The sequence below is a fragment of the Trematomus bernacchii genome, unplaced genomic scaffold, assembly GCF_902827165.1.
Source record: "Trematomus bernacchii unplaced genomic scaffold, fTreBer1.1, whole genome shotgun sequence".
Classification (NCBI taxonomy): domain Eukaryota; kingdom Metazoa; phylum Chordata; class Actinopteri; order Perciformes; family Nototheniidae; genus Trematomus; species Trematomus bernacchii.
Window position 1 is genome coordinate 9550346 of NW_022987547.1, and position 64054 is coordinate 9614399.

A 64054-nucleotide genomic window follows, 5' to 3' on the forward strand; every position below is an offset into this window, starting at 1 on the left:
CGCAAAGACAAGAGAAATAAACTGAAGAAAACTAAATTCAGAATTTTCTACCGAACAAGTTAAGTGTGTTATACTCTCATCATCATTGTCTTAATTGTAAACTGCAATATAAGCCATGTTCAAATGGAAAGCCTGACAGGCATCATGAATTATCCCTCAGATCACCTTCACCATGCTTCATTTCTCCAGTGACAGTGAGGATGGCTGCATGATAATGACTCTAGTGATCACATTATCTGTGTACCTGCGCTGTGTTCCTCAAAGATTACTCTGCTGTTTCTCACTGAATCAGTGACAGCAGATGAGGTGAAAATTATTCGACACTCACCAGAAAATTGTTAGGTGATGCTAGCTAAATGTGAGCGCAGATTGCTTTTGCCTCTTGTTCCTCTAAGCTGGTGCCTTATGACACCATCAGACCGTGAGGTTGTTAGAGGAGCGGCTGAATGGCACCGTAATAGGATTAGCTTTGTCATGTAAGATTTCTGGAGGGGCTCCGCACTGACTTACTGGCTCCTGTGCATTTATTCAATTACACATATGCATAAAAACTCACAGAAAGGACAGAAACACTTGTGCTTGAAACTAAACACTATAACCTCTTTCTAAGGGCAATAACTGACAGATAAATGTAGATAATTGACTGACAAGTGCCTTCCCTCCTGGAATATACTGACCTCCACTTTGTTTACCACCCTACCATTGATCATTATTTGTAGCCTCTTCTTTAAACCTCACCCCGGGTTATTTTGCATCACCTCTTGACCCTCTTTGACAATAAATCTAAGATGAATCCCTGCAGGGAGTGGTCAATACTTCATTGTACTGCTGTTACCCCGACCCATTTGTCACCCTGAGGTGTGCGCAGGGCCGGTTCTAGCCAATTTGAAGCCCTAGGCGAGATTTTAGCTGGCGTCCCCCCCCCTGCCAGAGAATCGTACAGTAGAAAAGATAAAGATCAATAGAGTGTCCAAGGAATACACAATAGAGTATATAAAGAATAAATGAAAAATCTCTACAAAAGACACACTACAAAAACAGAAACTTATTGACATCCATCAAAAAGGCTTCAAATGTATTCAGTATTGTATGAACATTTTTGATTTGGGGGGTGGACATCACATCCTCTAGGGGGGTCCGGGGGTATGCCCCCCCGGGAAGATGTTTTTGAACATTTTAAAGTAAAATGCTTCAATCTGGTGCACTTTGAGCACACAATTACTAGAGACCTGATCTAGGGGGTACAACTCTAAACACCCATATGAAAAAGATCGGTTTACATTTTAATAATCAAATAAGTATGTGAACATAACCAATAACCTACCATAGTCAATAACAAATAAATGTAACATATTTTATTTTGGTTGTTCATTTATATCTTATTTTACCCAGTTAACATTTATTTATGCATATTTTTTTATCTCTCCAGTTTTAAATGATATTTTTGGTTTACTGTCCTATAGTATACATTGAAATTATTTCAAACCTGTTTATCCCAATAATTATAAAGGAGTGCCTTGGAAATATGTGTTTACATAAATTGTCATCAAAACGTTTGAGACCCACTGAGATAACTATCTAAACAGAGTCCTTTACCTCACTGAGCCTCTCAGTCTGACAGGAGAGAGTTCTCCTCCACCCTTGTTGTAGAAACATCTACTTCTTATATCCGTTAGAGCAGCTAGCACCAGATGCTAATAACAACAGCACCGGTACCGGTGCACCCTCTCTCTCTCTCTCCCCCTCGCTCGCTCCCACGCTCACTCGCACTTTGGCTTTGAGCTGCGGACTATTATTGAAATAATACTGCAGTTGTTTTGCATATTTTTCTATTGTTTAAGACTTGTGGAAGCAATGATGACACTTCAAGGCTTAATTCAAATATGCTGCATGACAGATTATGTGAATGAACTGAAGCTAGATGACCAAAGACAAGCAAGAATGTGACGTCCTCTAAATAAGCTCTCTGGAAATGCAGAGGATCATGCAAAGGGTCAGTAATGACACAAAGCAATACAAAACAAAGGCATAAACACTGATGTAGATGGATTTGGTTGACCAAACAAAACTGAATGGGCTAGGGAAAACAACTAAGAGGAAGTAAAGAAGAAGAAAGGTGCGTTGTGCAATTTCAGTCCTTGTGGAAATATGAAAGTACTGTCTTTCTTTCTTTCTGTCTTTCTTTCTCTCAACTGCTGCTGTCTTTTCACCTAACCTCTGGCTGACAAGGAGGAGGAAAGCAATTAATATCACTGTCACTCTCCATCTATTATCCTCCATCCTAATAGAAGATGACAAATTATGGAGTGCGCTATGAGATGGTGTTGCCCACCTCCTCCACTCTCACCCAGTGTGTGTAGGTGGATGACAGAGTGAGAATGTGTTAAAGTTTCCTTCATTCACTGTGAAAGTGATTACTGTATTTAACTCAGAAACTAGTCCCGCACCATTTTGTATTTCAGAAATCGGGAAAAGAACCATCACGGATAAGGAGCTTCACGTCAGCAGCCATGTGACATTAAATGTCATCAGGAGACTGTACAGTGACTTACAAATACCTTGGACACGAGCTTGACATGGAATAAATGTCAGAAATGACAGCTGGAGTGATGCTTCTGTGAGGTCTTTGTGAGAGCTTCACTACATACTTTGCTGCTGACGTTGTTTTCAACTATTTGAGCCATCAGCACTGGTACTGCATATATTTAAAGAGGACATATTATGCTTATTATCAGGTTCATACTGCCTGTGCCTCAGCACCTCTTTTCACCCTCTGTCTGAAACCAGAGTCCAGCCTGCTGTGATTGGTTAGCTGGCCGGTTCTGTTGTGATTGGTCGACCGCTTAGAGATGTCTCGACCCTGAGCCGAACACAATAGAAGCGGTAGTGATGTTAGATATGTAACGGAAGTAAGATCGGTGTGAAGTATACTTTGTTCATTACTATTGTTTAGCATGTTCGTTGTTTTTAGTTTAACATGTTAGCATGTAAACAGCATGGACAACACCAGATAATTGTGTGAAATCAAAATCACAAAAGTTGTCACATCTTATCTGCATATAATACAAATGTTTGCACAAAATGTCATGGAAAGCCAATCTATTTGCATGGAGACAAGAGGTCAAATACAAATATATATATATATATATGTATATTTATTTTTGCAATTTGGACGAAAACCTTTCAAGACTGTAAGTCCTGACTCTCTAGAAAGAAACATTCAGGTGTCATTTCATTTGGGATTTTATGTTCAGCTCTCCAAACCTCCCCGATGAGAAAATTGGTCACTCCAAGTCATTCAGTCACAATGTTCTCCCCCACACCAGGAGCACATTACACACAGACAGGCTACTAGTTTCTGCAACTATACCTCCCTGTAAAAGCACAACATTAGAGCCAGGCTAGCTGTTCCCGCCTGCTTTCAGTCTTTATACTGTGCTAAGCTAATCGACCCCTGGCTCTAGCTTTATTGCAAAAACATGCAAACAAGCATTTTTGTGCTTCAAGTAGCAGTTTCTGGTCACCACCATCGGGTTAGTTATTCCTCACACTGATACACGACTGGATGGCTCTACACCTGAGGGATAAACTGAGCCAGAGTTCATTTATCTTCTAATATAAAGGTCTACTTTACCTTAGGCACACTGTGGTCCTTGGTGCCGACCACAAATGTTGTTTCTCATCTTAAGGACCATCAACCTCCAGGCCTCCACCCCCTCATCCCTCCTAATTCCCGCCTGACTGCTCTACTTCTCCATCTCTTTCCTACTATTTACCATTCTGCATGGCTTTTAATATCAGAAGAGGATGCAAACACAGTCCTTCCCCCCACATTTATGAATTATATGTATGTCAATTTATCTCTGTTTGTATTCACACACACTCTTCTAGTCCATAGGTCAACTCTCTAACCTGAGAGTGATTACATGTTGCTCTGACTGATGTGGCCTGGCTACACTGCCGCCCACACTTGCCTTAATGCATTAAGTTTGACATGACAATACTCACACATGCCCTTGACAGCATCTATACCAGTAGCTTGCATGCTAACCGTTTCAGAGTGGATCGCTAATAATAAATAAAAGAATATGTACATACATTTGATAACACAATGTCCATTTGAACACCTGTTTACATTTAAATCCAATCAAATTCATTGACATATTGCCCCCTTTTAAATGTACCTTAGTTGCGCAGCTATTAGGTTATTTAAGTAACACTTTTAAATAGCCATCCAAAAAGAAGACACAATTATATTTCTTTTTCATTAAAGGGTTAAGGTGAAATACGATTTTAATGCCTGGCTGATATAGTCCTATATTTATGTTTTACAGACGTTAAAGATCACACATATGTAATTTGCAGTGCATGTAATTTGCTCACCAGGACTTTGTTAAGAGAGCTTCAAGGATGTGCTTCCCTTTGCTTATCCACTTTCTCCCTGTGATGGAACAAGAAAGTGAAAGGTTACAGCCCTGAAGCATTTTCCAGCATCATCGGGTTCATGTCATATTACATTTGGTCCTTTAAATGCTGAGCAAGTAGACGGTTTCTTTATGATATTAGGAACTGGGCAGAGAGTAAACGCTGAATTGTGAGAGGAATGATAATAGATAGATATTATAGTGAGATGATGGTGAGCAGCACGGTAATAGGAATTTCTGTTAGATTATTATTTAATCTACAATCAAAACGAGCAAGCATCATGATACAAAGATATGGTGATGAAGCTCAAATCATTTCCTCCAAAGTAATAACTAGATCCAAAGAGTGAAAGTGTTAGTTTCAAATCAAATTAAACCAAAAGAACACAATCTCTTGCATCTAAGTCTTTGGGTCCCAACCAAATGAGAAATAGAAAAAACAGTACATCAGGTAAAACATCAGGTGCAAATAGCAAAGAGACTGTTGGTAAAGGTTAGAAATTATTTGAGAGGAAAAAGCATTTGCCACAAAGTAAAGGAATCCGTGGACATCAGAAAAAACATTTGAAAGAGCATGCATTGATTTACAAAGGGTGATGACGTCAGAAAATATGAAAATAAATCAGGAAAGGGGGGCCTGTTTATCATAGATACAAGTAGGGGGGCTTCAAGGATAAAGGGTTGGGAACCACTGCCTCCATCTCAACATCAGCAAAACAAAGGAGCTGATTGTGGATTACAGGAAGCAGCAGGGAGAGGGACACGCCCCCATCGCCATCAATGGGACTACAGTGGAGAGAGTCAGCAGCTTCAGGTTCCTTGGGGTCCACATCACTGAGGACCTGACATGGTCTCTTCACACCACCACCATCACCAAGAAAGCTCGACAGCGGCTCTTCTTCCTCCGCAGGCTGAGGAGGTTCAACATGGACTCCAGGATACTCTGCAACTTCTACAGGTGCACGATAGAGAGTATCCTGACTGGCAGCATGACGGCCTGGTACGGCAGCTGCACCGACCTCGATCGTAAGGCTTTACAGAGGGTGGTGAAAACTGCACAGAACATCACCAGGACGGAGCTGCCATCCATGGAGGACCTTTACTCCCAGCGGCTCAGGAAGGAATCCCTCCGGATTATAAAAGACCCCCATCACCCCAGCCACAAACTGTTCAGTCTGCTGCCGTCTGGCAGGCGTTACCGCAGCATCCGGACTAAAACCACCAGATTCAGAGACAGTTTCATACCACAGGCAATAAGACTGTTAAACACCTGAACTGTTGAAACATCATCCATAACATTCATCTGCTACTCAGTAATTATTTATCTATTTATCTAATATATCATTCCATTAACTTGCATAGACTCTTATTGCACTATTTCACTATTTTTCTTTTGTATTTACTATATTACTATACTTGCACTATATTTTTCTGTTTATCTGTGTTATTGTGTTGCACTGTTGGAGAAGCCTGTGACCTAAGAATTTCATCGGCATAACTACACTGTAGCTATGTTCGTACGACAAAAATAAAGAACCTTGAACCTTGATCTAAATAACCATTTGCGTCATTTTTCTCCAAGGAGCCAAATTACTTGACACTTTGGCATTTGCAGGTTTGCAGACAAAAGGCTTTTTTTTTTTCCTCTGTGGGGTTTGGGGGACGTAAAAGATCAGAGGGCCGAGGCACATCAGGCTGTTGTCAAGGGAACTTTCCAGAAAATGAATAGACGTCAAAAATAGCTTTTCCACTGGCTCATTCAGAGTAATTATATTAGATCCCACCCACATAACGGTCGGAGCAACCTAGGTGCTACACTATTCAAAGCATCCATCAGGGTGCTTTGTTTGCAGGCGCTGAAATAAACAGTGTCATATTAAGGTGTAAAGAGCCAGGCTGCTATTATAGAAACAGAAATATCAAATCTCATTTCAAGAGACTGCTTTTATTAGCAACCTGCTGCAAATCCTGGTGGTATCCAACTACATCAAAATATAGAATTTAGAATTGTCTTCCTCTTCTCTGTCATTAAATAGCATCTCTCTGAACTGATCCCCCCCCTCTCATCCTCCTGCAGTCTCCTCCTCTTCTGCAACCCTTCACTCCGCTGTGTTAAGAAATGTAATTAACCTTTATAGCCGGGCTCTTCCAGAGGGCCATTTGTCTTCTTACTTAACACCACTGAACAGTATCTCAACCTTCACAAGCTCTTTAGCTTCACGAGAGGGTGAACAGAAGCCAGGGATGAGTCAGGCTGAATAAGCACATTTATTCCTCTTCTTCATGAAGAAGTGAAGGGTTAAATTGACTGATGTTGAGTGTAGCTTATCATTTTAGTGATGTTAATTCCAACTGAGAATATAGTTTGTCCTTTTAGTTTGAATTAATCATTCTTGTTCGAAAGTACTTACTCAGTGGTTTGTTAGTTTTAGGGAAAACAAGTAATTACCTAGCTCTCTAAATACATTTGTAAAAGGTGTGTGTGTGTGCAGGAAGATGAGTGAAGTGTGTAATTACAGGGAAAACAAAGCAGTGCATCCTAATGCATTCTAAAGCAGCCCTTGCTAACAACCCCTTTTGTTTTTTGCGCATGAAATTATGCGCCCACCAGGGCGTATAATTAGAAATCAATTAAACTCCAAATCACACATCAAACTAAATAGCCCATAACAATTTTGCAGTGTATTATCCAAGTGTTCTCCCCAAAGGCTATAACACTGAGAGGTTGGGAGAAGATTGCAAGTTCATTCATAAGTAATGAACAGTTGTGTGCATGTAAGAGTGTATATTCAGTTATATTCCAGTTAGATCGATATTTCTGGAGCCCACTTTACCAAAAATCCAACAGGCAATCAGCGATGTGCAACATCATTTCTTCTTTTGATGTGCCATATTTCAGGAGTGAATAAAAGAAAATCATATCCCTGTAAGCATGTGAGAGCCCTGTAGTTCTCTTAAATATATCTGTAGTAAAACCATGCGTCAGCTACGAGGCTGGTAGAATTTGCAAGATGTGTGTAAGCATTAGCACAAATTGCTTTTGTCGAATGGGCCCCTGCTCCCATGATTTACATCCAATAGGAATGCAGGAAATATAGGATTCATTATTTTGCACAGTATTGCAGACTGATGATTGTGAAGCACGTCGGATTTTCATTCATGTGCCTCTTTGTTAACCACAATCACAACCTTTCTCTAACCTTACTTTGCTGTAAAAGCCTAGTGCAGATGTAGAAGAAAGTCAAGTCATTCATTTTAATTGAAAAACATTGCTATTAAAACATAACCCAGGTTGTATATTGACCTTCTTTTACGGTGATTGGAATGTCTAGACAACCACAATGTTAAATCTCTACACACTATTCAATCACAGCAGCATAGTTTTAGTTGATCAAAGACTTTAAATGAATAAAAAGGATATCAAAGACGAACAGAGAAGATTAACTGCATACCAAGAGCATCATTTCTGACATCAGGAACAGAGCTCATGTTATGTTAATGCAGGAGTTCATTTGTGCCAGTTGAGTACTTATGTGTTTTTGCAGACATTAGAGTGTGTGTGTGTGTGTGTGTGTGTGTGTGTGTGTGTGTGTGTGTGTGTGTGTGTGTGTGTCCTGATAGATGTGTGCATGCTTGGTTTTATTCATTTCAGCCCCCAAATTAAACAACAGCTGCTGGATAGAAATGCAAATGTATCTGCATTTTTATTTGAGTGAGTAGACGTCCTCCCAGGCTTCCTTCCTCGCTGCTTGAGATTTCTCCTGTAATGGTTATTTCTGAGAGCAGAGGAGAGGAGCGCTCATTCACTGGAGTTCATAATGGCCCTTCTCTAGCCATGCAGAATAAGATGGGTTTTTGGGGATTGCTTACTCTCTCTGCCCAGATGCCCTCATTGAACTCTTTTAGCCTCAAACTTTGGCGATGACTGGCATCCCTCACGAGGTGAACATGCTAAAATGCTGGGTGCAGACGTGCAGAGATTACACACACAGACATACATGCTTATAGGTTTAAATCACTAGCTCAGATGGACTAATAAGCATTATAGAAAATACAACAGGGCAGGTTTGGGCTTTTGGTAGCTCACACATTTAGCATAATCTTAATTACACAATATTAAGTCAAGAACATGTTACTGACTACATTACAAATGTGATTTGTGATTTTTATGAAATTGTCAGTTTAAAAACACAAGAATAAAAATCGATGCAGCAGAATCTGAGACGTTTTTTTCCATTCAGGTTTCCATGTAAAAATACTAGTGACTACGTTACCCAAATGCATCTCGACTACCAACAGTTGTGTCGGAGATTCAGGTGTGTTTCGAGTTTTTGTAGCAGCTATATTGGGCTGCGTATTTGTTCACAACATTGTAAGATGTTTTACACAGGAGTCTTAAATGCAGTTTTGTTAGAGATACTTAAAAAAGCTAATCATTAAATATCCTAACACTTACCTGCGCTGTCCTACCATATATATCTATGGTCCTACCTCCCACTCACATGGTGCGCCATTAGAAGAGTCCCCAGGGAAACAACCACTTTTTTTTATCGTTTTGGGGGTTCCACCGAATAAGATTGATAGAATGGGTGCTGAATATATGTTAGATTTGTTTATAAAACTTTGTTGTAGTTTTTTCATGTATAAATATAATGGAAATTAACTAATATATGTTACATACTTTAATGTCATGTTTTCTTATGTTTGAATGTTGTTTCAGTGTTTCCAGTAAAACAGGTGTGGCTATATCACCCGTGTTTTTGTTAGCACCTAAGGATGGGGCATATAAAATGCTCTTTGGTCAGGGTGGTTTGATAGAAGCAGGCCTTGTTGAAGCAAAGTGATGGGAAAACTATTTTAACTTTTAAAATGGCAGAAAAAAACCTTCCAGCTGTGGGAGTCAGATTACTGTACTCAAGCAACAGATTTTCTTTTAATGTATTTTAATGATTTAATACATATACATATTTTCTTAATTTTCCAAGCAAAAACACATGTTTTCCCCCGTTGTCCCAGTTTATCAATATTAGTATTCAACCTGATGGTGAGTCAAATATGTTAAACGTGTTTGGAGTGCTTCTCTGACAAATCAAGCATTTTGATAACCTTCCTTTGGGCTTCGAGAAATTGTGATTTTTCAGTATTTTCTGACATTTTATAGATAATGACGATCATGAAGGATTCATCTAGCACACAATATATCAGCACAGATAACACAAATGCGCTGTATTAAGACTAAGATTAAAGGTCCCATGACATGGCCATTTCTACTGATCATAATTCCATTGTTGAGGTCTACTAGAATAGATTTACATTAGCAACCAGAAAATGACACCAGTAATGATAAACAGATGAGAATGCTGCGTGGGGTCTGGGTGCCGTGTTGGCGGGATGTTGCGGGGCTCGCTGCCGCGAGGAGCGGACAGTGTGAGCTGGATTACTGGGGTCGTTTCCTGGTCTGCGAGTTCAGGCTGAGTTTCGTGGTGTATCGCTTTCTCAGGCTGAGAAATCTGCGGAGCCGCAGCTGAGAAAAGATAAGGCCGAGTGAGTGTGTGTGTGTGAGGAGCTCCACGGATTGGTCCATTTGGACCTGGGCATGGTTACGTCACCATACTCAGGAAGAAAAAAATGGAAAAAGAGAAATCTCCAACGAGGCGTTCTGGGGCAGCATAGACAGGTCTTTTCTGTGTTAGAGTTTTACTCGCTACAGGGTGTACTTTGAGGGTTTGTGACTCTGCACACCGTTTACATGCAGAAAAAGCTACATAACACACAAGGGGACGGGTAATAACCGGAAAAGCATGACATGGGACCTTTAAGATTAAGATCACTTTATAAATCTTGCAGGGGGAAATCAGTTTTGGTGTTATTTTCAATTACACAAAGGCCTGAAATAAACACATGACAAACCTATAGACATGCACTTGTCAGATGTGCAGTATGATGTTGAAGAGGTAATTTGAAGTCATAATCTTAATTTTACTTGAAAATCTCTGCTTTTAAATTGAAAGCAGATTGTTTGTATCATTACATTTGAATTCTGGCAGTGTAGCACTCCAGTGGTTTTAAGTTGACGTTGCAGACTCAGCAACAGTCCGTCATCCCTCAGTAAACTTCTTCCCAGGAGTCATATTTCAGCTCCATCCTTCCTCTTTGTTCTCATCCTCTCTTCAAACTCAGCAGCCTGTGATGCTGCCAGCCATCCTGCATCAATGAGCCTTCACCACATGTTGTTGTACTGTAATATACGGAAGAAATGCCCACTATTGTCCGTGTTGGATGCTTGCCTATTGATTCAGTCTGCCTATTCCCTCCCTGCCTCCTCCCCCCCTCCCCTCCTCCCCTCCCCCCGTACACACTCACGCTTCCCACCTCCCCTCAGCCTCTCTCGTCTCCCTCGGACTGCAGCAGAGAAACCGCTGCATCGGAGAAGACAAGAAACAAGAAATCTCGGCACGATGCTCTCCATCTCTGCTGCTTCATAGAGAGGGAAACCAGGGAGAGGCGACTGGTCGAGCTCGGTACCATGCATCTGGTCCTCTGCAGGTTGTGAGTATTTTCTTTGCTTTTCAAATCTGAGAAACTAGACTTTAACTTCACCTCCCTCTGCATTGTAGTGAAACACAGATCGTATCTTAATCCGCCTTTTTGGATCATTTAAAATGCAAGATGGAAGAATGGGATGTCGCATGCACCTATGAAAGTGCTTTTTATTCTGTCATGGAAATATAATTATGAACACAGCCACAACGTGCACATGATTGATGGAAAAGTTGGGGAACTTTCTAAGAGTTTCCAGCATACAGTAAGCATTATTAAAAATGCTGAATCAAAAATATGTAGACTATTTGAAATCGGAGCATATTCTTAGACACACGTGATTTGTTCTTATAACAAAGTTTGAGTTTTTAATGAAATGCTGCAAAACTAAATTGCGCACAATTATAGAATCAGAAATCCTGTATTCGTCCCACAGAGGGGACATTCACATTGTTACAACACAAGCATGAGCCAACAAATTGCAATTATTAAGAGACATGCATAAAATATTAAAGATAAAACTCGAAATTGCACACATTTCAATCTGCAAACATACTAAATAATATAATAGACGATCTAGGGACTTCCCAGATGTCACATGTGTGTGTCGTGGTCGTGGTGAATGATGTTGCAATCGTGTCGTGTGCTCAATGCTCGTGGAAATATGAGTTGGCTCACGCGCACGGAGGAGGCAACCCCCGTGCTTTCCCGTCTGCAGGCAGAGCGAACCTGCAGTGAGATGCGCAGAGAGAGAGGACAGACCCATCCATAACTCGGGAGTCGGTGCAGTGTGTGTGCGCGCGTGCGTGTGTGTGCGCGGACAGTCTCCTCAGATTTCTACAGGCAGCAGGACAGCCCAAAATCTAATTATGGGACGCGACTACGTCAAAAGACTGCCCGGGGATTGATGCTCTTTCCTCTCCGTGCTCTGTGGGCTGTGCTCAGCCGGGAGAGCCGCTGCAGAGTAGTAAACCCTGCGAGTGGAACAAAGAGGAGGAAAGTGACAGATGAGTTTGAGCATAAAGCTGTCCCAGTGAGCTGAATGGGAAGTGAGATTGGATCAAAAGGGTGGAAAAATAAACAGGTGTTTTCTGCATCAATAGATATTTTTCAAACATCCAAGCCAGTAAATTGATGTTTGCCTTAAGGCCTGTCTACATCAGTGTTTGCTTTAGCCCAGCAGCTGACAATGCTGAGCTAAACCTGACCATTTATTATTATCTCAGATTCTCGGCTCCATCTAAACACAAAAGAAGGTTTGGCTTGTTACATGGGTCTGCACCACATCATTGTGAGGGCCAGGGCAGAAAGCCAAGTCAGGATGAGATCAGTTAGCCAATCAGTTGCCTGGAATTTAATACAGGAACATCAATAAGTCCTTAAATAAAGTTCCCCAATAAGACAAAAGAGTTGAGTGGATTCTTAATGGAAACACAGTTGAGATAATCTCAAAAAGTCTCCTTGGTGTAGTTTATTTTTGATGGATTTATACCACAAGTTGCACTTTATGACTCTTCAGCTGTTTATAGTTCAGCTTTCAGTTTTTACATGCCAAAAAAGGTGAGAATTAAGTCAAAATTGAGAAAAAAAGGGGGATCAGATTGTGTAGAAGTCTATGAGAAAATAACCCCTCTCTTGATATGTTATTGTCCAATTTGCAAGATGTTGCACTTTTTTCTTAAAATGTTAACTCTTGTTAACGTGTGTTTTCAGTTAATGAAAGTTAATTATAACATTTTGGCCAACTAAATCATTTTTTTAAGGTTCAGTTTTGCTTTGCTCTTCCTATTCTCATCTATTTTGGTTCCAGAAAAAGAGATGGAGTCGGCCAAAACCAGGATGGTTATGGCCGAAATGGCAAACTTGAGGTTCAAAATGGTAGTTCTTTCAACATTTGGTGAAAACGTCAACTTGGTATTTACACTGTATATAACAAGTTGACGTATTTTGTTCATACACTGTATAATAATCAGTGTATGAAGAAAATACTGAAAACACACACACACACACACACACACACACACACACACACACACACACACACACACACACACACACACACACACACACACACACACACACACACACACACACACACACACACACACACACTTTCCATCAAACACAGTTTGGGCATCCACACAGGGACTCCCACAGCAGCTGGCTATATTCCAGCTTTCCGTAAACCCTCACAGCCATCATTACATACAAGCAATCAGGCAGCTGTGTGTGTGTGTGTGTGTGTGTGTGTGTGTGTGTGTGTGTGTGTGTGTGTGTGTGTGTGTGTGTGTGTGTGTGTGTGTGTGTGTGTGTCATCAGGAGGAGAATCCAATGTAGTTTGAGTTGTTTAAATGTTCCCTATGCAACAGTGCATTTGTGACTTCAACAGTCTCCTGAGGCTACATGTTTAAGGGTGTCCTTCATGAGCCTGTTGTTTGAGATCATATGTCTCCCAATTCCTGAAACGTGAATTTTAAGATACAGTATTTGGGTATATTTTCAAGCTTTTAATCAAATTATCCAAAGTTTGCAATTGGATATAAAGTGACGTCACTCTCTGGGATTTTGCCATTTTCTTCCAGCTTTCTTGTTTAGTCTTTTGGGTAAAAGCTATTTTTAATCAACAGTTAAATCAAGTGTAAGGCTTGTGCCAACATCACTAAAGCTGAAGTATAAGACAGGAATCATATTGCATATTAAGCTGTATTAATATCAGAAGGTCTAACAGTATTTCTGTCAAAACCTAAACCTCTCTTGTGTAGCATCTGCTTCTCTTGGCGTGTAGTTGTATTCAAACGATTCACAACTGCCCACTGCAGCCATCTGTGGGCACTGCAGAACGCCTGTAGGGCTCTGCACACACCACTTGCATTTACATATTGATGATTATGCAGAAATCTTATCTGTGTAACCTGTACGATTATTGCATTTCCCCACTTAAAAGAAAGTGTTTTGATGCAGTAATTTGCTGCAGAACATACTCTCCATTTCACCCAGCTCTTTCCAGAGTATGCACCTGCAGAGCATATGCGTGTGTGTGTGTGTGTGTTTCTGTGTGTGTGTTGGCGTGAGTGATTAATGAACGTAGCTGGATGGCGGCAGCGGGCCATGACAGCACGACTGCGAGCAAATCATTTCTCCCCTCTCTGTGGACTGCTGTATTCAGAGCTCGCATGCATTTTTGCTGATGGCTGAAATCACATCATAAGGGTTTTGTTACAATAAGCCCAATCACAGCATCACAGCAGAAAGCGATGTGAGCCACCAACGAAAAGGAAATAAAAGCGATAAACGATATTAGCTTCTCTGTTTATAGGGGGCAAGGTTAAGGTAGCACATTTAAATGTGGTAGCTTCTTGTATAAGTGTGTCTATTTTTCTGTGTTGTGAAAACGCCATACTGTAGGCTATATAGGGTGCTTCAAAGAAAGACTGGACATTTGGACTTTAAATAATTATTTCTGTAGCTCAAAGTGCATGAAAAGACTTCTAAATGTCAGCATTAATGACCATTTGCATATGGAGGAGCTTATCATGAATAATAAAATGTCAACAGAAGAGGGATAGCTTTCATATTCAATATTGCCAACAAGGCATTGACTTTGAAATTCTTGGCGCACTCAGATGAGAGGATGGAGAGAGTGAGCAGGAAGAAAGAAAAGAAGTGAAGAGAGATGGAGAGAAATGGTGAGAACACCAGTGATCAGCATGGAGGATGTGAACTGAAACCAGGGATTATACACAGACCTGCTATGCACTGTTAGTAATTTCCCCTTTTTGTAGAAAAGTTCTCTCAGTGTTGCAGTGCAGTGAGCTGATTGGCTATTTTCTTCTTGGCCATTTGGTGCAGGAACTCTCAGAGCATATCATGAGGTTTATCACAGTTTGACCTTTTAGTCTCAGACGTCAAGCACTCAGCTGGAGGAGCTGCTGCGCTGGAAATGAGTTCAGGGAAGTTTGCAAAGAGAGCTGTGCTCGGGTAGAAACACATGTCAATCCATGTAATATGAAGTGAGACTTTTCAGCAATGGCAAAGTCAACATCTAAAAGTTTAAATAGGTAACACGACTTGTGTTACAGAAAGCTTTATGCACAAATGACAACAAATGTACATTTTCAGTCAGATCCAAATGGAATCTTTGTGAAAACAATGCTACCTTTATGGTTTGGTTCCTGTTAAGCCCTGAGCCTGTTTTTCAGGTCTCAGGCTCAAAAATGACATGCCCAGAACAAATGACTATATCTTCACTTCTAAAAGGGGTAAATTAATAATCTTTTTTCTCAAAGCAATGATAAACCTGTGAGTTGGATGTAGAAAAGTCAGAATCAATATAGATGTTTTTATTTTAAAGTAAATTCAGATTGAAAAACCCCCATTACTTATAGTGAAAACCACCCTTGAATGATGGGATAGTAGGCCAAAAGCTTTAGGAATCCAAACTATAACATATAATAAGTACCCTGTATCAAGATTGATGCAAAACAAGTGACATTTGACCTTTTTAGAGAGGTTTAGAAAAAAAAACCCACCTCTGGGGTCATTTGGGTGTATTTGCCATATCTCTGGAACCCATCGGTCGATTTTGAATAGATTTCAATAGAATCGAAGGGGAGTCCCTAAATCCATCTTAACATTACCATTGGTGAATGAGAGTGATGCGCAGCCAGCATGCCCAAAAACCGGAAGCTGGGTTACGCTCTATAGAAAACTACGTTTATTGACATAAATGTTATGATGGATTATCAGTAATCATTTCAAAGTGACACAGAGACATTGGATTAACCTTCAGCAGCGTTTATCTGCGTTTTAATGCCCTTGAACACAACTTTTGATCAGAAAGCAGCAAAGGTAAGACGTATTTGCCGTTTTGGCCCCGTAAAGTGAAGTTGTGTGTTGTCTTTGCTGGCTTTGGCTGCCGTGAGTTTTAGTCACACTGTGATGATACTTATACCATTGGAATCTGTGGAATCTCAGCTTTCATATGATATATAGGTTGTGCAGATGCATGAAGTATAAAAGATCGCTACCATGAGTTATGTGCTAAGTGCGTCAGCACCCTTTTGCTTAGTGCTGATTCAGAGGTTTGGCGTTAGACTTGTGTTTTATTTAGGTAAAAATGGTTCATATCGCCAGTTAGCTGAGTTTTTTCCCGTTAAGTCGGTATGACACATTAATAGGTTGTTAAATGTTAAGAAGCCCTGAGACACAGTTTCGTGAAAATCGTTTTGTTTCGGCTATAACTGATTTCTTTCTCAGGGGTAGAGGAAACAAATGCTAGAACCAGCACATACATTAGCTTATTCTTGCATGAAAACTATAATGCATATTGAAATAGAATAGGCTGCATGGCTCACTCCAAAGTTTAAGTATATGTCTACTACAAGAAATGAAATGAAATAACTTCACCTAAAGCCTTTGGATAGAGCCAGAAGAACTGATTTCCCCTGCTTCCAGTCTTCATGCTAAGCTTATCATACCCCAACTCTCACTAAATACCACCAAGACATGTCAATCTTTTTATCTAATGCTCAGCTAGCAAGCGTAATGCTGTTATTTTAGTAAGGATGGTGCCATATATTGAGCATTTAAACACACTGGAATAAAAAAGAAACAAAAAAGCTTAAAGGTGATAAAACCAAGTTATCTATAAATTCATTTTACTAGTATACTGACTTGAACAACTTAAAAACATTGTTACCTATGTTGATTTCATGTTTCATCTCCACTGATGTGGGAAGTGACGCAGTGTAAATCCAAACAGCGGCAGGTCTTCTTATTTAATGTCCTGAAGCCAAAGGATGGTGGTATGTGTGGCCAGGGGGGAGTCAGTGTCTCACCATCTAACTGTGAACAAAGTTAGTTAAAACACATTTCCTACTTCATTTTATTGCTGCATTGCACCAAAATGTCCCGGGCTGCTGTACGTCGCTGTGGAGCCCCGGCGCCTATGTGCAAATGACAGATCCCGAATGATGTTTTATCTATTCCTGCAGAGCAAAGGTGAGCAGAAACACCATAAATCACCCTGCCAAGCTATATTTGGGCACTTAACCCAGTCTCTATACCTCAGCTTTCCACTCCAGGGACTGCAGATACAAATACAGTACCCTCTTGTAAGAAGTTTTAATTGTATTTCTCTTTATTTAGAGACACAATCATATCACAAGTTGGTACCTATGTGGTTGCATCTGTACAGTATATGAATCATTTCACACATGGTATCATTCCTGTTTAAGGTTGTCTGGTATTTACTTTAATGTTTCTAAATAGCAGATGCCACTAAATCCTACTATTCCTGAGATCAATAGATAAGTTAACAAGAAGGGTTAGGCAGCAAACATGAAATGCGGATCAATTTGTCTGATTTGGATCCAAGTCCTTTAATAATTGATATTTTCTTGAGGGAATAGAACTGTTGAAACGGATGGGAAGCGACCCACTAAAGAGAACACTTGTCACTCTGTTGCAGTTGTAAGAGCTGGAAAAACTCTTCTATATTTTAAAACAATATCATCTTTTTAATGTATCTTTTCATTTGCATCATCATGGAGGATTTAATGTTAGGTTTAAGCATATTAATGCCAGACCTTAGCAAGAGAAGATGCCTGGTACATTTGAGTGTTTTCCTGGACACGTCTTTTGCATCTTCTGGGGTTTTCCTTTGGTTCTGTCTGTAGTGTGTATTGCTTCTGTCAGTAACCGTACTGCTGAGGGTCTCTGAGTGTGATGTGTGGGCCGCAGCCTGCTGGTGTTTCTCCTGCGGCCGTCTGTGGGCCTGACGCTCGCTGTGTGGCAGACAGACAGCTCGGGCCCCGTGTGTTGACAGGTCTTCTGAGGGGCCATGCCAGGGCCGCATTAGAGAGCCTTAAGGGGGTTCAGTCATACAGGATGACATTCCCAGCCCTGGAACACGATTCAGATATGAACAAGCTCTGACAGAAAACATGTTCACAAAAGCCACATTTCAAAAATCTAATATTTCTGAATGTGTAACCCAAATGAATAAATGATGCAGGGTATGAGGGATATTTATGAAATCCAACCTAGTCCAGTTCTGTTTGACTTGACACAAATGTGCACTGAATTAAAAAAGATGAGTATTTGTCACAATACAAGCCGATGGAATCTGCACATTTGGGTAATATCTGTGTGTTTGTTACCTCATATGAACCACGCTAATACACTGCTTTTCAGTATTGCAGCTTTATCGCGCAGACACTAGAGTGGCAGCAATTTATTTCCGTTACAATAACTATTGACCTGTAAAAAAATGTAATCAGTAACCTAATCTGAGTACCAAAATATAAAAGTAATGCAACCTTAGTGCTTTCTGTTACTTCTGAATAACGTCAATATCAAATGCAATGTTAATAAATGTATAATAAATACATTTGAATAAGATGTTTTCTATGTAAGTGTATTATAGGAATACCTACTGAATTAAAAAAAGTACAAATGAACCAAAGAAAGTGAAATCCTGCTAGTAATCTCCATTTGGAATGTATCAGTAATATGATTACATCTTAAAAAAAACAAAAAATCCTGATAGATGTAATCCATTATTCCCCAAGCCTGTTGCTGCACTAAAAGCCAAAAACTGCATTTCCCACAATATTCCTAAAAGTATTTTGACATTTCAGAATAAAAGTTGGTAAAACCATTGATATGATAACACAGTACATTTTGTTGTGACTTTTGCATAACAGACAGTGTGTGGGAGTTTTGTTGAGTGTGTTGACTAACTAAGATAGTTTAGTTCCTGAATTCAGAAGCTGGATGTGTTCGGTCTGATAATGAGGGTCTGATGCTGAGGGTCTGAAACTGAGGGTCTGAAACTGAGGGTCTGATGCTGAGGGTCTGAAACTGAGGGTCTGAAACTGAGGGTCTGATGCTGAGGATCTGATTATGTTTTACAGTTAATGTTCTGTCTGGGTGAAAGTGAAGCCACAAACACACTGATGCATTTTATCTCCTTTTGAAAGACACTACGGTTAAAAGCAGTGCTGTTGAGTTGAGGGGGTCACCTTGACTTTTCAGACGGCTGCTGTGTTTTTGTACACATCGGGAGAGGTAGCAGACCCAGAGAGGTCCCAGTTAATGTTAATGAGTACAGTGATGACCACAAGCTGTTAGACTTCAGGGGGTTTCTTCTTTAAGACCTACCGCTGTCATGTCCTCAGTAAACTAGGAGAACTCACTAAAGGACTACAGTTCTCAGCGGGTTTGTTATACTGTGAGAGACACAGTCCTGTGAGACTCCAGAAAGACTTCAAGGACACGAGTTGTAATTAAATGGGGTTCATTAGTTTGCAATCTTTGCTGACAGAACTATTACTGGAACAACATGTTTTTGCTTTTTTTTGTTGCAATCAATCGCATTAGTTTGGATTGATTTTCAATTAAATGGGATCATTGATGGCCCTCTTAGAAGTAGATGTGTTCCTCTGTAGAATACAAACAAAGACATACTGTAGTTCAGCAACACTTTGAGTAAAGTTGTTGTTTTGTCCACACATTGCACTGTATCCAATTTCTACCAAAGGTTTAGAAGATTTGTCTCTACAGTACACGTCCACAAAACCCGCTGTTTATTAGGTACACCTAGCTGTTCATATCTATATACAAAAAGTCTAACCTTAGAGAAGCTATTTTCGTCGGCAATTGTAAAAAATGTGCTCATTCAAATCTTGTTATGGTTCTTGTGAATTGCATTGCATTATATTTATAGGGGTCTGTAATACTGTGTTTGTAGAGCAAAAATACTGTAGGGCAACCTTTATTTTGTCGGATGATGCAAGCATTTATGGTTCTCATAAGATGAAGAGTTGTTTTTTACGTTTTGATTGAGAGTGTCTTAAGTGTGTAAATGTATCTTTTGCTAAGTCCCTCTTAGTGAAGCCTTTCCATTGCATTAGTACATTTCACCTTGTATCAATTTGGCTGTCATTGTGTTTGAATGCTCGTTTGAAGTGTTTCTGTTTGTGTTTCTGTGTGCCAAGAAATACTGCAGTTATGTATCTGCAGTTATGCGCCTTATCAGGCTAACTTTTCTTTTCTTTTTCTGTCCCTACAGGCTGGTGATCTCTTTTGCTGAGCTCTGACAGGCAGGAGGATCTTTCCAATTTGAGATCTCGGGTCATTCCTTAATCATTGGTGTCCTGGCAGCTGACTTGCCTTGTTCTGTCAGGGAATAGAACACAAGAAAGAAAGGAAAAAATAACTTTTGTTGCACCTTGTGGAATAAATCTCAATAGGTTTAATTCAAAAAACTTTTAGTGCCAGACTTCCTCGTGCCAAGATGGATGAAACGCACAACAACAGGGTTTCTTTGGCGAAAGGTGCCAAGGACATCGCAAAGGAAGCAAAGAGGCAAGCTGCCAAAAATGTAGGCAAAGCAGTTGATCGAGCCTCAGATGAATACTCGACTCATCGCAGCTACAACCGTTTCCAGAACGAGGAAGAAGACGAGAACAACTACAATGCTAACGGTCAGCACGCCAACGATGAGGAAGGGGCCTCCAGTGATGACACAGAGGGCCACGACGATGAGGATGAGATCTACGAGGGGGAGTACCAAGGCATCCCGGCCCAAAATGAGGGGAAGCTGCGGGACGGTCAGGTGGCTCTGGGTCAGCCGGTCTCTGACAGCCTGAAGAGTCACAAGGAGCTGGAGAGCGAGAGGCAGACGGACGAGGAGGAGCTGGCCCAGCAGTACGAGCTCATCATGCAGGAGTGTGGCCACGGGAGGTTCCAGTGGCAGCTGTTCTTCGTCCTCGGGCTGGCGCTCATGTCTGATGGCGTGGAGGTGTTCGTGGTTGGCTTCGTCCTCCCCAGTGCTGAGACAGACATGTGTGTCAAAAACTCTGGTGCTGGATGGCTGGGTAAGCATTTGTGTGGATTAAAGAGGACATTTAATGATCATGTTCAGGTTCATATCAGTATGTAGTGTCTCTACTGTGACATGTCTCCATGCTTTAATGTTCAAAAAGCTCTTTCTTTTTCTCATACTGCCTGTGCTGCAGCACCTCTTTTCACCCTCTGTCTGAAACCAGAGCCCAGTCTGCTCTGATTGGTTAGCTGGCCGGCTCTGTTGAGATTGGTCAACCGCTTAGAGATGTCCCACCCCTTAGCCTATCACGTACAGTGTGTTGGATCGCTAGCCAATAGAGGGGCGAGGGTTACTTAGTGATATAATTATTTTACGGAAGTAAACTAAGGAGTCCAATGGAGGCGTTTGAAGCAGGGGAGGAGTGTGTAGGAGAGGAACTCCCTATCGAGGGAACTTTGGGATTTGAGCCTTTGCAGATCTTTTACATGCACAAAAACCTATATAACACACTACAGGAAAGGGACACCCCTAAAAAGCATAACAGGGCCTCTTTAATTGGGTAACAGTGACAACCAAACTGAACATGGTGGCAGTATTGCCAGTCTTGAGTGATGATAAAGAGGAAACAGGTTGCAGCCAGTATCTATATATTGATTGAAAGCACTTCACTTTATCAGTTTTGCTGTGAATTTGAATGTGAACTGGCTGAGATCCAGATATATTGCCAAGACTAGTGTGTCTGTCACACAGTCAAGATCCTGAATATCTTATTGGTGAGTGACAGTGAGAAGTCCAGACTTTTATATGTACTGAACCATCTGAATTTCATCTGGTACTCCTATAGCAGACGCCTTGTGAAAGTAAACTCTGCAGGCATGGAGTTGGATACTAATAACACGAAGTGACAGATTGGTAGGAAGACTTGGGGTACAAACTAGAGGAATCAGTTTCCCTGCTAGCACCCTGCTTATGGTGTGTGTGTGTTTATGAAATGCATGGAGAGTAGTGGTGGGTGACACTTTCAACTTAATCGAATTGCTTTAGGAGATTACCAGTGGGTTGTCATGGCACCAGGTATTTGGATGCATGAGTGGGAGGTGTGTTTAGCTACTGTAAACGGATCTCTCCCACACTCTGGAAAAGTTATGAATGCCACTAATGTGTTTGTATGTTTGTGCGCAATTTGGCTTCATAATTTGTCTCCATCATACCAAAAATAGCTGCACAGCAAAGACCATTCCTATCATTTACATAATTAAGTATTTTTGTCGCCTATCACTCTCATTTAAAGGTAAAAATAAAGATAACACATATTTTATTTTTGGTTGTAGTTTTATAACCTACAAGAGAATGGTTACTGTTTTTGTCTCTTGGGAGGAGAAAGGCTTATTTCTCACCAAGATTTCACCCATATTCTGACTCATCTCTCAGTGGGAGACAGGAGGGAGAAAAATAGAAGGAATGACTCATTTGAACAACTCACTCACACACTGCATTAATACATGATGTGTGTATACTCCGTTTTATATGAGGATGAACCATTGCACAGTACACATTGGTGTTTTTCTGCATGAAGGTCATTGACTCTATAAGTGGTCAATTAGAGGCTCCTCAGTGGATATCTATCAGGGAAAAGACTCATGAGAGGAATAATGAAATTGAGGAAATGAGCTTCAAACACAGACACATCTGGTTACAGCACAATCTTTAGCTCAAATTACGTATTGGGCTTTTATTATAATGAGTGCACAATAAATAATTCCTTCGAGAAAATGAAAGAATACAGTATAAAGCACATGTAATACTACCAGCAGAAGTAATTACAGGAGTATTGAGTTTTGCAGGCTGGTAGAATTTTTCATTTTGTTGGCTGGATCATGTTCTGTGTTACATCAGCAACTCACACACAGATAGATATTGACTAAGCATGAAGGGGTTTTCCAGCCATGTGCAGCTGAGTCATTTTGAGGTCAGGACTTCTGCCAGGAAAGCTGTGTGAGGCGGGGGGGGGTGAAGCATAATATCCACCTTTTATTGGAATTTATTTGGACACATTTGTGGATATTTGATAATGAATCAACAGTGAACAACATTAATACCTTTTTGAAAAGCATATTTAAGAAACATGCAAATAATAGAAGAGAAATTAACCTTAACTATAAGTTAAACAAACCCGAACTTCAGATTCCCTAGTTCATTCCTTAAACATAGTGTCTACTATACCCATGACCCAGTATCAAAATGAAAAAATGACCCAAAGTGCCCTTTTATTTCTTTCAAAAAGGTACTAAAAGCTGCAATAAAGTCCCTTTACATTAACATTTTGATAAAACATTATTTTTCTGAATTCCCTCTTACTGTAAAGGCATTCCTTCATTAGCATGCATCGCAGGCATCGTGTCTCCGATAAATAAATACTGTGCCTTATTCAAAAGACAGATATCTCTTTGGCATTATATAAAAAGGTGAGATGCTGTTCAGATATGAGACGCTCCAGGGTTTCTTTTCTCTGCGTGCTCTCGTCTGTCCTCTCTGCCACCCTGCTGTAATCCCTCTCTTCACTCTCTGCGTGTCTTGTAGCAGGCCATCTGAAGATATGGGCTGGAGTTTAATCTCTGCAGCATTGTGCTCCACTGCAGTTTAGCTATGGTAGACTGGCTCACGTACCTCCCCCGAGAAAGAGAGGGGGGGGCGCAGCTTTACATCAACGCTTTCCCCTCTTTTTCCCTTTAACATATGGCTTTCATTTATCTGCTGGTGTTTTCCTGCACTAGCATTTTGAGGATGTTTGCTTAAAATTCCATCCTGCTTGCATGAAGCCAAGCTGCAGGTGTAGCACAGAGTGAAGAGCTCAAGGAGTATATCTGCATAAGAGGAAGGGGTTTTCTGTAATAAATGGCAATCTTTTTTGCATTGTGTGTTGCACTTGATTCACATGTGCAATCACAAATACTATCAGAAGCTAATGCTGTAATAAAAAGGCTCTGCTGCCGCCTGAGGTTAGCTAATTAAAAGATCCAGGGACAACAACATGCACTGCCATCTCTTCAGTCCCTGCACTCTGTGTTTCCTCTCAACACCACCACAGGCTCTATTCTCCCATTCACTGTCCAGGCAAAGACACTACTTTGTGTGCAACAATAATTCATCATGTTCATCAATTCAAGTGTAGAAAAATAAGGTGTGGGTGAAAACCTTTAAGGAATATATGAAATCTTTATGAAAATGATTGACTGATGAACTCACCTGATAAGAAAAATCCTCGGGTTATTTGTTAACTGTTTTCCATCTGGTGCACTCACAGCTAAAGTGAAACTTCACTTTGGGGCCATTTAAACTTGGTTTACTCCTGTAAGATAGTGACATCACTATGTAACGTAGCATCCACACGGTTCCGTCGCGTGCTTCAACAGAGACGCTTCCCATTCACTTTGAATGGGGTGACATCAGGCTTTGCCGAACTGCATTGTGGTTCCGTCGCGTCGCTTTGCCTCCGTTGCTCGCGCTGAAAGTTGAGAAAAGTTCAACTTTTCAAGCGTCGATGGAAGCGCCAGCCAATCAAATCATATGCCAGTACAAGCGCTAGCCAATCAAACCGTGTGCTTGTGTGTCCGGGGCGGGAGATTAATGTGAATATGAGCATAAGCACCTTCAAAACAATTAGTTTTTAGGTTTAGGCAACAAATAATAAGTAATTGTTTCTAGTCTTCTTTCTGACCACAAAATGTATTAATAATTATAATTAATAATATTTCCTCTATGATAGTGGATTGCGTTGTATGTGAGTGTGTGTAGATCAAGTTTGGATGTTATTATTTGTTCTTGTACTGTAAACAAATATAGTGAATGAACTTGAATAGGACAGAAGTCTGAATATCTTTGAGTGAACTGCAGCATTACGAAAACAAATCAGCAGGTTTCGTAATTAATACCCAAGGAATATGTTGCGCTCCCTTGTGTCCCCCCCACCCCTCTTACTTCCCCCTCCTCCGCTCTCATTCCCTGCTGTAACCCACCTGTCAATCACAACAATCCTCTGGGAATCTCTCTCACACAAAGTGCTAGATGTTCCCTCTGAGGAAACTAGCGCTTGATGCTACTGACTGCTGTCTGTCTCCTCTCATCCATGGACACTGCATGGTGGTGTGGAGAGAAAACAGAGCAGAATGGTGTCAAGAGAGAAGTACACTTATACATAAGAGCTAATTACCATAGGAAAGAAAGCAGCATGCGTGGAGATAATTTAAGAGTTATCTGGAATAATCCCTTTGGTTGCAGAGATGAACTGCAGTGAATGTTCCGTTAGAACAGGGGTGTCAAACTCAATTTAACTGCGGGCCACATCAGCATTATGGCTGCACTCAAAGGGCCGGTTGTAACTTTAAGACTATATAAAAAAAAATATATATATAAAATAATGTATTATATTACATTATTGCCTCTGCATTGGATTATTATCAGATAGGCCCTATCGCCTGTCGCGACTCCCCACTTTTGGAACCCCTGAGATAGGGTAATAACTTCATAATTAACTACGTCTGAAAGCAGAAGTCTGGGGCAAATAATTGCAAGTCTCTTCAGTGAGAATGTCACAAAATGATTTTAAAAGAAAAGCCAAATTCTGGAGAAAAAAAAAAAAAAAAAAAAAAAAAAAATTACATTTAAAAAAAAAAAAGTGACATTTAAAAAAAAGAGTCAAATTCTGAGAAAAAAGGCATATTTACAAGAAATAAAGTCAAATTCTGAGAAAAAAGTCTAATTTGAGATACATTGTGGGACATGTAGTTTATGGGCAACGTGCTTCTGTAAATCATCATGTAACCGTATAATAAACAACCGTATAATAAACATATAATATTCTTTGCAAGCTCTTGTGGGGCCACAGAAAATGAAGTCACCGGCCGGATTTGGCCCCCGGGCCTTGAGTTTGACACCCCTGCGTTAGAAAGACCGGAGACTCTGTCTGCTGGGAGCTCTTGCTTAGGGAAAAGATAGCACTGCTGTTCAGGTGCGCTCAGTAAAACTTTAGTGAGAGTTATTATGTTAGTGCAAACCACAGTGTTCCTGCTGGGCAATTTCACACATGTGTTTAAAGGGAAAACTCAGTTTATATTCAAACTAGCCTCTTGTGGTAGAGATCATTTTATATTCTGCAAGTCTATACCTGCAGGGCTTTGTTGGAAAATATGTTTTAGGAGCGCAATCTTGGTGTGTTGGTCCTTCACTCCAGATGGAAATATCTCAAGGACCTAAATGCAGACTTTGTGGTCCCCGAAAGATGCATATACTTTGCAGCCCTTTTCATAATGGCCCCAGCAGGTCAAAGGCGCCCCAGTGGCTCATCAGGGAAGAACATTCAAAGGCGTGTGCTGCAGCTGGCTGGGTTTGAATCTGGCCCTTTTCTGCTTGCTTTCAATCATCCCGTCTCTTTCTCCCCTGCCATTCCTGTTTCTCTTGTTTCAGATAAGGCAGGAATAACACAAAACTATATTTCATTTCATTTCAATCTTTATTTCGAACAGATAAAAAAAAAAAATAACAAATAAAAAATAACAAATGTGAAAAACAGAATACCGTATTGTTAAAATACAGTATTTATCCACATTCACGATAATATTTATATATTCAACAAAAAAAGTCTTCATATTAATAACAATAATAATAATTTAAAAAAAAATCATATGTGTCCGAAAGGGAGTAGGAGGAAGCAAATGCTTATTAATTCCCACCCCTTACTTGATCAATGATTGTCATTATGCAAGTTATTCCTACTTACATTTACATTTATACATACATATACAATAATTTCTCATCTTCAATCACCTCTCTCTTCATATTACAAAAAATGTTCACATATCCCTTGTAATATCAATAGAAATACCAGCTGGACTAGCAAAACGTAGATCTATGTTTCACAGAGAATGTATCCTGATGACTTTTTGGGTCCTCTCTTTACTCTTTTTTGAATCACTTCCCAACTGTGCTCGCCGAGACCCAGAGCATCTTTCCTTTGTCTTACACACACATTTTTATTTTGTCTTAACCACATAAATGTAGTAATTTGTTGGACTCTTGAGTGCTTGTCAATATGTGTTACCATCAAGTACGGTCCCTTCTTCGTAAAGACGGGTTAGACGTCAATTGTCTTATTTTTTGAGGACTTACCAGTTTGAGGTCGATAGTATAAAACTGATTTTATTCTCTTGTTTTAATTGTGCTGGTGAACATCAGATATAGTTTCCCTGTTCTCCACTGCTTTACATAACAGCCCTGCATATCTTGAGGCTAGCAGAGATTTTAAGGTCTGACCTGAGTCTGAACCCTGTATAAATCACAAATCCAATCTCAGAAAGATTTACAATGCGTCTCAGATGCCCCATCACCCCCACTACCCTCCCCTTTTATTACGGATACAACCCCAGTGTATGGAGAGCCATAAAACAAATGAGTGGGAGTTACCAGATAGCATCTTTTTGAGTACATGCGTTCAGATTCATTGTTTGTGTGTAGTTACACCATCAAAAGATGTCTCCAGTTTGTGCAGCTGTTTTGATATTCACTTTGATATTGATAAGCTTGCAGTAGCTTGCTCTTTATATCGTGCTGCCAGTAGGAGAGCCTCCCTGCAGCAAGGTGCACAGATAGATCCAGTGGCTGTCACCTGTAATGAATCACCAGCTCTCAACATCATGTCTGCGCTGCTCGATAAGCCCCTCTACTTTCACCGTATCTGTCCCATCACCCCAAACACAGAGGGGGGAATACAAAGCAAGAAAAAACAGAAAAGGCGTCCTCTCCTCTGTCTGCGCTCTTTCTGCTGCTGCCTCCATAAACAATGGCATCTCCTCCTCAAAACACATTAGCATTTTGATTAGCACATAGTGAGTAAAGTGTATTATTTATAGGCCTGACAACCCCCACCTATTCTTCACCAGCCTTCTCTATGCTGCCGGGGACAGAAAGAGAAACGACCACAACTTCCTACGTAAAAAAGCAGCAGTGAGAGACGAATGCCCAACTAGAGAGGTCAACTACAGCTCCGTTTACCCCACAGTTACTATAGGAAGTATTAGTTAACACTTACAAAGCAATTGTATCAGGGTTAGTCCACACGTAGTGTTTTAAAAAACATAGCTTTCTCTATTCATTTGGCCTTCCTTTCAAACCAAATTTGCGTTTCAGGTAACTGAAAAACTTTTTGTATTCCTGCCAGGGTGAACTCTGGTTTCTGTGTTGATGTGTAGACGGGGAGTTTGTTTTGGCTTGATAAAAAAAGTGTGCACTGTTATGAGCTTTTGTTATGAGGAAAAGAGTTGAAAAATGGGCAATAGAGTAAAAAACATGATACAAAAAAATACCTGTTTACTTGTGGATGAGGTCATACAGAATTTAAATGGAGTCAAAACTTTATTGTTTGGTTTACAGACAGTGATACCAGTCAAAAGATCAAATGAAATGCAAACACACCTCCAATGCAAACGAAAGCCTCAGGAACACATTAATGCCCATTGAGCAGCTGTTGTAACGTAATCCTTTTATACGTTTATCATTGTGTTGCCACAATGCTTGCTACCAGATACTGACCCGGCCAAAGCCAGACACACTGAACATCATAATTAAGAGTTAGGAAATAGAAAAACTATGCCTTCAGTACAGTCAAAACCCAGAGCAGTATGAAGTAGATTTACAATGTTGTTGTGCTCCAAGCCAAGCTCAACTAATCGATCCCATCCCTGCTATTTATAAAACCTCTCAGTGTTCTGTCGATAGAGGAGGAAATAAATGAAACAACTTCCATCTGAGCTACGGTACTCCCCGGATGCACTTGGAAAACAACACTAAATGCTACAGCTGGTGTGTCACAGTTGTGTTTGTTTTAAGTGCAATCCTTGTATCTGTGTGTGTCCAAAACTAATGCAATGCTTGTCAGACCAATCTAACAGTACAACAACATGTCTTTCTTGTGTAATGGACAAGTACTTTTGAAACTGGCTCAGAGTATTATGTGCTGCAGCTATGCTTCACTATATTGGTTGTATAGAAATGTAGATTTTGCGGAGAAAATGGCACTTTGAGAACGATCCTCAGCACTAAAACAATATAAAACACTAAACAAAGGGGCCATCTAGCTGCTAAAATCTGCTTTATTATGCTCTGAACCTGCCGTTTTCCTCTCCTCTTTGTGCCAGTTTAGCATCCTTCAACTGTTAGTTTTATGCTTTCAACTTCTCTGTTCTAATATTTCTCATACCGTTGAACTTTGTGTTCAGACAGGCAGTTCTTTTCACCGCTGAAAAATGACTGTACATGAAAACAGTGCATGACCTGCTAAGAATCAAATAGCAGAGAGGCAAGGTTAGATATTAGTTTCAATGAAAACTGTCTCCCTTTTTTCCAAAGTGTAGTGTTATTCGCTCACTGACAAACATTTGACTCCTGGTGGTTGTGATAATTCACATCTTTCTCTGCATCCCTCTCTCTCCGTGTCTCCAGGCAGCGTTGTGTATCTGGGGATGATGTTTGGAGCTTTCTTTTGGGGCGGCCTGTCAGACAAGCTGGGCCGTAAACAGTGCCTGCTGATCTCCATGTCCGTCAACGGCTTCTTCGCCTTCCTCTCCTCTTTTGTCCAAGGATACAGCATGTTCCTCGTCTGCCGCATGGTGTCTGGCTTCGGGTACGTACTAGAATATTTTTCTAATTTACACCCTGTACTCCTCTATGACTAAATCCCCTCTGAGGGCTTTAACAACACTTCCTCTGCTGTCTTCTTTCCTCTAAAGTCTAAGAACATGTCAAGAGGATATTTGAACTGCCTTTTATGAGCCCTTTATCCCTTGAGAGTGAAGGGAGCGACAGAACGAAGCAAAACAAAAACGTTAGCAAAAAAGAGCACAGCACAGTAAATGAACATCTGTCTATTAAAGCGTTGGTGTGGTCTGCTTGGCTGATCGTAGTAAACGGATAAATGACAAACCCTCCCATCTTGAGATCTGACATCACAGATCATATGTAACTCAAAAAGGTCCATATCACACTTCTAGCTACTGAGCAAGCCAATAAACAGTCAATCATATGAAACAGTTCTAATTATAGGAGAGTTTTTACCAATATGTTTTAAATTCTGACCAATTATTATGACTGATGGAAGTCTATAATCATAATCAGATATACTTTAATTATCCCAGGGGAAATAGTTTTTTTTCATTTTAAAATGAATAAAGAAGAAGTTATATAAACATAAAAAGAAAGAAAGAAGGATAAAATAGGATATATAAACTATACAAAATAAATGTAAGTAAAATATCAAATAATAATATTATATAACAAAGAGGTCAAGTGCCATATGACATAGTGCCTCCAAAAGGTTGACTGTATATTGTTGATTAAAACAAAAACAGAACAATTAGAAGTGATTATTTTCAGACTGCTTTAGAGTCCGTTTATTTATCAGAATCTGTCTTTGTTTTTTCTAATGGTGCTAAAATGAACAGTACAGGAAAATGATGTGTCAACATATCTCCATTTCATCCATTACAACCGATAAGTCCAGCTTGTCGCCAGCGCACACGTTTAATCACCCTGTGCTGACAGTGGTACCTGATTTGCAGCTTTTATTTCATCACTTAATTCTCATTTGTCTGCAAGTAAAAGAGATTTATATATTTACTTTAAGGATGTTACGTTTCTTCCTGGTTTGTCTGCCTGAACAGATTTCTAGGTGAACAGTATTTGTTCTTATTATTTTATTTACAACCTCAATTGGGAGAAACACAATCCAGTATCGATTGTTGTTGCTGTTTCTTTATATTCTGCTTGTTTCAGTACCTCAATAACATAAGCTTACTTGATAAGGAGGACAAGTTCATTCAGACTTTTTGAATTGGCCAAACACAGAATGTCTTTAGCGTGGTGTCCATACAGAGATGACTTAAAGTGGACCTATCATGCTATATTTGAATAATATAGTGTAGGACCATACCTATATAAGGCATATTTATACTTTTTTTTTTTCAAAATACCAAACAGATCATGCATTTTAGCCATGCCTCATTTTGCTCAATTTGACATTTTTTAGCTCTGTTTTTGCAAGGGCAGATTCTGTGAGAACAGCACCACCTACAGGCCTGGCATATGTACTACAGCGTCTCCAGCGCTTTCGAACGGCAATGGCCGTGGCTGTCTCCTCCTGATTGGTGGAGTTGGCCCAATAGCCGTAGCGCCACTGTCCTGACGTCAGGACAGTGTTCAAATCTGGATCAGTTTTTATCAGATCTGTTGCAGCCCCTTTTTTAGAGATTTGGGTATGGAGGAAAATAGAGAGGGTTGTGTTTTCTGACACTTGGTGAGTTCCCTGGAACACCGGGGACACATATTCATGTATAAAAGACGTACAAAAGTGCATTTTGCATGATAGGTCCCCTTTAAGATATAAGTACACAGGAAAGCATTTCTGTAAATGCACCTGAGTTAACCAGGAGGCTATTTCTCCTATCTGTTGTCCCTGGACAGGGGGCTACAACTACAACAAAATGAACATATTTTACCGTGATTTAATTGTAATACACGTTTCAAAATGATGCCGAAGTAACAACATACTGATACCGGTTAGTAAAAACCATGAATTAATGCTTTGACAAGTCTGCAGGCGAAAAACCTTTTAAAATGCGTGTTTTCTAAATGGAGATTGGCTAAGCTAACGCAGTATATGCTCCGACCGTCCACACTCACAACAACGGCCTATACAGACATAAATAAACCAGCGACTGTATTCACCATGACACAGGCAGTCTGTGGTTTGTACTTATTTGACTTTTGTCTAGTTTCTGAACAGATATGAGGAGCTGTGAGCTCTGAGTGCTAACAGCTAACGGCTGATGTTGGTTTTCTGTGGTTCTCATTGAAGATGACGTCACGGCTCCGCCTACACTGCGTTACTATAGTTACTGCCCCAGCTACTAAACTGTAATGGAAACGCAGCATAAAGTGAGCCAGTCCTAACAAGGCCTAACAAGGCCTAACTATACCGTACTAAGCCAAGCGAGGCCCTGCAATGGAAATGCGACACAAGTCACCTGTAAAACTAATTTTATGTAAAATACAAAGAAAAAACATTTATACTCAGAAGATAATATGTAAACATTTTAATTATTCAAAAACATACATTTCCAAATCTATATTTTTTCATCCTAAAATCAAAGAAGATAAAAACATTGGGATACAGTTGAAAAATAGCTGAGCGTTAGTCTAAAGATGTATAGTAAAACAAGCTAAACATATATTGTATTGTTTTCTAATGCTAACTGGGCATGAGAGTCCAACTATAAACAACAATGAAATCATAAATAGAGTATACCTTTCATCTTATGTGGCAGTAAAACTTTCTCTCTTGACATTTATAACTTATTGTTGTCTAACTGCATCACTTTCTTCTCTTCTAATTTATTCTAAAAACTCTGAAGCTGTGAATCAAACTGCAGACACAGATGGGCTCCTGCTGACGCTGCTCCACAGTTCAGTCACATTAACACATGAGTCGCTTGACACCATCTAATTGTATTAATACGGGTCGATTGACTGAATAACAACATTTATCCAACATCCTGTGAAATAATGTAACACGGAAGTTTGAGGAAAAGTCAAAGGGATGATGCATCAGGGATTTAATTACACTGTAATATCCTGTGTGCTAATATGGGGCTTTCTCATTTTCTTCATCCAAAACAGAAAAACAATATTTTCATACACACACATTTTGAAAGGCACACGGAACATTTATTAGGATACAACTTAAACAGAGGTTGTCCATAGTTTGAGTTCAACAGTTTGTTAAAGGTCCCCTATTATCTTCTTTTTCAACAATATATTATAGGTCTCAGATATATACAAACATGTCTCTAAAGAGTTTGGCTGAAACACCAAACCGATCATTGTAGCATGCCGTAAACCCCTCTGTTTCAGCCCTGTTTCAGAAGTGCTGATTCTGTGTCTGTAGCTTTAAATGCTAATGAGCTGCTGCTTGCCACACCCCTCTGCGAGATGATTGGTTTAAAAAAACAAAACACAATGGTGCTCTAGGAGGAGATTCAGGTCATAAGGTGGGTGTGTTACCTTGGTTGGTTATTGGCTAATGGTTGCACAACCCATAAAAACATTGTGACATCACAAAGTGGCCAAAATCTGATCAGCTCTTTTTCAGACAGGTTTCTAGATGGATCAGGACAAAAAGAGAGGGGGTCTTTGTTCCTGAAACTTTTAGGATCTCTTTAGGGGACACATTTATGTATAAAAGACATGAAAAAGTGGATTTTGCATTATAGGTGACATTTGAAGTCCAACTCATTGTGCCTTTGAGCTAAAGTATTGCTGCTACATAATTATATGAGAATTAGCCAAAACAAGGTGCTTTATTTGGGAGCTTTCTGGTGACATGATGTCATTTGTCCTGTTTATTAGTTTACACATGAGCAGCTCGATCATAGCTTATTTTTAAAGTTATGACAAAATAAAGTGACAAGACACGCTGGCAAAATCACGCTTTTCCTTGATGATTAAACATCTATATTCTTGAAAATCTAATTGCATAGTCACAAGTCGTTATGTTCAGTTCTTCATCACTTGAGATAATGAGTTGTGTGGATTTGTTTCACATTCACAGATCATGTTCACATTTTTCAAAATGGCAAATGGAGAAATGCAGCTGCAAACTCTAATTATTTCCAGTAACAATAAATCAGTTATAAATGTTTGTCATCACACACATTCATATCATCACAATGACGGTTGGCGCGTGCAGCCAACATGGTTAATTACAACAAACTGTATTTGCAGGATTGGTGGAGCGGTGCCCATCGTGTTCTCCTACTTTGCGGAGGTGTTGGCTCGGGAGAAGAGAGGAGAGCATCTGAGCTGGCTGTGCATGTTCTGGATGATCGGAGGAATCTACGCCTCAGCCATGGCCTGGGCCATCATCCCACACTATGGTGAGTAACCACGCCGACCTAATGCACCAGTCATAAAGATTTCACACTGATGAGAGTGTCAAACAGCACTTGGAGTCATGAGTGACTTTTTTCCTTATTAGCATTACAGCGATCATCTCATCATCTCATCAAATGTTCCTAAAGTTTCGAGACAGAATGTTGTCAATCATAAGAACTTCTATTAAAGAGGCCCACTTATGCTTTTGGGGGTTTCCCTTTCCTGTAGTGTTTTATATACTGTAGGTTTTAGTGCATGTAAATGGTCTGCAAAGTCTAAACTCCTTTGGTTACTTTTGAAACATAGTGACATCACTATGTAACACTCTCCTATTGGCTAGCGCTCCAACACATTGTATGTGATTTGCTAAGGGGCGGGACATCTCTAAGCGGTACAATCACAACAGAGCCAGCCAGCTAACCAATCAGAGCAGACTGGGCTCTGGTTTCAGACAGAGGGTGAAAAGAGGTGCTGCAGCACAGGCAGTATGAGAAAAATAAAGACCTATTTAAAATGGAAGCATGTAGACATGTCACCGTAGAGGCACAAAAAACAAATATGAACATGAAAATGAGCATAATATATGCCTTTAAATGCCTTTTAAAACGTTCCAATGCCAAAACACTGTATGGGGGAGGCTGTGGCTCAGTGGGCTAGTGCGTTGATCTTCGGATCAGGGGAACCAGTGCTGGTTCAATCCCCACTGCAGTCAGCATGTCGTTGTGTCCCTGGGCAAGACACGTCACCCTAAATGGCTCCTGTGGGGACTGCCCACAGTATTGAATGTATGTAAGTCGCTTTGGATAAAAGCGTCTAACAAGTGACATGTAACGTAATGTACTGTAATGTAACGATGGGCAATACTCATAAAATAGACAAAATAAAGCATTTACGTTGCAAGGTAGTTTTCCAGGAATGTGCTCTTGCATGTTTTTGATTGGCCGCTGCAGCATCTTGCTGGATGACGCAGCAGAAAGTTTGAGACTGTTCTCCGTCAGAGCCTTAGAAACAGGGTACAATTATTGAATGTACATTTTCCTTTTAGCTGCAGCGACGAGGTTACATACTGCAGAGGTTTCCCACTGTCAGGAGTCACTCGCATCACTGCTTTAAACATTACTGCAAACAGAGAGGGCAATAACGTTCGACTCTGCAGTACGTTCCTTGTCTTCATGATGCTCCCTGCTGATGTGGTGCGTATAGACCACCACACGATACATAACATGCAGGTTGAAATACTTCCAGAATCACAGGGCTGTATTTAGAAAGGCCCTCCAGGGTGCACACAGACACAAAGCAGGTGGCAGTGTAGGTGGAGCTCTGACAATCGCAGCAGAAGAAAAAGCATTGAAGCATATGTCTGCCTACACATTGGATATGCACATGAAGGCTTTTTAAACTCTTCAGAATAGTCAGAACTGCAGTAGTTCTTATTACAGCAATTTCGTTTTTCAACCATAACAGGACCATACTGTGAACTTTACAAGGTCCACAATGTATACTCAGTGTTCATTTGATGCTATTTTATGTGACAGTATTGGTGGTAAAACTAAATAAAGGAGGAGAAAAAAATTAAAAGGCCAGCCACCTGGATCAATCCTTTTTCTATTTTATACGTTCACATTATAATTGTGATGGTTTGGGTTGTCTATGTTGCACGTTTTTTCTTATTTTCTTAACTGTACATATGCCATCTATAGAACATCTGTCCATCCTTGGAAAGGGACCCATCCTCTGTTGCTCTCCCCTTATATTAAAGTGGACCTATCATGCTATATTTTAATAATATATTGTAGGGCCATACCTATATAAAACATGTCTGTGAAGTTTTTTTTTCAAAATACCAAACAGATCATGCATTTTAGCCATGCCTCATTTCGCTCTATTTGCTCTTTTCCAGCCCTATTTTTGCAAGGGCTAATTCTGTGAGAAGTCTTCTTCGCTGCTTTTGTGGCAGACTACAGCGCCACTTACAGGCCTGGCATATGTACTACAGCGTCTCCAGCGCTTTCGAGCGGCAATGGCCGTGGCCGTGGCCCAACCCCCCATTCCCCTGATAGGTGGAGAGTTGCCCATATAGGCGGAGCTCCCCGTTTCTGACGTCAGAACAATTTCAAATCTGTATCAGATCCGCTGCAGCCCCATTTTTAGAGATTTGGGTATGGAGGAAAAGAGAGAGGGTTGTGTTTTCTGACACTTGGTGAGTTCCCTGACATGCATTTTGCATGATAGGTCCCCTTTAACTGTGGGGTTCCTCTGGGAGTTTTTCCTTGTCTGCTGCGAGGGCATAAGGACCCATCAGACAAATGTGTCATTTTTTATATTGGGCTATACTAGTCAAATGTTATTGATTGATAACAAAGAAACCCTAAAAACTGAGAGCTGGGTGATAACAGAATAGAAAGTGTATGTGAGAAGATAAGAACAACATGAGCTAAATGAAATCCATCTGGGTTGGTGAACATGGAGGAGCAGAGGAAGAGATTGGGAGGACAAGCTGGATGGAGAGGTGGAGGGGGCGCTTGATTTATGTAGCTTGTGTCAGGGATAATCGAAATGGGAGGGGATACAACAGAGGGCTGAAGGGAAATGGTAAATGGTGAGGGGAAACAAAGAGAAAGGTAAAGAATGAAAAGGTTTGAAAGGAAAGTGAAGAGTTGGCTTTGGGACCCCGGCCATCAGGACCCTGTCTCTGAGTGTGACATAAAGGGTTGATTAAGTACCTCACACAAGTGGTGTTCTTATCTAGAATAAAGTCACAGATCCAATATAAACTACACTATGAAACTAGTGGACACTAATTCAATTTGAAAATATGTGTTTTTGCCGCGTCATTGTACACAGCAATGTAGAATATAAGTCATTTATTTTGATAAATCCACATCTAAAAATCTATAAACATAATTCCGGTAATAACTCTCCCTTCCATTTCTTTTATTTACTGGCACCGGCTTACAAGAACTTTCATGAGACAAGTATTAGTATATCATTTGTGGCTCAAATGACCCTCAAATTAAAAGTTTCCATGTAAAGGATCGCTTTGACTTGTCACAAACTTTATTTATGTGAGTGTGTGAGCTCCAGCTGAGGCTCATCATTGAGGCCAATTGATTAGACGCCAGTGTTTTAACACACTTTTCCTCCAAGATTCAGCGGTGTGTGGGTAATAGGTTCCGCCGCAGTGCTCCCTGCATTGATCGGTGGACAAAGGCCAGAAAACGGTGTGTGTGTGTGTGTGTGTGTGTGTGTGTGTGTGTGTGTGTGTGTGTGTGTGTGTGTGTGTGTGTGTGTGTGTGTGTGTGTGTGTGTGTGTGTGTGTGTGTGCGTGTGTGTGTGTGTGTGTGTGTGTGTGTGTGTGTGTGTCTTTTTAAGACTGTTAGGAATGAGTGTGATACAGTAGGAAATAGTGGGGAAATAGTGTGTGTTCATTGACATGTATTAAAATGTGTGTCACAGCATCGAACAATGGCCAAGGACAGTGTGTGTGTGTGTGTGTGTGTGTGTGTGTGTGTGTGTGTGTGTGTGTGTGTGTGTGTGTGTGTGTGTGTGCGTGTGAGTGTGTGTGTTCACTTTCTGTAGAATAGGAACATAAATCTTGCTGAGTATCTGAATCAGTCAGCCATCCCCTCCAGTCCATTAAAGCTATAATCCCTCTAATGAGGTTTGTACTGGTACAGGCTGGAGCAGCACACACACACACACACACACACACACACACACACACTCTGATATAGATTTTTCTGTATTTTTGATATATATAGTTTGATATCATATCCATCATAAATATCTACTGTATAAATGTGCAAAGAGCTTAATAGATTTGTATATAATATATATACTTTGCAATTGCACAACAGTTTAAGTAAAGAAATTACAGTAAAAGTTTTACCTTTGAAATGTAAAATGGGACTCAATGGAAAATACCAGATGCTGTTGCTGATATAACCCACAGAACCATTTTTCCAATTTCATTAGTAACACCTACAATTTTGATAACGACATGTCAAAATATCAGCACTGAGTCTGACCTGTTAGTTTCCTATTCTCACTGATATCTAAAGTCCTTTTCTAGACACATCCTTTTAAAACTTACATTGGAAACGTTGTACTTTTAGTAAAGCAGGTCTTTGAATAACTAAACCTGAGCGGAGCACTCTGCCTCTCTGTGTCTCTCTCCGTGGTGCTGAAAAGGTCAAACCCAACATATTGCTTCTCTCTTTACGGTGGTGAAACACTCAAACTCCTACTTCTATCTGAACACGAAGAACACATCCAACAACAACCTACAGAAGCTTTACTTTAACAACTAAATAGACTTTATTTAAGTTTCTAAAAGACACAGTCATTTTCAAATGCAATTAATAAAAGGATTCAGGTGAGAAAAGGACAGCAGGAGAGAGAGACTAAGGACTTTGTATATACAGACGTTACACTGGGGACGCAGATAGTTGACCTGCAGGTTAATTAATTTATAGCTTGTGGCAGAGAAACAGTACTATGTTAATCCATGACTGAAAACCGTGTAAGCTTGAAGAAAAAAAGCTTTAAAGGTCCCATGGCCATTTCTACTGATCATAATTCCATTGTTGAGGTCTACTAAAATAGATTTACATTGTTCAATGTTCCACAATCACATTGGTTTCTCATACAGCATCTCTGTATAGTATGTGTATTCACTCTCTGTCCTATACACGCCTTTTTGGGAGCTCCTGCCCCCCCCCTCCCTGTGAGCCCAATGTGCTCTGATTGGTCAGCTCGCCCACTCTGTTCTGATGAGTCCACCACCGTTACAGCGGAACATCAGTGATTATGTTTTACAATGGCGTTTGTTAGCAACCAGAAAATGACACCAGTAATGACAAACAGATGAGAATGCTGCGTGGGGTCTGGGTGCCGTGTTGGCGGGATGTTGCGGGGCTCGCTGCTCCGCCCTTTGAGGCTCGAGGAGCGGACAGTGTGAGCTGGATTACTGGTGTCGTTTCCTGGTTGCTGCGTGGGGTCTGCGAGACAGCGAGACACCGCGGAACTCAGCCTGAGTACACACACACACACACTCACAGCCAGGCTGTTCGCCACACAGTTCGCCACACACTCACAGCCTGAGAAAAGATAAGGCTGAGTGAGTGTGTGTGCCGACGAAACTCTGCGGAGTTGCGCGGCTGAGAAAAGATAAGGCTGAGTGAGTGTGTGTGTGTGTGTGTGTGTGTGTGTGAGGAGCTCCACAGATTGGTCCATTTGGTAGTCGTTATGTCACTGTGACCAATAAGAAAAAAATGGAAAATGAGAAATCTCCAACGAGGCGTTCTGGGGCAGCATACACAGGTCTTTTCTGTGTTAGAGTTTTACTCGCTACAGGGTGTACTTTGAGGGTTTGTGACTTTGCAGACCGTTTACATGCAGAAAAAGCTTCATAACACACAAGGGGATGGGTATAACCGGAAAAGCATGACATGGGACCTTTAAATTAGATGTTAGTATGTCTTTTCATGGCATTACAATTGAACCATGTGTGTGTTTCTGCTTCTTTGTGCAGGCTGGAGTTTCAGCATGGGTTCAGCCTATCAGTTCCACAGCTGGAGAGTGTTTGTGGTGGTGTGTGCGCTGCCGTGTGTCTCTGCAGTGGTCGCTCTCACTTTTATGCCTGAAAGCCCCCGCTTCTTACTGGAGGTAAGAGAAACAGACGCAGTATACTTGGCAGCACCATTATAACCTTAATGACAATGGTTCTTATGGAAAGCAGAGAATATCACAAATGTTTGTAAAGTAGCATTTTGATTCCAATAGCGCTTCATTCTTTATGTGATATAAATGCAGTGAAATGGTTTAATTTCACATGCATCTTTGCATAAATGCAGAGGTTTTCAAATTGCGAGTCCATCTTTTTCAGGGGTGAGTGGAAAGTTGAAGGGGAGCTGTGAAAGGGAGAGATTTAAGACAAAAATACTCTGTGAGGTTTAAAAGGAGAGTTTCAAATGGACAGTCTCATGCAGACATTTAAAAAACAATAGGAAGTTAGTTATTATAGTGTGGCTGCTGATTTGGCAATCTCACAAAAACGGTCAGCAGTTGGAGTTACATCAGATACTGTGACACACACAACTCATAGAGGCAATACCTTGGTCAAAATTGAATTGTACCAACATGATACACATAATTTTAGATTACTACTGTCCATAAATAGGTCTAGAAACGACCAAGTTTCCTTCATATTAAAGTTACCCCATAATATTTGTGTATGCATCCATGGGTACATTACAACGTAGACCTCTAATAGCTAATTTGGCATAATTTCAAATGCCCAAATTTGCAAGAAATAAGCAAAAAAACAGGGCTTAAGTTATCGCCAATAGCCTATAATTCTTTATGTATGGGCTCTGTTGTCGGACTTGGAAAATCCTTGCATTTGTGTCACTTACAGTACAACTCATTAGCAGATATGAAAAATATAAAAATTTATTAGTAAAATGTTCCAAAATGAAAAGCCAACCTGAGTAATAATATGAGAGACTCATACAAGCCAGTATGGTTGACTGGAGTCAGCCTATTGAAGATGAATGGGAGGTCCTGATGTGTATTCATAACACGTGTCTGTCTCGTAGAATGGTAAACATGACGAGGCCTGGATGGTGCTCAAACACATCCACGACACCAACATGCGCGCCCGTGGAGAGCCTGAGAGAGTGTTCACTGTGAGTACACACCATACACTGTATATATAAAGGTACACACCGGCCTGCACACCGTCATCCCTCCAGCTGCTGCAGTGCCTCAGCAGCTGACAGATCAGTGTCTCCCCCTGCAGGTCAACAGGATAAAAGTCCCCAAGCAGCTGGACGAGCTGGTGGAGATGCAGAATGAGTCAGCCAACCCTGTCCTCAAAGTCCTCTACAAGATCAAGGCTGAGCTCAGAGGAGTACGTTATATTTTGGTTTTTATACTGAACCGTAATGGTTGTTAAGATTCTCATTGACTGAATGGCTTTGTCTTTTATTACAGATCTGGTTGACTTTCATGAAATGCTTCGACTACCCAGTGAAAGACAACACTATAAAGCTGGCTATAGTCTGGTTTACTCTATCATTTGGGTAAGAGAACACTTTATATTTCTATATTGTGTTGTGTTCTTCTGTCATCATGTTAAATTATGCTATACATTGCCCTTAGTGATAGTTAGCCAAGTGACCGCTACTTTCCAGCTAAATAACAGTGAGTTTAGTGAAGTATCACTGAGGCAGATAGTATCTTACTTACACCCTCATGATGAATGTTACCAGGTTAGATTGGATAGAGAGAGGCTGTTTGAGGGAAAGTGGCTATTGTACCCTGAACAAGTGGTGATCTTATCTTGAATATCATCACAAGAGCAATATGAAATTCACTACTGTAATGTTAAGGAATACTAGTTGGTGCAGTACACGCTAATTCAGTCTGGCCTTTTTATTAGTTGGCTTCTGTAAGGAACTACCTGTCAAAAAGTGTTTTACATTTAAAAAGAGACAAGATGAGGTTATTTCCTTTGTTTTGGTCGATATACAGTATGAGCTCTTTTTTCTGAGTCGGCTCCAAGATTATTTTCTTTCCTTTTAAATTTGACCTCCCAGCTTAGAAATACAAAAAAACTATCTGTAAAGTACCTTTCTATGTACTCCTCTAAATAAATATAACACAGTCAATAACACTCAACAAAAAACCTGTTTATTTATGTCGACATATTTACACACGTGTTCTGACGCGTTATTACCAAAGTGAATTTAGGTTCAAAATGCTGTCACTAATCCTTTCAATCTTTTCAAATAAAAACCTCTTTTTCTATAAATATGTTTGCCTAAAACCAACGTTGGTATGTTAGTAACTCCAACATGTGCACTGCATGAAAAGAGATGGGGGGGGAAAAGAAGAGCAAAGTCAGACTTTGGGGCTTTCGCAGATGATTTGTTTCCCACCATACACTATTTGTTGTACTGACCTAAATGCAGACGTTTATCAAGAAGCCCTGGTCATGCCACATTGATGCATTATAAAACAAATATGCACATCTTATAAATATTTGGTTTGCAATTGAGATAATTCATCAGTAATTGATCAAATAGCAACAACAAATATAACTCTCCAAATGGTTAATGATTCAAAGTGAGCACAGCCCAGCTGGAGTGGCTCTGTCAGAGTCCACACTTGACTACTACTAGTGTGTTGCTGCGTCCAGGTACTACGGGCTCTCCGTCTGGTTCCCGGACGTCATCAAGCACCTCCAGGCCGACGACTACGCCTCCAGAGTGAAGATCCACAACAACGAGCGCATCGAAGACTTCACCTTCAACTTCACCCTGGAGAACCAGATCCACAGGAACGGCATGTTTCTGAACGACAGGTAACATGTTCTGATTGGATTTTAATATTGCTCTCTCAGACAAAGGGATTCATAATAAAGAAGTTATAAAAAAACAGCTTACAAGTTGTGAATGGAGCCTGTGAGCCTCCCTCAGCACAGTGTTGTGGTTAAAAGCCTCTCGTCCCGTTGTAGGATAGCAGTACTATTAGTCATTCCCACAAACAACACGCCACTGCTGGTAATATTAATCCTGCATCCTTTATCTCACACAGCACCAGGAAATTAAAAGCCTTATCTCTTTCTCTCTCCTCTCTCTAACACACACACACACGCACGCACGCACGCACGCACGCACGCACGCACGCACACACACACACCCACATACTTGTTTCTCCTCCTGGTTACACAGAGCCTAGAGAGAAGAAGCATCAATGTCGTTTTTGTTGTTTTCAACCCTCAATGAAGTTTATTAAGAGATTCAATCAAGACCAATACCATCACAATGTGTACAGCAGCATGCAACAGATCATATAGATATGTAACACACTGCTAAACCCTGTCATAGTCATGCTAAAGGATGGCCTCTACTGTGACATGTTTACACACTTTAATGTTCAAAAAGGTCTTCATTCTCTCATACTGCCTGTGCTGCAGCACCTCTTATCACCCTCTGTCTGAAACCAGAGCCCAGCTCTGATTGGTTAGCTGGCCGGCTCTGTTGTCCCACTTAGAGATGTCCTGCCTATCACGTAAAACGTATTTGAGCGCTAGCCGTAGAAGCGCAACTGTGACATAGTGATGTCATAATGTCACAGAAGTAAAAAAAGATCCTGTGGGAGTGCAATGGATGTCATTCAGGTTAAGGGGGGGGGGGGGGGGGGAGTGTGTGGGAGAGAAACTCCCTCTGGAGGGAACACAGGGATTTTAGCCTTTTCAGACCATTTACAAAAAAGCCTATGTACTGTAACACACTACAGGGAAGGGATCACCCCAAAAAGCATTAATAACAAGAAATTATTTAGTGTCAATTTCCAATCCCTGTTAATCCTGATTTAATAGTTGAGACTTTTTATATTTTAAACATATGTTAATGTGTTCTGTGTTAACTCCTCTCCTCCCAGGTTCATCAGTATGAAGATCAGGTCAGTCACATTCATCGACTCGTCCTTCCTCAACTGCTACTTTGAAGACGTCTCCTCCGTAGGGTCCTCCTTCCAAAACTGCACCTTTGTCGACTCCTTCTTTTACAACACAGGTGAGTCTACACACTCACATTCAGAGCATTCCTCTCGAGCACACACTTCCACCCCAGAAAATCCTATTATACCGTCGGTGGCTCACACATATGTCTCACTCAGTCTCTCTGTCTCTTTCTGACAGTTCATTTTGGGTCTAACGTCCAAGCTTCCAGGCAAGAAATAATTGGTTTGAACGTTTATGGCTTTGCTTTATGCAACTAAATGACTGCTTAACCTCCCTGCCCCTGCACAGATTGCCTGTCTGAGCCCAGGCGACTGTACTTAAGAAGGAAACTGAGCAGGGCACGGCTGCAGAACACTGAAATGGCATTTTCTAACCACACAAACACTCCTGGAGTGATGCTTGTTATTGTCACTGGTGTTTTAGATGCTTTGAAAAAAACGTAAGCAGTGAAGTAAATAAACATGATTCTCTGAGCAGCTGAATTTAACTTCCAAATGTGAGATGTTCCTATTCACTTCATTATATAATGCTTTGTTTTTGATGCATCAGAACCAGCCTTCTGCAGAAACATCTAAAAGCATAACATTGCACCTTTTATTTTAAAAGTGCAGTTTAATCATTTTTGAGGCAGGCAAAAACCCAGACAGGAACAAAGGGGAAAGCAGTGCAGAGTGCAGACACTTGAAATGCTCAGAGGAACTGAGGCTGAATCAGACCGTATGGGAGCGCTGGGTGGAAAGAAAGTTCCCTCCAGTGCTCAGGAAAAAGCGCTGAACATGGAAAGAGTAAGGGCACATCAGGTTACTGGTAATTCCCCATGGGAAATGCAGTCCCTCTGCCCCAAGCAATGTGTCTCTAGAGAGTGCAGGGAAGAGAGGAACGAGGAGAGACAGAGGGAGGGAGGAGTGCGTCATGAGAGGTGAGAGAGGGGAATGTTTTCTCTGTGCTGCAGCCGCTGACGTTTATTAATACACTTTGCTGTTTACGGAGAGAGCCCACAGACATGTCAACTATACAGAACACTTAATACTGTCTACTCGTATGCTATGCACACAGTTTTGAAGGGCTATGTTTATGAATCAATTATAAATGCAAGTGTATGCAGGCAAGGTTTTATTTTACCTCCAATTAAAGAATCCGACTAGTTGAGAATAAAGGAACACTTCAGCATGTAGGGAAAGAAGTCTATTGCTGTCTCACAGAAAGTGAAATAGGATAGTGGACACAGCAGGTTTTCTGTGTCAAATAGTTTGTAGTCATTTAAATAGAACACAACTTTTCATGCAACATGCAAAACATAAGATAAATAAAAGAGACAGAGCCCTGCCTGAAAGCCGGTATGGTTGAAATTGTACTTCAGTGATGAATTCATAGAAATACCAAAACCATTTGACCTTTCCTGAATCAATAGAAATTAACAAAACTAAAATAAACAATACCAGAAAAGCCAACCAATGAGATGAACCCATGCAGATTTAAGTCAACTCTATCAGCGGCAGAAAACGGAGCATTTAGTTTGTGCATTAAGGATTTAAACTCTGAGAAAGAGACGAGTTTAAATCGAGATGTAGAAAGTGGCAGGTGGATCAAAACAAATGTATTACCTAAACTCAAAATTAAAATGCTTGTGTCCCACATTTACAGATGTTGACGATGCCAAGCTGACAAATTCAAGAGTGATCAACAGCTCCTTCCACCACAACAAGACGGGCTGTCAGATGACGTTTGACGACGACTACAGCGCCTACTGGGTCTACTTTGTCAACTTCCTGGGAACGCTGGCTGTGCTGCCCGGCAACATCGTCTCTGCCCTGCTCATGGACAAAATAGGACGTCTCAGCATGTTAGGTACAAAGAAACCCAAGCAGCCCTTCTTATTCATTTCTTTTGATGTTGGTCTGTGTTTGTGGTGATCTCTGCTGAGGTAAATGAGGTTATTTTGTCCCGTGTTGTGTCCTGCAGGAGGCTCCATGGTGCTCTCAGGCATCAGCTGCTTCTTCCTGTGGTTTGGCACCAGCGAGTCCATGATGATCTTCATGCTGTGTCTCTACAACGGCCTCAGTATCTCCGCCTGGAACTCGCTGGATGTCGTCACCGCTGAGCTGTACCCGACAGACAGGAGGTGGGCTGCACACTACACAAATACATACTTATAAATGTGAAGGTGTAGATGTTATTGCAACATTAGGGGAGGGTGGCGCTTCTTGAGGTCTTCTCCCAGGACATTTTGAGCGTCAACAGTTGATGTTATATTTCTTGCACTCTACTGAATTTTTCTGCACCAATTTATGGTGGAAATATCATTATTTCTTTAAGTAAAAACACAAAGTGTAAGCAGTATGTGTATAATAATCTAATTTCTAATAATGGAATATATTCCTGTGTTGCATGTATATATTTAAACATTTTTAATTATTAGTATCTAAATTCAGGGTTTCAATTGAGTTTAAGCAAAATGTTTTGGTCATAGAGATATATTGTAAATATTTCCTTAAACAATTTGTACTTTATGTTACTGGACCCGGATCCATTGCACATTATACATCAGCAATAAGGGGTGTGAAAATATTTACTTTTCAAGTATTTGAATTTATCCAAACATTGATATGGTTTGATTGTTGAACACGATAAGGCTTTCAGAAAAGTGTTTTAGGTACAGTATAAACAGAGATTAGGACATTTGGTCCACGCTTGAGCTAGAATCTGATCACGGATTTGTAATCTTCAGCCGTTCCGTAGCACTTGGTATCTCATCAGGTTCACAAAATGCACTGCAGACCATCAGAGTTTGATGCATATAGTTTTATTCTTAAAAGAATGAGAACCGGGGCCAGTCTCCGGACGACTGGACCAAAGATGTGAACGTGCTTTCTCCTTTTTATACTGAGACAGTCCTAACCCCTGCTGTTCCATCTTCAAACTCTCATCCCAATGTTTTGACCACGGGTTCTATTTTGAGACTTTCTCCTTCTATGTTGGCTACATTTTCTACTGACTTCAGTGTTTTTCTAATGAGGGCTGAAGACCCTCCAGCTACTCCTACCCCTATTATTATTTTTTCTAATATTCGCGAGAACATTCTCTAGCTACTCCTACCACTTTTAACAGCCTTCAACCATGGGCCTTCTGTCCTTTCATGAAACCTCCTACACACACAGACACACACCTCCCTACTCCTGCATACAGGCCTTGGCAGCTGGGCCCTCAACTTTCTTACACATGAAGTTACACTATTTGAGGAAGACACTGGGCTGACACTGTACACCCCTTAACATTACACTTATTTGACTGAATACAAATTACACTCTGTTATTTTCTAATACAGAGCTTACACATTCTACTCCAACCACTGCAGCCTGTTTTAAATTCTGACTCTCTCCTTTGTGTCCCCTTGTTTTCAGGGGCACAGGCTTCGGCTTCTGTAATGCCATGTGTAAGCTGGCGGCGGTGCTGGGCAACCTGATCTTTGGCTCTCTGGTTGGCATCACCAAGGCGATCCCCATCCTAATGGCCTCGTCTGTGCTGGTTGCCGGCGGGTTGGTGGGGCTCCGACTGCCAGACACACGGGCCAATGTCCTCATGTAAACCTCCACACAGGACAGAGTGTTGTTTGCCAGGTATTTACTCAGTTTACTGAATAACCATTCTTCAATGGACTGATTTATTTGAAGCTGCCATCATTTTTGTATTTATTATTTGCTGAAGAATGTTGACTGTGTTCTCAAACAGGACAAGGGTGTGTTATTCTGTTATTTCTGAGTAAAAACCTGGTAAACAATAAAAGATAATGAGTTGCAGTTTGACTTTCCAATGAGCTGTAGATATAAAGAGTTTGGAGAAAACAATCAAAGGTTAGAAATGTACCAAGTGTACGTGGCTGCTTGCCAAAGCGCTGGGCATTCATGCAGGCATTAAAATGCTACTGCTCAGAAACAAGTAAGAATTGTTGGTGGTGATGAAACTCTGAATATCAGCAGCTCATTAGCTGTTTTCACACATGCAGCACACAAATATGTGTAACAACTGCAAAAGGCTTGGACTTCCCACAACCTTCCCCTTCAAAATCTCTATTAAATGTACTCAGATTAAAGGGATAGTTTGAGCTTTTGGGACCCATGCTTATTCAAAGCTCACATTAGCAGCTGCTTAGCTTAACTTAAAGACAGGAAACACAGGGAATAGCCAACCTGTCCGTTGGTAAAAAATCTGCCAATCACGCTTAAGCTCACTTATTTACCTTTTTTCATATCATTCTGTACCAAAAAAAAGTAGCTTGACCATTGGTCATGTTATGTGGTTAGGGGCCATATGTCTTGGTCAGTAACTTTGCAGTGCTGTTGCTTTTGACACTTGTTTTTCGAACGGATTTACCCACAAAATGCATAATTCTATTAGTGAGCTTCAGAAGTGCTGATAATTATATATTGTTACCTTAGTTTGAACAGAGCAAGGCTATTTGTTCTCCTATGTTTCCAGTGTTTGTGCTAAGCTAACTAGCAGCTAGCGGTAGCATCATTACATAACAAACATTAGGAGTGCTTTTGCTCAATTGCATCCAACTCTGAGCAAGAATGCTAATAAGTGTGTAAAGTTCAGGTAAATGTCAAACTATTCCTTTAAGTAAAACAATATTTTTAACAAACCTTTATGTGATCAGACTTGTTTTTATGTATATTTATATATTTAATAATTTATGATGATTGTGCTTTTTCGAGTTGAAAGGCCAGAAATTGAAGGTTCTTTTTTTTCTCTGTTCTTACACCTGTGATTCCATATGATTGGCGACATTCAAGCCTTTTGCTGCACATTAATTTTAAGAATGACAAGGCCATAAGAAAAATATATAAATAAATAAAGTAGTTTAGTCAAAACCGGCAACTTCAGCAGTTACATTTCTAAAGTGTAAAAAGGTTTACATTTTCTGCTTTTTACAGTAAGAGACTTTTGGGATTGGAAACCTTTTTGTCTGAATGCTTCCTCTCTCGCTCTTTCTTGTCTGTGTTGTGTTTCGTCTCGTGGCACCGAGCTCACCGCGAAGGGCTTTGCTCTCCGTTGCAATCCAATCTGTAAAAAATGAATTTATACGCTGTTAAAATCTGCTCTCCTCCCTGTTTTGGTTTATTGTCTCACTGTCTTGGTTTTCCTCATGGTGTATCCTTCCCAGTCATGTCCTCTTGCTCTGTTTAGCTCCTCCTGCCTTGCTGCTGCTCCCCCCTAAAACTCAAAGGCCTTTCTCAAATGTCGTGCCTCTTTCTCCATTGAGCCCGTCTCTTCTTCCAAACCTTTGCTGGAAGCTTTGCTGCTCTGTCCTGCTTTTTATCAGCTTTGCATCTCTTGATACTGCAGTGTGTATGAGTGTGTGTATGAGTGTGTGTGCCAGACAAACCCTGATAAGATCAGTGAGCTTCTTTTTGTTTTATTTTCTACACCAGGGAGTGTTTTTTGGAAGATTTTAACAAAATGATGAAGTGAAATTAAAAGCCATGCTTAAATGATCAGTTCACCCAAATTCCCAAAAAACATGCCGTGCAAACACTTAATGTGGATCTCATCAGGACAGAGACAGTCATTTGGATTGATCCTGTAGGGTCAATGAGTGTTTGTACAACCTTTCATAATAATTCAATGTTTGTTGAGATATCTCACTCAAAAGCAGAAATGTCAACCTCATAATTGAGCTAGAATAAACGTCAGGGAATTAGAAAAGTCATTAGGATCCACCTTCTGGAGACCATGAATGTTTGTTCAACATTTCATGATAATTCATGTAATATTTGTCGAGATGTTGACCAACATTTCCCTTCCTAGAACAACACCTAGATGTACCTTTCTAAAAAACAGTGTCCCTACTCTAGAAAACCCACATACATATTTCCAGAGGGATTATTTGATCTGTAAAAAGTAGATCCCATGAAAGGAGTGAGGTCCTTAAGATTAGTTCAGATGTTGTTTCTGGAAAGAGACACTGTGGAGATTTTCACCAAACAATATATAACTCACCTTCATTGAAATGAAGTGGTGGGAGAAACCTCAGAGACAGAGATCTGGGCAAATACAACTACAACTACCTGCATGCCTAGATACTATCTCTGCTAAGTAAATACAATATGTTTTTTTGTAATTTGGGTGAACAGACCCTTTAAAACCTCTAATGAATGGAACTTTTGCTGCTACAATGTTTAAAAAAGGAAAAAAGGTAATTTGTAAAATATAAAATGTTATTTTCTGGGTTTGCAAAATGTCAAATAACACAAAACTAAAGCACTGTTTATTCAGTTATTTTCCGAATCAGTTTTACATTATGTTGTGTTGCTTATATCCTATTTCTTACTCTGGAAATGTGTGCGGTACATAGGCTCCTACATGCAGCTACGTATTTCAGTTTTTTTCTTACTGAAATGCAATTGTTTTGAGATCTGGTTTCCTGATGTTTGATGCTTTATCTCCGTCCAACATCCCCCTCCACCTGTGCAGAAAAAGCTCACTAAACATCACTGTTTGCAAAAAGAAATCCTGCATGTTTGTTACTGAAGTCCTTCTGTTGTGTGTGCTTTTTCCATCTTGGTGTCTTCGCTGTTCCTCTGCGGAGGGAAACAGATATGTGATTCCCGGGTCAAAGGTGAATGTATCATTCTCGTGTGTCGTCAGATTGGTTGTGGACAGGTTTTCATTATACTGAGTTGACTTCTATGTCATTGTGAAAGGGCATGCCAGTGTTGAGATGCCTGTATGTACTACAAGATGTTACCCAGCAGGGGTGGTCAAATCTGCTTTTTGTTGTGAAGGTTTCCAGGTAGATTCATCATGAAGTCACTGAAGCAGGAATGACATTTCCAGAGTTATGACTTTCAGATTTTAAAACCTCTGCTGTCAAACAATATGTGAAGGCAGGGGCGGACTGGCCATCGGGACGTTCGGGACGAATCCCGATGGGCCGGTACTGAAGTGGGCCGGTCGGACGATGTGGGCCGCTCGGATAAGTCACCAGCACCCCCCCCCCCCCCCCCCCGTAGACAATTTCCTCGCGGTATATACTTGCGGCACCGAGGTGGGCCGCTCGGATAAGTCACTAGCACCACCCCCCGTAGCCAATTTCCTCGCGGTATATACTTGCGGCACCGAGGTGGGCCGCTCGGATAAGTCACTAGCACCCCCCCCGTTAGTATTTTACCGAGGTGGGCCGGCGGTACCGAAGTGGGCCGGTCGAGAGTCCCGGGCTGATTTGTAGTCCCAGTCCGCCCCTGTGTGAAGGTGTGTGTAAAAACAATAACCTGTCCTTGATATGATTTATTTTGTTAAGAAAAGGCTCAAGTGATTGCAGTGTAAAGGTGGATTCCTCTGGTGTCTACGTATTGAATAAAGAGTTTCATTTGAATAGCTGTCGGGCATTCATTGTACAAAAATAAATATGGCCTCATTCACTTACACCAGCAGATGGCAACATTTATACAACATTAACCACGTGCTCTTATGAGGTGCTTTCTATATGTCTTTAAAATACTCTAATTCAAAGATGTATTGGACAAAGTAGCAGATTGATTTTTTAATTGGTTGAACTTTTCGATTAAGCCTCAATTTTAATAAAAAACCATGAAAATAGCTTGTGCCTCTAAACTGAAATGTCCCATGTCCCAACATTTGCTGCATTCATTTTCTTCAGAAAGACAAAAAAAGAAAGTCCTGATTAACATATTGATAACAACTTAAACCAAAACACATAAGTTCAAATCAAACAAGTTAAATCCCTTTAATATTTAGTCTTCTTTTTAAAGAAGTGTTTACCTCAGTCTTAAAATTGAATTAAGTTGTTCTCCTCTGCAATCCTGATACCTTCGAGCTGAAATATGAGTCATCATTTCAGTCTTAATGAAACAGACTGACTCATACAAGACTGAAATGTTACACACATCTTTATGAAACTGTCCTCTGAGGTTTGTCGAAGCAAATGAAAGCACAGCCCAGGAGAGTTTTTAACTTGCAACCTCCAGAAAATGTGGTACTTCCAGCTTAGCTTTCAAGGCGAATTTACCTTAATAATTCAATTAAACTTTAAATTCAGGGTGGGCAAACTTTTGTGGTGGTTCATAACAGGTTTTCAGATCATTTGATGCATAGATCAACCTAAAATATTATATTCAAGGGTTTCAATTAGTTATCTCTTATTTTAGTTTAATAACATCACTATGTTTTTTTCTGGCTTTTCATTTGTGACCATGATATCCTTCATTTGTGGATTTTTAATGAATGATCTGCATGCTTTAATGGTTAAAATGAAACATGGGACAGTCAACCATTACAGTGGAGCAGCTTCTCTACCACCTGAGCTACTGTATACTCCAGTGCAGGTACGTTTTAGTGTTTCTATTAGTGATGTGTCGGTCGCGAACGAGCCGGCTCAAAGAGCCGGCTCTTTTAAGTGAACGACGGGAGCCGGCTCGCGCCCGCGAACGAGCCGTTTTTTTTTGTTATTTTGTTGTTGTTAAGTAATACAAGACAGAATGATATGATGATCTCCGCGCTACAGCTGCTCCGTGCATGCATGCAGTGACATGTAATATCCAAGGATTAGAGACTGTTGGATGCTGCTGTTTTGAGCATTGCAATACATTTATTTTTATTATGTTTTTTTATGATTAGAGACGGTTGGATGCTGCTGTACTGAGCATTGCAATATATTTATTTTCACCATGTTATTTATTTATGATTATCCTTGGGCTCGGCAAAGATTTGATGTCAGCTGTTGCTGTCTTTTTTTCTATAATTAATACTGAAATAGAGCCCTGCTGTTTAGTCAGGGCCTTTTCTTTAAATATAATTTTAAAATGTCGATAGAGTAGCCCATTTTTTAAAATGTCTATGCTTAAGTTTTTATCTCAATCTCAATTTTTATTTATTTATATAGCACATTTAAAACAACCTTCAGTTGACCAAAGTGCTGTACAGGCAATACATATTAAATAACACAATGGGAGTACAATAATAAAACAATAATTAAAAACATGATAAAAAGCACAATAACTAGAAAAATATTTTTAAAAAAACACATACAAATGTAAAAATGTAATGTTCAACTAGTATTAAAAGCCAGTGCAAAGAGGTGAGTTTTTAGCTGAGATTTAAAAAGTTCAATAGACTCAGCAGTCCGGATATGTACTGGGAGGCTGTTCCACAGTCTAGGAGCTGCAACACTGAAAGCCCTGTCACCTCGGGTTTTGTTATAGGTGTTGCTATCTGCTTTGTGTAGCGTGGTTCGACAAGCAAGTCTGTGCATTCATTGGGTGGTATCAGAGAGATACAAGGGTCTGTAAATGCAATGAAAACAATTGGCCACAGCAAATAATTGATATTAAACATGTCATTTTTACTTTTGAATACTTCAGTACAAAGGATGTATTGAATAATTTAAGTGATATGTGTACACATATAAATCATTAGTCAAAACAAGGCTACATTTGATTGAATTATAAAAGGTATAATATGTGGTAAACTGAAGAGCCGTTTGGGAGCCGAAAGAGCCGGCTCTTCTTGGTGAGCCGAGCCAAATGATCCGGCTCACCAAGAAGAGCCGGAATTCCCATCACTAGTTTCTATTTCTGAGTGTACACATGTTGCAGTCTCTAAACTTAGTTTATCTGCAGGGTTGATGAGGATTAACTCTCTGCAGCTTCAGTGTTTATGTCATTCGGCAGGAACAGGGTAGTAGACGGTCCAGTTGGTAAAACTACAGAGCCTGAGGTAAGCTACATTGGAGGGCTTGTGATGCGAATTTACGTAAATACAAATTCACTTAAAGGTGGGGTATGTCATTTATTTCAGAAACACTTTTTGTTATATTCCATGGAATGCTCTTAGCATCCCGATAGCAATGAATATATTAAATGCTTTACAAAAATGTAATCTGAAGCCGTAGCGCTGTAAAAAGCACGACCAATCATTTTAGCCGGCTCGGCTCAAATAACTGGATGGCCTACCTGCCTGTCAGCCTTCCATCTGTGCACAAACGTATCTCGTGCCCTCATTGGTCATGTGCGCGTTCGTGTGTGTTGGAGGAGGGGCTCTGTAAGGAAGTGGCAGATTTTCTCCGGTTGTGTATTTTCAAATTCTAGCGCACTCGAGCTGGTTTCTCCAAAATTACCCACCCCACCTTTAATGATTGGAAAACATGGACTACGTAAATCGTGTAGTACTGTAAGGCCAGCGTATCTAACTAGCTAGCTAGCTTAGCAAGACAGCTAGCTAGAGGGGTATTTTCAATGCGTTTGTTCACTTTAAAATGTTTGTAGTTTAGTCTGCAGGCTGTTCGACTTACTATTTAATCTAACATTACACCTTATAAAAGCCTTTCAATGTGTTATCTGCATTTTTTAAGTTAAAATTACTACATTTAAATGGATGACAATCCCTTAAAAAAAAAAAAGCCCACAACTTCCACCTTAGTACAATTGGTGTACAAAACCATTACAGATACAGCACACTTAATTTGTGGAAGTCACAAGATTTCCTCTTTTTTTTATTGTATTTTTGTAACTGTATGTTAATTAGTCTAGTAGTGTATGTGCTGGTGGTGTGTGTGTATCTATACAGTCTATGGTGTGTATCCTACATCCTGTTACAGGCTGGGCAGGAAATGCATACTCCCTTCAGTGGAGGGAAGTTCATTATTAAAAGATAAGAGAAACAAAGTGTATTTGAATACATATTTGGGAACATATCTGAATATACTATACAGAGATGTTCTAAGTTGTAGAAAAATTACATTTAGTTTGTCTGTATGGGGAGGGATTCAAGCTAAATTGGCTTAAGACACTTCTAGGCGCTACAAGACATCCAAGTAAACATTAAACACAGCATAGCTTATGTTTTAGTCATCACAGCTCCATACAGTATGTGACGGGAACACAGAAAAGCCTTGGAGGCTAAAGACAGTTCATGTTATAGCTTGTCAGATAGGTATTAATGCCCCTCACAGCAAGTGTTCAACACATACTGAAACACTCCACAAGGAAGACTGTTGTAAAGCCATGAATCAAAACTATTAACTATATCATGTTAATTATTTAAAAAAGCATACTTTCTTTTCATATTTACAAACATATCCATTAACAAATGAAGCATCTCCATTCAATGTCTTTGACGTATTCTCACACATGAGAAGTATTGCTATATAAAAAAATATTATTCCAGACAACACATTTAAAGCAACAAAAAGGTTGTTCCATTGCTTGCATCATAAATACAGTCCTTTTATTTCTCTTTGGATTCCAGCCCCAAAGAAAAAACTCCCTCTTTATCTGCAACAAGCAGTTTTTGGTAACACATAAATACGCTTTTAGACAGACAAGCTCAGAGTTTTGCCTTTAAAGGCCCTGAAGTAAAGCCTTGTCCCTGCGGACTTTGACATCAGGAGGAAGAGGAAAGGGTCCAGACATGCATGGAGGCAGCACAAACACACCGCCACTTTAAAATGGACGTACAAACTCTCCGTCCCGTACACAAACAGTTGCGCATAATGGAGGAGGTGCAGGACTCCAGCGGGAGTGAAACACAGCAGGAAGATCACAAACACCAGAGAGCTGGCCTGGATGTACATGGCCCAGTCGTGGTGAGATCGGTTGAGCTCACACACGATGCGACCGTAGCACACAACCGTAACCCCCAGCGGCACCAGGAGGCCGAAGACGGTCAGAAACAGGTTGTAGTAGAGCAGGAAGACGTGGGATTCGGAGAACACGGGCAGGACGTCATGGCAGGTGATGCGTCGCACCTCAAGGAGCCAATAGCTCTGCTGCACCAGGAGCTGGGGGACCACGGCGGCCCCGAACGCCCCCCACACTGCCACGGTGACCCACGCAGTGACCGCCCTTTTGGGGAGGCTTTTGTACATGAACGGGTGCACCACGGCCAGGTAGCGCTTGATGCTGATGCAGGCCAGCGTCTGGGCCGAGCAGTAGAGGTTGCCATAGAAACAGGCCGTGACCACCCGACACGCAGCCTCCCCGAGCACCCAGTTGTTTCCATGGAAATGGTAGTGAGCCTTGAAGAGGAGGGAGAGGAGGAGGAAGAGGTCGGAGACGGCCAGGCTGCAGTACAGGATGGCGGAGGACACCTTCCGGATTTTTGTGACCAGCGTGCACAAGATGGCGACGTTGGCCGGGATCCCGACAGCGACGACCAACATGTAAATGATGGGGATGACCCGGGTGCTCAGGACCCCGTCCAGGAACCCCACTGTGCTGTTGCTTAGGGACTGCAGTGCTGGAGGGGATTCAGATGGAAGGGCAGCCTGTGTCTCATTTAGGACAAACAAGGACTTGGTCTTAATGACTGGGTCCCCAAAAAATGTTCTTGGCCCTGCAATGGCAGAGCTGTTGCTGTTGTTCTTTCCCCATTTCCCTGCAACAATAACAAGAAAAGAAGTTACAATCCAATTGTTTATTGCCTCACAATAGCTGAAATATACTCATTAGATTGCAACTAGTTGTATTCTTCACATACGTTTTTTTGATTGGCATCTTGTGTATAAAATGTCATAAAATTGCAAAACATTAGCAGAAACAACGCCTTCAGTCCACCGCCCAAAGAGGTTGCGTCACCGTCATTTCAGCTGTAGTATTGATAATAAATCTTTCCATGTGTTGCAATAACTTATAGCCATAAAATGAGTGCCTGTTCCACGGTACACATAGTAACTTATTATTTCTTCATCTGATTCTGGTGGAAGAAGTATCAAATCCTTTGTCCATACTAGTAAAAGTATGAAAGTATTCTCAGTGAAATGTAAGTTTACTTCCAACATTAAAAGTAGCCCTAAAGTAATGATTGACAATTCATTTCAATCTGATCTAAGAGGGTTTTATTTTTAATTTAATTTAAATGTAAAAGTATGAGAATTGGCTCAACAACTCATCCTCCCGGTTATTTAGTACCATTAACTAGGTTGAACTAGCTTTAACTAGGTTCAAACCCCACTGCAGTCAGCATGTCGTTGTGTCCCTGAGACACTTCACCCCAAATTGCTCCTGTGGGGATTGCCCACAGTATTGAGTATGTAAGTCGCTTTGGATAAAAGCGTCTAACAAGTAACATGTAATGTAATGTAACTAAAGCTTTCAGAATAATGTAGAGAAAACATTTTAAAGTCATTATTTTCCCCCTGAAATGCATTGGAGTAGAAAACGTAAAAATGGAGAAAAAAAAACAAGGAAAGTATTTAACTTGGAATTTAAAAACATTACTTGAGTAAATGTACTGACTGTAATTAAAACTATCCACAAGTAAAAAAAGAGTATTTAAGGCAGATGAATGTTTCAGAATAAGTTCATTGTAAAGTATGATTAAAGAAATACACAGAAGGATGCAACTCTTACCTTTTTTCTGAAGAGTGCCACTCAAACAGAGAACAAAAACAAGGAAAAAGAGAAAAAGTTTCCCCATTCTTTCTTATCGTTCAACAACAATCAGCTTGACAGAAATAAATCCCACTTCTCTCTCTCACTGTACTCTCTGCTTTCTCATCTCATCGCTGTTTGCTGTCACCTCGCTCTGCTGCTGCTGCTGTGTGGGTGTACTGAAGTCACAAACACCTCCCCAAGCCTACCAACCAAAAAAAAAAACCACACTTGACATCTTCTCCGCTTGAAAAGGAATGTGGGTTGCCTTTAGTTTCTGTTTTAACATGCGCAGGGTGAACTGCTGACATAACACCCCTACACAGGATCTTAGTCACTCTGTGGCACTTACCTCTGTTATAAGAGATCCAAAGGTTACATTAGGGAACACCTTTGTATGTTTGTATATCTTTTGATACATACTGTATTATTGCATTACTCAAATATACTTTGTATTTTTTCCCCACTCTTCTTGCCCCTGAAGTTGCTGGTTGATAAATGGTAGTCTATATTTCTTTTCCTCCCTGCACTGAGTTACCATATGGAACATTTAAGGAAACTTTGGTATCTTTTTCTGAGGCCCAGAGTGATGTGTAGTGACGGATGCGGCGGAATGGTCACTGGGTTAGCAAAAGGACATGTCTGTCTGAAGATGATAAGCTTGTCTGAACATGAACAGTTTTGTTTAGTCTTCCCCCATTTTGTGGTCATTTTAACAACGATATGTCTTTATTTGGCATATTACCCTTTTAGGAAGTTGCATGCAGCGACTGCAGACGTATTCATGAATGTTGCTGAGGCTGTAGGGGCAGCTGTCTTTTATGATAAGGGAAATCTTACTTTTATATTTACAGGAAACTGTATTTGCTTGAAAGGGGCCCCAGTATGCAAAAATGTTTAGGTTCATATTTGTATTGTGTGCCTCTACTGTGACATGTCTCCATGCTTTAATGTTCAAAAAGCTCTTTGTTTTTCTCTGTACCTCTTTTCACCCTCTGTCTGAAACCAGAGCCCAGTCTGCTCTGATTGGTTAGCTGGATGGCTCTGTTGTGATTGGAAATGTCCCGCCCTTAGCCACGAACAATGTTTTGAAGTGCTAGCCAATAGAAGCAAGAATGTTACATAGTGATGTCATTATATTATGCAAGACAACACAGGAGTCCAATGGAGGCTTTTCTGGCAGGGGGGAGTTTTCGACATGTTAGACTTTGCAGACCATTTACATACACAAAAACATATATAATGCCCTGTATAAAAGAGAATACTTCAAAAAGTATAAGTGGGCCACTTTAATAGCGTCGTCACCTTGAGTACATACACTGTTTCAAGTATTATTTAAGCATTTTTATTTGCACTCTAGTAACCATTTTATTATTGACTTTAATCTGAGCAGTAACATCCAGCTGATCACAGATGTGACCTTTGTCTTGTCTTCGTTTCATCTGTTTATCAGAATTACGGGAAGAGATGTTTTCATGACCAGCATCTGTTCGACCCCGACCAACAGATCAGCCACAGACGGTTATGCGATGTACACCTCTGACGTCACTGCTATTATGGAACTAAAAACCTCACAGAGATGACTCAGACTGAGAGACAATAAATAAATCTGCTCCGCGCTGCAGTTCAGCTTTCCATCAAGACAACATAAACAAAAACATTTGAAGAACGCCAGCAAAATGTCAGAGAGGTGATGTTTACTGTAAGATGCAAAAGTAGTCAAACAGTCATCCTGGGTCACACAAATCATATGATACCAATACAAAAAGTACTTTTGACAATAAGTAGATTCATTTTGAAAGTGATGAATCAAACATTGGTTTGAAACTAATATGAACGCAAAAAATATTCAAACAAAGCCATTTTCATTCAAAGCACGGACATAACATACATTTGGGTTCAGGTTATTTTATTTTTACCCATAGGTAGGTTTGCTTTGCAGTTAAAAGAGAAGGGATCCATTGTGACACACGTTTTAAAAACAACACAGAAAACAGGCAAAAGGCAAATCTTTAACAAGATGCTCTATCACATTATTGCCCCTAGGTTCAATTCTCACTAAACACAATATTCCCTTCCACTGCTACGCCGGCGATGTACAGATCTATCTGCCTCTCAAAGCAAATGTCAAACACTCACTACAGCAGTTGATGGACTGCTTGATAGAGATAAAATCCTGGCTGAGCAAAAACTTTCTCAACCTCAACGAGAGCAAGACCGAGGTCATCTTTTTTGGACCCCATCCTCCAGCCTCTCCGGTTGATATTCTGGGCTCTCTCAATGAAAACATCCTCCCCTCTGTCATGAACCTTGGAGTGACCTTCAGTAGCACTTTTAAATTCGACAAGCAGGTCAGCACCGTAGTCAAATCCTGCTTTTTAAAAATAAGACTATTGGCCAAAACCAAGTCGTATTTATATTTTAAAGATCTAGAAAGGGTTATTAATGCCTTTGTTACCTCAAGACTGGACTATACAGCTGGCCCCAGGCTCTGGAACACTCGGCCCCTCCATGTGAGGTCGGCCGAGACACTAGGGTTTTTTAAATCCTCACTAAAAACACACTTCTTCTCCCTGGCCTTCTAGTCAGAGCGGAGTATGACACCTGACTATTCCCTGTGTTTTTGTTTTTTATATTTCTGTTGTAAATTATTGTCTTTTATTGTGATTGTAGTAATGTGTTTTTATTACATGTACAGCACTTTGGCTCGACCAAAAATCGCTTTTAAATGTGCTATATAAATAAAACCTGATTTGATTTGATTTGATTAAACAAACATTGTTAAAGTCATGGAACAATAAAGTAAATAAATAGGCTCTGCTTCCAAAGCAGCTGTTTGACGATACAGTACTTGTTCATTGTGGGATGGCTGTTTTTATATCGCTTTGTTCCACACCTTGGATCTACTAACCTCCGGCCCGAAGGAACATGCTTACATTCAGTGTGCAGAGGATGAGAGTCATCCTTCAATATAGAGCTGGATAACCACAATAACCGATGAGGTACAGGGTCTATTTTCAACTTTTGAGACCAGAAGCAAGATGCATTTCCTTCCTTTGTTATTGAAATGCACACGTGTTTCCGAAAGCATTTGTGACTCAAAATACTGCTTTCTGTTTTTACTTTCCAAATAAGCAAAGAGTCAAGTTGATTATTTCCACAAATTAGGATATGAATTTCAGAGAGAAGGAACTAATAATCAAGCATGTAAAGGAACTACAAACACTGAGCCCACTGATATATAATATATAGAAGCTTATTTTTGACCTACTGTATCCTAACTGCCTGATTTGATCGCCCACATATGGAATGCTATTGAGACTCACACACAAACTGTGAGGATGTGCCCCTTTAGATATGACTCTTAAATTGTTAATTAAATAAGAAAGATCCTAAACATGCTTTTTGTTTCTTCTAAATGTCACTTCCTCTTTTCCACCACAAGAGGGCGGCATTTCCCTTTAAGGCATTTTTACATTCCATTGCGTCTGATCATATTATGACTAAAAGCCATTCAATACCCTTGTATTTTTTTCACACTCGCTCAGTCATACCAATTAGTTGCCCACATTGTTTTATTTTATCGCCATGTTTAAAGGATTATTGAAGTATCTCTGTCCCTAAAGACACAGCTGTCATTACTGGTAATTACTGTTGGCTCGATAAGTGGACCATTTGGATGGTTTCCTGATCATTCTGCTGTATATAAACATCATTAAACTCTGTTGTGATTGTAGTCAAGTCACCAATTCACGAGTCCAAGTCACTCTCGAGTCACCACTCTTCGAGTCCGAGTCCAAGTCCGAGTCACCAAGGGAGAGTCGTAGTCGAGTCCGAGTCCAAGTCCGAGTCACCCAAGGAGTGTCCGAGTCGAGTCCGAGTCCGAGTCATCATTACCTGTGTTCGAGTCCGAGTCCAAGTCCGAGTCACCCAAGGAGTGTCCGAGTCGAGTCCGAGTCCGAGTCATCATTACCTGTGTTCGAGTCCGAGTCCAAGTCCGAGTCACCTAAGAAGAGTCCAAGTCAAGTCCGAGTCACAAGTCTTCATGTATTAATCTTCGTGGATATATGTGTTGAAATGTAGCTGCTCCTCTACATTGCTTTATCCTGTCATGTTATACTAATCTGTCTATTGAAATGCTGTGAAGCCAGTTTGGCTACAATTCTTGTAATAGGTGCTATACAAATATAAAGCTTATTACTAATATTAATATTATTATTATTATATATAAATAAACTATGTTTAAAATTAGTTACCTTTTAGAGAAGTGATTATATTTGTATGCCAATATTTTCCTATGGTAAAGTTTTCGTTTTGCACTTTTATTTTGATAGTAATAAGATCGGGACTCTTATTTTGAAGGAACTTTTACCGGTTAAATGTGTTTACTGATAAAGATTGAGCCCCAGAAAGCACATGGCTACTTAGCATGCAAAATGACGTCATTCTGCATGTTAAGTAGCCATGTGCTTTCGTGTTATCGGCTGAATCTGTATTTATTGATTAGATCACGTTACTCTGATGATAGTGTTCAAGACAGCCTATATGTCTGAACTCGATGTTTAGAGTAATGTGTTATGGAGCCTTCTCTTCAATATTGTTTCCACATAGAGCATTTTGCGCTGCTCTTTTCCAATGTGGAAGCAGAATGTGTGAAAGCATACAGCACGATGCGGGGTGTGTCTCTAGACATCTTTAGACTGGAATAGCGGGGCCCAGTACGTGAACTCGCCTCGCAGCCGGTGCACACGCCAGGATAGAGGACATCAGACTCCATAGAAAACTTGCTCGAGTCTGAGTCCAAGTCGGAGGTCAATGTACAAGTCGAGTCCGAGTCATCGTGGGGGGGAAAATTCACGAGTCCGAGTCCGAGTCCAAGTCAGCGTACGCGATAATTCACGAGTCCGAGTCCGAGTCCGAGTCCGAGTCCGAGTCCAAGTCATCGTGCGCGAGAATTCACGAGTCCAAGTCCGAGTCGCGTCAATCAGTGCGCGAGTCCGAGTCGAGTCACGAGTCCCGAAAATCGGCACTCGAGTCCGAGTCCAGGACTCGTACTCCATCTCTGGATTGAGGCCACATTTACTGTAAAAACGTCCAGCTTTGTTTAGGTATCAGCAAATATAAATAAAACACTCACACACTTATTTAAAGGTTAAAAAGAGATATATATATATATATTATTTACAATGGATCACATTTCTATTTGTAATGTGTGTCGGGGTGATAAACCCAGAGTTATCAGCCAACCTTGCAGTTCACCTTGTTTTGGTTTTAGCGTTTACTCTTACTGCTCTCATCAACTTTGTTTCCAGCTGCAAAAGGAAGCTGTGTACAGAGAAAAAGTTCAGATATCATTTTAAAAAAAGTATATTCTTTGGCATTTTCCATTTTATAATAGATTGGAAAGATATACTGGAAATGAATAGAAAAAAGGGGAGTGACATGAAACAAAGGACAGCAGGTCAGATGTGAGCACAACCTGCTCCACTAAGGACTACCAGGTTAACTGGGCTTTTTACACTAATCATTACAAACTAAACTAAAAGGCTGATAGACAGCTAGCAAGTTAGCGACTACAGTAGAGGCATATTTTAAGAGCCAAATATTTCCCTCAGGAGTCGGTAGAGACGAAAAAACTGAGCTAAAATAGTGGATATGAACTGAAATGTATCAAGGGAATCAGAATCGAGAACGATAATGTGGCCATGTATCTTCTGAATGTGTACATAAGAAACTATCCTTGGTATGTTGACCTGTTTGCTCTTTTCACACCGCTAGATCTTTCTGATTAATGAAAAAAGCAAACGTGTGACTAACAGGTATCATTGAAATACTCTCAAGCTTTGCCACCTCAGAAGCTGATGTATTGTGTAACTGTGTGGTCACTGTCATGAGAGAGGCATGCTGTGCGAGGGGAAGGAGAAGTTGCAAAGCACTTTGTCATAACCGTGTTGTGTCATTGTTGTATTGCAACTCTTGAAGTGTGCGCCAACTTTGGCCTGAGTAAAGAGTGACATGGACATTTCTTCCAGTGAGTTGACGTTAGAAAAGTAGAGAATCACCTCCCCAAATTCTAGATAATAAATCAAAAGTGTTTTTTCCTTTCATGGGAAAAGTTTCCATTGCAGTCAGCACTTTTTGCTTTGACTTCAAACAGTGGTGTCATAGTTTAATATTTATTCATGATCCTTGACGTGCAAGGAAGTGAAACATCTACAACATACCCTTAAAGCAGAACAGATGGCCTTCCTTTTCAAATGACTTCACAAAACAATGTCAAGTTTTGTCAATGTCATTCTGTCTACAATGGAACCAAATATTAGTCATTTATTTAACCACTTTATGAGTTATAGATGTAATGTTTTTTTACACGCCTGCTCCACTTCATTTTAGTGATTTATACTTTTGTTTTTATTCCACTACATTCATTTCGAATTTACAGTGTCATGAATTCAAGTTCCAGGTCTGTCATAACAGCTAAAGTTATTAACTTCTTTACAGATTACAGATTCATGCATCCTGGAGATCCCCTCTGTTGCTTTTCCTGAGGTATATATTATTTATTTTATGTTTACACTCACTGTTTCTCTGGATGAATAATGACCTATTTTAGGACTTGAAGCATAACATTCAGGACTTGAACTCGACGTGGGAATGTGACCCTATACTTCCTGTCTACATTCCCTGAGGTATGGCAAATGTATGGTTGTAAACGTATATTATCCCCTAGTAGTCAGTGAAGAGTGACTGGATGAAGTAAGACAAAAGTAAGAACATGAATGACTAAATCATTTCATATTTCCTTGTTTACGTTGCACTTGAATATTTGCTTTGACTTTTACAATGCTCAGTTGATCCCATTAACACTGATACTTTTCTCAATGCATTCACTCGTTTACCTTCAAAATGTTGCCTTCCACTTCTGCTACCAACCTTGTTTCCCACAGTGATGTAGATATGACGTAGAAGTGTAATTATGTAGAAAAACACAATTTGTGATTTTTCTCATGAGGGCCATGTCGGGCCCATATATGACTTCACCCCCAGATTAACATGTGGTTCATCAGTACTGAACTTTTGACCCATGCATGCTAAATAGTGAGACAAGCTGTTTTAAAACTGCTACTTGTTATATTTGGACCAAAGTTTGCTATTTAATACCAGACCCGTTTTCTCTGTTCCTCTTTCAGCAGTATTTCATTCTGTCCTGCACACACACACATATACACACACTAAAGCGTCATAAACCTGACAGCTGGTTTGGGTTTTTCAGTTTTGGATCTGAAACAGATGGTAAACTCAGAAAGTCAGAATACCTCCCTCTCTTTCTCTCACTCTCCCTGTCTGAATGTCTTTGTGTTTT

At 40.4% G+C, this 64054-nt stretch overlaps 2 protein-coding genes across 2 annotated transcripts; one reads left to right on the top strand and one right to left on the bottom strand.

Annotated features, from left to right (window-relative positions):
* The first annotated feature begins 10851 nt into the window (after positions 1–10851).
* Positions 10852–50185, top strand: LOC117476267 (synaptic vesicle glycoprotein 2C-like). Its single transcript, XM_034122663.1, has 13 exons — positions 10852–10973; positions 20038–20845; positions 29287–29467; positions 33622–33773; positions 39305–39438; positions 40371–40460; positions 40574–40684; positions 40768–40856; positions 41975–42139; positions 43222–43355; positions 44948–45151; positions 45266–45425; positions 46705–50185. The coding sequence occupies exons 2-13, from the start codon at positions 20263–20265 to the stop codon at positions 46886–46888; spliced, it is 2187 nt and encodes a 728-aa protein (XP_033978554.1). The 5' UTR covers positions 10852–10973; positions 20038–20262; the 3' UTR covers positions 46889–50185.
* A 3170-nt stretch (positions 50186–53355) lies between these two features.
* LOC117476787 (proteinase-activated receptor 3-like) lies at positions 53356–56921 on the bottom strand. Its single transcript, XM_034123527.1, has 2 exons — positions 56671–56921; positions 53356–55696 (listed from the first exon to the last, which is right to left on the bottom strand). The coding sequence occupies exons 1-2, from the start codon at positions 56735–56737 to the stop codon at positions 54633–54635; spliced, it is 1131 nt and encodes a 376-aa protein (XP_033979418.1). The 5' UTR covers positions 56738–56921; the 3' UTR covers positions 53356–54632.
* Between the last annotated feature and the right edge of the window lie 7133 nt (positions 56922–64054).

What these genes read in the sequence shown, in the direction of transcription:
- LOC117476267 (XM_034122663.1), top strand. Translation starts at nt 20,263, where the DNA reads ATGGATGAAACGCACAACAACAGGGTTTCTTTGGCGAAAGGTGCCAAG. An exon ending in CGCATGGTGTCTGGCTTCGG is followed by an intron (nt 29,468 to 33,621) that starts GTACGTACTAGA and finishes CTGTATTTGCAG; the next exon opens with GATTGGTGGAGCGGTGCCCA. An exon ending in CTGTACCCGACAGACAGGAG is followed by an intron (nt 45,426 to 46,704) that starts GTGGGCTGCACA and finishes CCTTGTTTTCAG; the next exon opens with GGGCACAGGCTTCGGCTTCT.
- LOC117476787 (XM_034123527.1), bottom strand. Translation starts at nt 56,737, where the DNA reads ATGGGGAAACTTTTTCTCTTTTTCCTTGTTTTTGTTCTCTGTTTGAGT. An exon ending in TGGCACTCTTCAGAAAAAAG is followed by an intron (nt 55,697 to 56,670) that starts GTAAGAGTTGCA and finishes TTATTGTTGCAG; the next exon opens with GGAAATGGGGAAAGAACAAC.